Source organism: Panicum virgatum, chromosome 2N (genome assembly GCF_016808335.1).
Source record: "Panicum virgatum strain AP13 chromosome 2N, P.virgatum_v5, whole genome shotgun sequence".
Taxonomy (NCBI): domain Eukaryota; kingdom Viridiplantae; phylum Streptophyta; class Magnoliopsida; order Poales; family Poaceae; genus Panicum; species Panicum virgatum.
In genome coordinates this window covers 16,280,842-16,352,930 of record NC_053146.1, presented here as the reverse complement: position 1 = coordinate 16,352,930, position 72,089 = coordinate 16,280,842, and the positions used below count along the sequence as shown (strand labels likewise).

Below are 72,089 nucleotides of genomic sequence, written 5' to 3'. Positions count from 1 at the left end.
GCCCGCCGGAGCACGGCTCCGCGGCGGAGGGGTCACTGGAGAAGGTGAACTGGGGGCTGCCGGGCTCGTTCTGGGCCGGGGTTTGGCCGGGGATGGAGTGCGCCGCGTGCGTAATGCACCTGGGCTTACGGCGGGGCTCGGGGAGGTTCTGTTGGGGCTCGCCGCGGCGTGGGGCGGCGCTAGCTCGCCGGCGAGCGGGGTTGTACGGGCTGGGGTGCTCTACGGCTACGCTAGCAGGTCCTAAAAGGGGGATGGGGCAGAGGGGGTGCTCACCGAGGGTGCGGGATGGTCGGGGTCCGCGATGTCCCAGGCGGGATCTGTGAACCGTCGCGGGAAGCTCCGCGAGTGCTTGGGCGTCGTGGAGGAGCAGCGGAGTCCCGGGTCCACGGCGGCGTGGCGGGGTGATGTGGCCGCGGCGGCGCAGATCCTCTGCGCTGCGGAGCAACGAGAGGCGGCGGCTAGGGTTCTGGCGTGGTGCTGCGGGGCGTGGAATGGGGAGAGGAGAGTAGTAGGGGCCAAAATATAGGAGGAGTCCGGAGGTTCTCCGCCGGGGATCGCGGCCATCTGTTGCAACGCGGGCGGAAGACGCGGCGGAGGAGGGAGACGAGACTGACCAGGTGGGACCGCGGTGTCAGCGACGGGGCGCGCGTGCGAAGCGGGTGTGCTGACGACGCGCGAGTTGGGCCGCGCTGGTCAGTGGGGGGGAAGGTTGGGCCGCGGAGAAGAGAGGGAGTGGCTGGGCCACGAGAAAGGGAGTGGGCCGCGGATTCAGGTTGGTCGGCCCAAGCGCGGGAAAGGGAGAGGGAGTTGGGTTGGGCCCGGTTGTTGGGTTCTTGGGCCGGGTTAGTGTAGGGTTTGGGTTTAAGGCTCTCTTCTATACTTCTATTTTCTTTCTCAAACCAAACTAGATGAATTCAAATTAAATTTTGAATTCCACAACCTAAAGCACACAAGCAAAAATAAAAACATCCAGCATGAATGCAACATTAAAAGTAGATCTATGATAGATTTTAATTACTTGTGAAACAAAAACTAGATTAAATGCAAGACTAACACAATAAACCTTAGAAAATTAAATAAAGCCAATTAAATTTATTGATAAATGCTGAAATTTAAATTAGGGTGTTACACCGCCAGTCTATCAAGAGACTGGCAGCGAGGACGCGCCAGCGACACCGCATGAGGCGAGGCCCGCACCAGAGCTGTTGGTGGACCCGCCCCTCGTGGGGATGGAGCGAAGGTCGCCCACGCCGGCGGTAGGGCGAGGGTCACCCATACCGGCAGTGGGTGGAGGATCATCTGCGCCCACGGCGGAGCGGGGGTCGCCCCTGCCAGCGACGAGTGAGGGGGTCCCCACGCCCACGATATCGACGGGCGGCGATGGGTCCGCGGCGAGTGCGGGAGCGCCCGTGCAGACGGCCTCGAGGCCTCAGGCTGCTCCGAGGGCGACACCCTCGGATCAGTCGTCGAGGGGCGTTGGTGTACCGCAGGCCCGAAGGAGCGGTACGGGCAAACACAGCATGAGTGCCCAGTCCAGGTGAATGTTTTTGGTTTTGTTTGTTGTGTTCATTTGATCGATCCCCCAATCTTGCTAACCTCGGCTTTCCTTCCCCGATTTCCAGCTCCGGGGCCGTTGCCAAGGACGCCGCCTAGCTCGCGCCGACCAAGGCCATCAAGACCGGGGCGCGAGCCATGCCGCACTCGGTGCCGCAGGCCCCGCCTATAGTGGACATCGTGGCGGAGGCCGCGAAGCTGCGGGAGGCCATGGCTCGCGGGGCCCAAGCAGCCCAACAGGCTCGAGCGCTGGGGAACGGGGGCGACGCCGGCCAAAGCGGAGCTGAGGCAGCCGCTCCGGCTGATGCTGTGGGGGAGGCCGGTCGGAGCGGCGCAGATGACGCTGCCCGGCCGGACGTCGGAGCCGAGGTCGGTCGGAGCGGCGGGGATAGCGCCGCCCGGCCGGTCGCAGAGGAAGGATCTGGTGGGGGTGCGCAGGAGCGCCCCGCCAGCCAGACAGAGGCGGAGACCCTCGTCCCCGGGTCCCTGAGGGCTGGGGTCGAGGGGGTCGCGGAGGAGTCGGCGCAGAGGGTGCCGGTGGTGGAGGAAGCCCACGTCTCCGTGCCCGCAGAGGTCCAAGACGAGGGTGTCGTTGCGGTGATGATGGCGCCGACGTTGACGGCGCAGGCGACAACAGGCGGCGCGATCCAAGTGGTGCAACTGCCGGACAGCAGTGAGGAATATGGGGATTCGAGAGACATCGACCCCGCTGCTGCGGTGAGCGCCGCCGACAAGATCACTGAGTTCACGTCGGCCTCCACGGAGGTGCTCGACGAGGGGACATCCGAGGGGCCCCAGCACGGGGCAATCTTCCAGTCCGTGGTCCCCTCGGAGTTTCTCCGTGATGATCGAGAGGAGGGGGCCATCTGGCAAGCACAGTTTGAGGCAGGTTCTTAGATTCAGAACCACCTCGAACGCGCCCTGGAGCTCCATTGGACGACGGATTACCAGATCAGCTAGGTAAGCAGCTCCTCCCCGAGAATCGTTCATATTCTGGCCCTAATTTTATTTATTTTACCCACGCTTTTCCTCTTGCAGCGGGTGAGGGACATCTCGCGCAAGAAAAGCGCCGAGATGAGCCGGCTGTACTCCCAGGTACGCTGGCTTGGGCAGCACAACGCTAACCTGGTGCTCCGGAGTGTCGACGCCAACACGAAGATGACGGATCTGGAGGCGCGTCGGCAGGCACTGGAGGAGGAGTTGGTGCGGACCGCCGGCGAGCGTGATGTCCAGAGAGCTGCAGCAGAGCAGAAGGCTCAGGAAGCCAAGGCACAAACCGCCGAGCTGCAGTGCACTAGGATGGCGTTCGAGGTGAAGGAAGTTGAACTCCAGCGCAAGGAGGCCGAGCTCCAAGACAAGGAGGTCGAGCTCCAGCACGAGAAGGCAACCGTCGCCACGCTCACCGGGACCCTCGAGGCGAAGGGAAAGGCCCTCGAGGAGAAGGAGGTGGCCCTTCGGAATGCGGAGGCTGCCCTCAAGGAGAAGGAGAACTCCTTGTCTTCCCTCGAGGAGGCCGCCCGAGTCCAGCGGAAAGAGGCGCAGAAGAGCATCGCGGGTGAGTGCTTGAAATTTCGATGTTGTTGAGTTGTAGTTTTTTGTAACTCATCCTCGTTTTTTTTATCAGAGCTGAGGCAGCAAGTGGCAGACGAGACTGCGGCAAAGGAGGCGGTCAACACCGCGCTCATGGCGGCGCAGGCAGAGTACGCTGACTTGGAGCGAACCGCCGTGAGCGTGTGCCAGGAGCTCGAGGGGGAGGGCACTGTCTCTGGTAGCTCGGTGATCAGCCGCCTGCGAGCGCTAGGTTGCCGGATCGCCGAGCATGCCAAGTGCTCCTTCCGTCTCGGTGTCCTGCGGGCCCTCGCTGTAGCCTTGACGCATTATATCATGGATCTCCAGAAGGTGTCGTCGGGGTACGTCGTTCCCAACGACGCCGATGCGGACGCCGCGTCAGCTATCATGGACGACGCCGACGCAGCCGCGGAGGAGTTCGCCACTGCCTTAGCCGAGAAGCTCGAGGCTGACATCCCCCCAATAGCTGAGTTCGATGCTGTCGCAGATCCACCGAGGGGGGATGATAACCTGTAGGAAAACTGGGCTTCGTAGCCCATGTAATAGATTAATATTCATTGTAATCGCACTTTGTAATCGCATCTATGAATATAGAAATTCATTTTCGTTAAATCGATTGTGTGGCCCATCGAGGCCTCGTGCGTTCGAGCCTTCGTTTTCTTTACTCTACTTCCGTGTTCTCGTACGTGACTTAGATAAACTTCTGCGAGGAATTTCGCGTTCATAAGCAACATAGGCGTAGGGTGGTGAGGGGGTGCCATATCCCGGAGGCGTAGGCGGCCCCACGACTCGGCTGGCCCCGTACCGTAGTTGCTTACGCCTCGCGTCCATTTTTTCCAAGTGTACGAGAAGCTTAGAGACGAGACGGAAGTTTTTCCAAAAAACATTGGCGATTTTTGGGGCCGTTCGGGGGTTCCCCCCGTAGTACCCCCGAGGGAGGCTTGGCTTTGCCGAGGGTAAAGCCAAGCGTACCTTAGTGTTCGTGCGCATCCGAGCCCTCGAGGGTCCGGAAGATTCCCAAAAATAAACAAGTAAAGCGTACTTCTTTATTATTTTGGGAAATAAAATGTGAGTACAAGCGATGTACAAATAGCTTAGAACTCTAAGGATAGAAGCGACGTAGCTGCTGTATGTTCCAAGCGTTGGTGAAGACTTCACCGTTTTCTGCAGCTCCTCGCCGATCGCCCGCCGCTTGAGCTCGTCGAAGCGTCGAAGGCGCTGCTTCACCGGTTTGGAGCTGGGTCGGATATCAAGGGAGTGCTCGGCGACCTCCCTCGGTATGCCAGGCATGTCCGAGGGGCTCCACGTGAAGATCTCTGCGTTGGCGTGGAGAAAGTCGACGAGCACCACTTCCTATTTGCTGTCGAGGGTGGCACTGACCTGCAACGCCTTGTCGTCGGAGCGATTCGGGTCGAGGGGCACCCTCTTGATACCCTCGGCGGGTTCGAAGCTTCCCGCGTGTCGGTGCGTGGAGTCCAAGGACTCACCTACTATTTTGTTGAGGGTGGCTGCGAGGGCCTCATCCTCCGCTTGAGCCTCCACGTGCTCAACGCACTCGACATCGCAATCGTAGGCGTGCTCAAACGAAGAGCCGATGGTGATGACACCCTTTGGACCCGGCATTTTCAGCTTGAGGTAGGTGTAGTTGGGGATGGCCATGAACTTGGCGTAGCAGGGATGACCAAGGATGGCATGATAGGATCCCCGAAACCCCACCACCTCAAAGGTGAGCACTTCCTTGCGGAAGTTGGCTACCGTGCCGAAGCAGACTGGCAGATCGATCTGGCCGAGGGGTTGAACTCACTTCCCCGGCGTAATGCCATGGAATGGTGACTTGCTGGGGCGAAGCTTGTTCAATCCAATCCCCATGAGCTCCAAAATGTGGGCGTACATGATGTTGAGGTTGCTGCCTCCGTCCATGAGCACCTTGGAGAAGCGGGTGTTGCCGATGATGGGGTCGACAACAAGCGGGTACCGTCCCGGTGCGGGACGTAGTCGGGGTGGTCCTCGCGGCCAAAAGAAATGGTATCCTTCGACCAATCGAGGTAGGATGGCGTGGCTTTGGTGACGGAGAAGACTTCCCGGCGCTCACGCTTGCGCTGCCGAGAGGTCATGTTCGTCGTTGGTCCTCCAAAGATGAAGAAGGCGTTCTCCACCGGGGGGAACTCGTCATCTCCACCTTTGTCGCCAGCATCCTTCTTCTTGTCCTCGTCGCGATGCGCGATGCGGTTGTAGTACTTCTTGAGCATTTCACACTGCTCAAGGGTGTGGTTGACCGATCCCTTGTGGTAAGGGCACGGTTTCTTCAGCATGTTGTCGAATAGGCCACCTCCACCTCGAGGAGGTCCTCAAGGTCCTTTGCGGTCCGAGGCGGCGGCGAAGGCCTCGTCGGAGTCTTCTGCCTGCCCTGGTCCACACTGAATTGGTGGAGCCTGCTTCTTCCCTTTCCTTCCCCGCTTTTGTTTCTTGGCGGGGGTGTTGTTCTTGGGGTTGCTGCCCTCCGCGGGCGCATCTTCCTTGCGCTTGTTTGGCTTGTCATCAAAAATGGCACCAACCGCCTCCTCGCCGGCGGCGTAGTTGATGGCAGCGTCGAACAACTCGTTGGTGTTTGTGGGACGGCTTCGCGCAAGCTCGTGCACCAGATTCCTACACGTTGTGCCCTCGAGGAAGGCGTTGATGACCTCGACGTGGGTGACGCTGAGGAGCTCGGTGCATTGCTTGGAGAAGCGTCGCACGTAGTCGCGCAGGGACTCATTGGGCTTCTAGCGACACCCTTTGAGGACCCATGAGTTTCCAGGGCGCACGTATGTGCCCTGGAAGTTGCCCACGAAGATCTGGACCAAGTCGTCCCAGTTGTGGATCTGGTCCGCGGGCAAGTGCTCGAGCCACGTTCCTGTGGCGTCAGCAAGATGCAGGAGGAGGTTGCGGATGATAACCGCGTCTTCCGTCGCACCGCCCAGCTAGCACGCTAGGCGGTAGTCGTTGAGTCAGACCGCGGGATCGGTCTCGCCCGAGTACTTGATGAGGGTGGTGGGTTGTCGAAAGCGCGGGGGAAAAGAAGTAGTTCGAATCTCCCGGCTGAACACCCGGGTGCCCGGAGGCTCCGGTGACTCACCCCTGTCGTGCTCGGGGTCGATGCGTCCACCCCGCCGAGGGGTGTACTTCCTGCCATTGATGACGTAGCGGGTGTCGCCGTCGCCGGCGTGCCCTCGTGTGTCGTGGAGCCACTCCCTTGCGGGAGCCTTTCCGATGCGGTCGTGCACCGAGGGTGCCTTCGCATCGTGCGCTACGGCTGCCTTTCCTTTCCCCCCTGGCGGAGTGTGCACCGAAGCCTCGTGGTCCTGGCGTGCAGTCCCACCGGGCTGCTCCGGGGCTTTCGAGCGCATGCGAGACGCAGAGCTCTCTGCCTGCTGCACGGCAGCTTGCTTGATGAGCGCCTGTGCCTCGCGGCGCAGGTTGCGACCCGAAGTCGTCGATGGCTCGGGCATCGCTTGGAGTAGGTAGGCCGCAGCGACGAGTTTCTTGCCGGCTGTTTTCAATTCTGGAGGTTTGTCGACGTTGTCGTCGGCTAGGATCCGCTCCCGGGCAACACGTCCCGTCGCCTGGGAATGTGCACCATGCGCGGTACGCTGCTGTTCGAGTACGGTGCGCAGCTCCTGAGTCTGCCGACGCTGCTCGTCAAGCTTGGCTTGAAGCTCCTTGAGCTGCGCCAGCTGTGCTTGCCGTGCCGCCGAGCTTGACGAAGAAGAAGGGGCCGCAGGCGGCACCACTGGTTAGTTCGCCTGCGCGTCTGCCCCGCCATTCCCGTCATCACCCGGAATGTTGTCATCTTGCCCGTCCGCGAGCTGGACCATAAAGCACTCCCGGGAAGGATTGTAATCCCCCTTGCTGGAGTCTTCGGAGCAGTTGAGGCAGTAAGCCGTCGCCATCTAGAACGAGCAGAAAGTGTCAGGGTCGCGGACCCCGAAGTAGTCCTCGGCCTCCTCGGCCATGAAGTTGTCCATGAAGAAGCTGATGTCATCGGCGATCGAGCTCGCCGTCTCGGGGTAGGAGTCGTTAGGAGATGACGCGATGAGGTTGCGGATCGATAGGAGGTGATGACCCGACAGGTCCTCGTACTCAGGGAAGTTGGTGCTGAACGAAGAAGCGTAGGACGCAGCGTTGCGCATCCCGATGGGGAAGGGCGACGTCGAAGTCGCGCCCCCCCTGGGAGGCACTAGAGCTGCAGTCGATGATGGTGCCGGCGCTGCCGATGCCGAAGCATGTGATGACGAAGCGGTAGCCCCGTCGGTCGCGACGCTGAGCCGTGACATGGCAACCTCAACCCATGTAGGGGAGGTGAGGAGTGCCACCCGGCGCCGCTCTGTGCGCGCTTGTCGCGAATACTGGCCCGAGCACCTGTTGCGCCGGGCTGGTGAAACCGGAATGTCCGGGTTGCGTCTGGGCGAGAGGAGCTCCATGAGGTAACCGTTGCCGGTTGCTCTGAACTCGAGACTCCCGAACCAGATCACGTATCCAGCTGGGAGCGGATCCGAAACGCCCATGGGGTATGGGTTGGATCTGCTCGCCATCCCTGGAGATCAAATGGGAACAAAAGAGAAAATGTCACGCAGCGAGCCCCTACCTGGCACGCCAACTGTCAGTGTCCTGACCCGGGGGTCCGGATCCCAACTAATGAATGCTGCGTGTTTCCTCGTCCCAGATGTTGATGCAAGAGGCAGCACAGTAACACACGGGTTTATCCTGGTTCCGGCCGCGGGGCCGTACGTCCAGCAAGGGGGTGTGCGAGGGCACTGTATTATCTTGCACTGGTGGTGCCTGTAGTAGGGGTTACAGGCATGGCAAGAGAGGGAGGGAAGCTCCCAGGCCTCTGCTAGAGGAGAAGACGATGAGGCGAGTGCCAATATCGAGTGCTGAGCGTTGTGCTCGTGTGAGGATGATCGCGAGGTGGGTGATGATGGCTAACGTCCCGAACCCCCTATAAAGGAAGCCTGTCTCCTGGTTTTATAGTCACAAGGAGGGGCGGTGTACATGTGCAGGGGAACGTGGAAGTCGTCGTTTTCCCCCGAATCGCGGGGGTGCAGTGGTCGAATACTGTAGGAAGTACACTGTGGGGCTTGGCGTCGGGCGTGGTAGACGTCCTGGATATCGTCCTTGGTCTTGCGGAGATCGCACCGGCATCCTGCCAGCCCCAGCAGGTGGCGTGGTCGTCGCGGTGGGGTGTACAGTCCTCCAGATGTGGTGTGGTGGTGCTCCGTGGGCCCTGCAGGTCGGGGTCTTGCACATATTCGTGCTCCAGCAGTAGCAGGGCGCGTGGCGGTCACGGACCCCCTGGACGGAGTGCTGGCGCGTGCACTAAGGAGGTCTGGCAGTCACACGGAGATCTCGGACCCCTCGAGGGGGGAGGTCCGGGCCTCCGGCTGCTAGCGCCGGGCACCTCGCTTCGGGGGGCACGTGGCTACGCCGGACCCCTTCCCAAGCAGGAGGCAGGCCCGGGGCCGTACGTGCGGTGAAGTGGAGTCCGGATAGCCGGAGTTGGCAGAATAGTAACAGGAACAGTGCCGAGTACGTCTCATCCCGCATCGCTGGTCCCACAGTGCTGCCACAGCGTCCGGGATGGCGGAGCAGTGACCGGAGTTGGCGGACGGGACTCCGGTCACAGCCACTGTGGGGAATGGCGGTCTGACGCCGTCCGTCCTGGGCGCTGTGGAGGAGTGGTTGGCACTTAATGCCTCCGTACGACGGGCGGGTGAGCAGCAGGGATGTTTGTCCTCTCCGCTGAGGGATGGCCTCGAGCAAAGCGGAAAGGAGTTGCCTGCTCGAGGGTAGGTTCGCTACCCTCGAGCGAGGCGGAGATGGTTTGCCCGCTCGAGGGTAGATTCGCTACCCTCGAGCGAGACGGAGATGCAGAGCGCAGTCGAGGGTCTCGATGGGAGCCCTCGAACGAGGCGAAAATTGCCCCGCGGGTCCGAGGGGGGATGTGAATGGGCCGCATGCTGGGCTTCTTTGAGTCCTTTCCTTTCTTCCAGATTGGAAGGAGGACGTGGGCCTTCGTGGGCCTAGTCGCCAAACATGTGTTTGCGTTTTTTAGGGTGATCTTAGTACCCCGATTAGGGTGTCCCTAATCGTGGTACCCGTCAGGATTAATGATGAGCATGATTTGGAAGTCGGCTATATTACTTGCACACCATAGAAATTATTCTTTGACGGATCGGCTTGTGATGATGGACAAGAGATTGGTGCCGTTCTAATTACTCCGAATAGTACTATGTTTGAGTTCTCAAATTGATTGGAAAAAGAGCGCATGAATAACCAAGTTGTGTATGAACCACTTCTATTTGGTTTGGAGTTCTTGAAATTAATGGGCGTTAAACATGTGGAAGCTTATGGTGATTCACTTCTAGTGGTGCAGCAAGTAATCAAGGTATGGCAATGCTATAACGGTTCTTTAAATGCATATCTTGATAGATGCCTTGATATTATCTCTTGCTTTGATGAATTTGTGATTCGACATATTCCAAGAGATAGTAATAAGAAGGTAAATGCTCTGGTTCACTAAGCATCTGGCTATGATGTTACTAAATAATATTTTAACATGAGAAAGCCGATGCGAGCAACAGCCGAGTTACTGGTTCTGGACGAACTGGTCAGACCGGATGCCCAGACCGGTCTGACCGCCCAGACCGGTCTGGCCGGTCCAGAGATCGGTCTGCAGTCAGACTGCTGAAAACAGCGAGTCGGCCGCCACTTCCAATTCCAAAGGGAAAGCTGAGGTTGCTGATTGGAGGGTGCCTATTGTGACATATTTAAGGGACCCTGGTCATGGCGCAGAGAGGAATATTCGGCGTTTGACATTTAAATATGTTTTGATCAACGATGAGCTTTATCGTCGAACCGCCGAAGATGTACTTCTCAAGTGCTTAGATTCTGATCAGGCCTGTGTTGCTATGGGGGAAGTTCTTGAAGATATGTGTGGTACACATCAATCGGCTCCTAAAATGAAGTGGTTACTTAGGAGAGCCGGTTTCTATTGGCCAACTATGATGGCGGATTGTTTCAGATATTATAAAGAGTGTGAAGAATGTCAGCGATTTGGTAATGTTTAGTTAGTGCCTGCTGCGTTATTACATCCTATTATCAAGCCATGGCCATTCAGAGGATGGGGGGTTACATTTCATTGGTCAGATTAATCACCCTTCTTCAAAGGGACATCGCTTCGTGTTGGTTGCTACGGATTATTTTACTAAGTGGACCGAAGCGGTTCCTTTGAAGAATATGACGCACCGGGAGGTAATTGAGTTTATTACAAAGCATATTATTCATAGATTCGGTATTCCTCAAACTTTGACAACGGATCAAGGTTCATCTTTTATTTCAAAGGAGGTACGTGATTTTGCCGAATCATACAAGATTAAGATACTCAATTCATCTCCATATTATGCTCAGGCCAATGATCAGGCCGAGTCTAGTAATAAGATCTTGATAAAGCTCATCAAGAAGAAGATAGAAGAGAATCCCAGGAGGTGGCATGAGGTTCTATCTGAGGCATTGTGGGCTCATCGTATATCTAGACATGGTGCTACTAAAGTTACTCCTTTTGAGCTTGTATATGGTCAAGAGACTGTTTTGCCCGTTGAGGTGAATATGGACGCTTATAGATTGGCTAAACAAAATGATTTTTCCGCTGTTGATTATTATGACTTGATGATGGACAATGTTGATGAAGTAAGCGACAAGCGGTTGCAAGCTTTGAAAGAAATTGAGAAGGACAAGCTTCGGGTGGCTAGAGCTTACAACAAGAAGGTAAGAGCAAAATCTTTTCAGGTTGGTGAGCTGGTTTGGAAAACAATATTGCCTCTTGGGACAAAGAGCAATAAGTTCGGCAAGTGGTCGCCGAGTTGGGAGGGACCGTACAAGATCATCAAAGTTATCTTCGGGAATTCTTATGTGGTGGAGACGATGTAAGGAGAGCGTCTTCCAAGTGCTCTTAATGGAAGATACTTGACGAAATACTATCCCAGTGTGTAGCAAGACGCTTGAAGATGAAGACAGCCGGTATAGAGTATCGCCCTTAGCATTTTTTTGCCTTGTATATTATGTGTAAATCTATTTAATTAGGCTAGCTTCTGGTACTTACTTTTTAATTTGCAAAGCTCACTAAAAAGCAGGGGGCATATGTTGGCGGTCAAAATTGGCACTGCCGAAGGCCGACCGGTCAGACCGGTCTGATCAGTCTGATCCTGTGTAATCCGAATCAGGTTAGATCTGAGTCGTAGAGTTCGTTTATAACCCGATTTGGAAGGGGTACGTCCTCCCCGGCTATAAATATAAAGGTCACGGCCGATTAAGGTCCTTCTACCCAATCGAATCAATAAATTTATAATTTTCCTATTTTTCTCCAAACCCTAGCTTTTCCAACCCTCGTGCTGTTGTTTGCTCGTCTCGACGACGTTCAAGGACGTCTTGAGTGGCCTGCCGACCAAAAGACAACTCTAGATCTTCAAGCTCCGACGGGGTCCCTCCCGAGTTTGGGGTTTTAGGCATCACGGCGATTTTCTGTGTCCGACCGGTCTGACCGGTTGGCGCGACCGATCTAATCAGTTGTCAGGGTTCGTCGCTGGTGATCTGATCATTGCGATCCGCGCGTTCTAGCGCTTTGTGTTGATCAGAACTGCATCAACAACAGTACCCTACGGCAATAATAATAGCACAGTGTACGGTCCTGCAGAACATTAAGGCTCCTTGGAAGCGTGTCACTGGCGCGACGCTGTTCCTCGTGACGCATCAATAGTACGCTGCCGCCGGTGGCCCGGCCGGTACGGCCGCGGCCAGGCGTCGTTCGGCCGTTGCATGTGCTTGCCCGGCGGCAATGCCCATCTAGTGTTGATTCCCTGCCCTGTTCTCATCCTTGTTCAGATAGGCGCGGCCGAATAATAACAGTTTCCTAGAGCGTGATTGGTGTATTTTTTTTATAAACTTCATCCGTGGTCCTCAAACCTATCCTGAATTCTTGTCCCGATTGCAAAATACATATAATAGTCACTAAACATATTCCACGTTATTATTCTAGGCCTTGAACTTGTTTCAAGTTCGCATTCGGATCCTGATATTCTCAAAATGTACGCAACGGTTTTTGAATCTGTCCCAACCTCGTATCCCGGTCCTTAATTTGTAAGGCTCTCATTCAGATCCATATACTTATAAAATGCATTAATTATTTATAAATATTTTTTAAAATTGTTTCGAATTTGTTTGGATTTGAAATCAACTTTAGTTCCAAGATAAATAATTTTAACACTCTTTTTAATCTCTAAAATAAAATCGACTATATTAAATATACTAAAGTTAAAATAACTATAAAAGAATCATCAGATATTGTGTCCAAGATTTTTGCCTCAATAATTATTGATCAGTTCTACATGAGATTGGAATTTAATTTGAAATCCTAAATATTTGAAACAATCCAGAATTTTTTTTTCTAAATACATGAATGTGTTTTGCAAGTATATGGACATGTTCGAGAGACTCGAATAAGTTTATGAATCATTGTGCGCATTTTGATAGTATAAGGGTCATGATGAGATCTCATGACAAGTTTGAGGATCGGAATGAGAGCTTAGGACAAGTTTAAGGAGTATTATGTGCATTTTAAGTGTACCGGGATCAGCTTTCTTTTTTTTTGTTTACGAGCTTGGCTCGTTTCTAGTAACCAAGCTCCCAATGACCTGGCCGAGTTCATGCCAAAGAGCTTTGTTTGGATGACACGTCTATATATCCTGATTAGATTAACCAGATTGATCTGATATTTGGTTGCATGGATTGTACCACACGCACGGTATGCACTCACACGCTCCACAGTGTACCACGGGAGCCTAGCCCTGTGGAAACGAACATAAATTTCGTATCCCGAGAGACAGGTTCGAGCGCTTGCACCCGTTAGCCAGGCCCGATAGATAGTCCAAGCATCCAATCAATCAGAGGTTGCATCCACCAAGCCTAGCTGGCCCAGATCCAGGAATCCAACCACCCCCTAGCTATGTGCCATGTCAGCCCACGGGCACACTCGACGGCCTAGGCACAATATGGACACGCTTACCGCATATGGCGAGCATGACCCGACAAGAGGAGGGGGAGGCGGGGAGTAGAGCTCGTGTTCAGATGGAAAGCCGGTGCTCAAGCTGTGAGCACGAGCAACGCCTCCACTCTTCCCTAGATCAAAGGATGTGGTTGTTTGACGATGGGGTCCTAGGGCAGATGGAAGGCAAGCATGAGGTAGGAGGAAGAGGGCGGTGGAGCGCATAGCGGGTGGCCGTGCGCTGACCTTTTGGGGGGGGGGGGGGGGGGGGGGGTCATGGACAAGTTGTGATGGCCGGGCAAGGTCAACTTGAAGAATTAGGATTTAGAGAGTTCAGTTCAAGACTTCATATGTGAATATTTAACCGACTCTTAATCGGACAATCGCTGTGTTCGTTGGGATTGTCAGCCAACCACCCCGCAGTACTGTTCTCTCATACTAAATCAGCACCAGCCACCAGCTACCAGCCAGTCAGCAGTACTGTTATCTCATAACAAATCAGCACTAGCCATCAGCCATAGCCAAGCGAACACAGCGAGTGCCATATGTCGGCACTCACTACTGGAAACTGAAATTTTCCTGAGGGTGAACATACACACAGGGAATTACAAAAAACCGAAGGAAAATGGAAAAATAATTTCCCTATGTGTCCACCAATAGGAAATAACTGTCACGGATAAAACAACAGGGAAATAGCAATTTGCCTGTCGGTTTTTTTTTATCTCTAAGGGTTTTTGGAATTCTCCTGTCGGTGGGCTTCGGTCACGAAAATTTCAAACCACCAGACCTGGTCTTCATTTTCCTGTCGACAAAAATGCACTGTGAAATTCCATGCAACCTAACCTGGACATTCTTTTACTATGAGCCAAGCATGACACAAGCACGAAGCTGATCAAGTTGTACCATGCATGCAAGGGCGTCAATGATACAGAGTAGCAATTCTTATTAAATTTAAAGTAGCAAAAGAATTTTTAATTAATTTAAAGTAGCAAAAAACATTTATATTAAATTGAAAATAGCATTTTGAGAGTTTAGGGACCTGCATGTCACCACGGGACAAGTTTATGGACCTAAAACTGCATTTTAAGAGATTATGGATCTATGTGATACCTTCAAACAAGTTTGGGGATTTGAAAATGCATTTTAGGAGTTTAGAGACCCAGATGACATACCCCAACAAGTTTAAGAATCGCTGGTGTACTTTACTCTATTCGGATTCCGATCTGTTTAGACGTGTTAAGATCTGACTATCCGAGTCTGGTCAGACGCCATATTCGAATCCAAATGCTATATATGATGTCGATATTCATTCATATCTTACCAGACACATTTGACACCCGTACCGATCTTTAACCGAGAAGAAAAATAACTATCTTTATTCATATCTGTAAATATTTGTCAATATCCGATTCATTTATATCTCCACATGCGTGATCCTGGCCGAAATTCCAGGCCATGTACTAGCCCTACGAGCCTGTTCCTTAATTGCGCCAAATCACAAATTCGTGATCGAGCACAGTACGGCCTACAATGGTATAAGAGCACTTCAAGCAATTCCCTGTTCTTCAATCCAACTGCCATATTAGTGTAGTTAATGCAAAAATAATGCTCCTGTAGATCACCTTTAGCTTTTTGTTTTCCCAATAATTATTGAGACAAACCAATAATTCACCTCAACACTCCTCAAATAGAGGGAGAGTTGAAGCTCTCCCAACATGCTAGTTGGATTCGGACATGATTATTAGCAAACTGCAAAAGCAATTTCCCTAATAAACATAAAAGAAATATTAGGACATCTCCATTAAATGGTTATTGTACAGATTTATTGAGGAAGTTAGATATGCTCTAACTGCTTGCAGGTTGCGTACAGGCAGCAATTCCCCGACTTGTGGTCCCGGGGATTCTATTTATCGCCCGAACTGTTGCGACGCAAGCTGTTGTAGAGGTTCGCGTCTGTCATACCTGGGGTCACGGGATACCTGACGTGACGTTGTTCTGTACGAGATATAGGATGGAGCATGTCCGAGATATAGGATGGAGCATGTCCTATACCTATACGTCATGTATACCTACTCGTATAAATTTCTCGGCGATTCCTTACGAATAATCCACTTCCTTAGAGTATTCCTAGATAGGTTTGCTGGTAAACACCGACAACTGACGCCCCTCGTGAAGCAGACCACCAATGATCCCGTGGTAAACTCATGGCAGTAGTCATGGACCGGACGAGTAATTCCAACACGCACACCAATTGATCTGCTTTTCCGGTTTATTAAACTAATCCGCCGAGGCGCCGACCACAACGTGACGCGCGGAGATGGAAGTGGCACCACCGCCCGTAGTACACCAATACCTTGCGTGCAAAGCAGTCAAGGGATTTGTGATCTACTGATCTACTAGGCTACTTACACGCTGCAGCTCTGCACGATAAATTCAGCTTCAACTCGGTACATCTACTATGGTTTCGCTAGCACCCAAGCTTGGGGCTGGCACCGCCAACCACTCGGCGTGACTTTGGCGACGACTCGTCTAGTTTTCATGCTTGGGGGCTAGATGCTACCTCGGTGGCTTGTCTAATTCTTATGCTCGGGGGCTGGACATGACTTCGGTGACTTGTCTAGTTCCCATACTCGGGGGCTGGTCGTGACAACAAACTCGACGTGATTTCGGCGATGAGTCTGGTGCCTACTATGTTTGGGGCTGCGCGCAGGAAACTTCTGGGAAGATACTTATCTAAGTTATTTTTTAGGATGCGTTCCGAAGAAAAAGTCTTTCGAATTTTTTACCAAATCAAGCACAAATCTTAGCATGCCACAATATTTTTGGGTGCGTTTTCCAAATTCTAGGATTTGGGTATAAGCTAGGTTCGGGGACTACTGGGTACGTGCCATTAGGAGTTTATTTTTAAAAAATATTTGAAAGATAATATATGAATTCAAAATTCAAGATGGACCCCCAGCCTGAATTTTTCGATTCAACCTAAGACTCGGAGACTACTCCATATGGAGTGCGACTATCCATCGCACCCCATATAGGAAGTTTATTCTTGAAGATTTTAAGACTACTCAAGCAAGAGCACTATGCACCCTAGGTGCAGCTCATGAAGTACTCAGAAGGCGCGTTCTACATGAAGTTTGGAAACTATTCAATGACGGTTTCACAAGTACTCGAAGACCTGCAACTACTAGGCTACGAATAGCTCGAGGGCTTGTTAGGCCCGGAACCATGGGATACCTGACGTGGTGTAGTCGTGTACGAGATATGGGATGTGGCATGTCCTATACTCATACGTTATGTACCTACTCGTATAAATTCTGTACTAGTTGGTATAGATAGAAACCACCCGACTATTACGAGAGAGAGAGAGAGAGAGAGAGAGAGAGAGACTCTAGAGGCCATGCCGATCTAGAGTTTTATGTAACTCTGTCCCCCATGCTATATAAGGATGGGCAAGGAGTCCTCCAAATCATCTATTCACCACAAGCAATAGAAACCACCAAACTGGACGTAGGGTATTACGCAACTCGCGGCCCGAACCTATCTAAACCCTTGTGTATCTTGCACTAACGTATTCTTGATCTCGGTGATTCCTACGAACAATCTACTACCTTAAAGTATCCATAGGTAGGTTTGCCAGTAAAACACCGACAACGTCGCTATTATGCTTCTTCCCAGCGAGCCGTGATGGTCGAACTTCGGGAGGTTCGGGTTGCGGAGGGCCGATGACTTTAGAAGAGAGAGAGGAGGTGGGAGGAAAGACCGGTGGCAGTGGCGGGTTGCGGGCGGCAGCAGTCACGGCATCGGGGATGCCACCGGCCGGGGGTAGTGGTTTGACATCATGTGCGTTAGGGACCGAACAGGGAGCAGGGGTCGGAGTTGATTAGTGGCGCAGAAACAGAGGCGCCGGAGTTGGGGAGGTGGGGGAAGGTGGGTGAATCATTCTGCAGCAAATCGCATCTGCGATGAATAGAAGCCCGGAGGACTTGTGGCTTATGCTTGGAGTTATGGGTGTTAATTGATGACCATTAGGTGCATCTCCAATCTTTTTTAATTTAAAATTTTATTCTAATTTTTCAAATAGATCTTATTAAAAAGAATAGTACAAAATTTTGAACTAAAAAAAATTGAAGGTACATTAAGGGTCACCAATTAACACTCCTATTTGGAGTGACGGTATTATTGCCGTCTCAATGGCGCTCGGCGTAGCGTCTCCGGTGGTCCGCGCCGGCCACCGGCTAGACATAGCTGGGCACAGGACGCCGGCGGCCGTCAGCAGTCGGCGGAGCAGCGAGCTAGACGTAGACGTCAATAGCCAACAGGTTTACCGCTTCAGCCCAGGTCCTGCGCAGGCTCCAATGACAGATATGATCCACTTTACTCCCATGCAGCCGAAGGAAAAGGAAATTCATGGCCCGGCCGGCAGCTGCATCTCTGCATGCTGCCGCCTGCCCGGCTGCCCAGCACCGTACGCACCTCTGCTGCGAGGCCGGACGATGACCGGCGGTCTGCGTCGCGGTCGGATGTGCCCCACCGGACCGCGACGCTGACCGCCGCAATCAGATGTCGCCGATGCGATCCATGCATGATGAATTGATGATGATCGGACGCCGCCGCGGCCGCGATCGGTGACCGGCCGGTTTCTTGTCTTTAGCACCATTTTTACCCATCTCTAAAATTTCTTTTCGTAGTAATGATAGACTCGCCAGGTAGTCGCTATGGTCCCTGGTCGAGACTACGATAGAGGTCCTGCTCTGCTCTTCCTGGAACTAAGTCAGGTCACAGTAGTGACACATCGCAGAGTCAGCTATTGGTAAGCACCTTACTATCATGACGATGCTTCGGAAGATAAGGTTGCCTCCGCGGGAGTCACCAAAGAAAAAATAAATATAATAATTTTCAAAATGCTATGAATAGCCACCAAAAACTGTCAGTGCTGTGCATTTTGAAGGTTGTTTCTTAAAAAAATGCTACTCTATTATAGCAAAGAATACAATTCTGAGTATGCATCGGAACGATACATAATTAAAATTGCTTTCTTTGTTACGATGGAGGGAGTACACAGTATCCACCTTCTTTCTTTCGTACTGTCATCCTATCTTCATATGTTGATTTTAGGCCAGTTTCAGTGTACTGTTTTATGGCACAATTATCTAGACTGAGAACTAGACAATTGTATCAGATGAGTTTTATGTTGATGAAATTTTCCTCGTATCTTATAAAACTCCGTCCTTCTTTTGTTATCGTGTCAGCGAAATAGTATTTCATACCATATAATGCTTCATAAAACCTTTGTTAAGACTGGACTTACGGAGTGCGTGGTACGACCTGACTGTCATGTCAGTGCAACGTTATGGGGCTTTAATTTCAGATTAGCACCTGCTACCCATGCTGCCTGCAGCCCACATGCACCTCCACTGCACCCCTGCCACCAGCATCTAATGGCGGCCTCGTAGAACGCACCACCTCCGCCGACTGTCCGGCCAGGGTTACTCGATCACGAAATATCTGCCGTTGTTGCCTTCTGTGCTGGAAGTTTTACTTGATTTTTAAAAATTATGAGCACTATTTTTATTTCTAAATAAATTTATTAAAAAACTAAATTCAAATATCTATCTAATCATATTAATTCTGTACCATAAATATTAATATATATATATATTTATGTGTGTGCGCATGCGTGTGTATGTATTTAGTTAAAGGTGTTTTTCGTAATGAAAGCGAAAACTACAGATATTTAGAAAACGGAGGAAGTATGTGACAAGTGTTTATACGAAATTACTTCTTATGTGCAACATGTTACACATAAGTTACGCAAAACTTTTATTCAAAAAAAGTCTAGTATATCTGTATGCCACACCATGTTATAGGAAACACACGGCTAGGAAAAAAGACATTCCATTTTTTTCAGTTCTGCGTTTATCTCTTGAAAAATAATCTGGAAGGTTGGGACGACTTAACCATAGAACAATCTATGACTCTAAGAATGACTATATATATATATATATATATATATATATATGTATATATGTATATATATATATATGGGCTTCAGTATCACGGATAAGTAATGTAGTGTGAGCAGTGGCGGATTCAGAAAAAATATATGGGGGGGCTGAAGTATAAGAGAGTTCATGTTCGTAGTATCCCATATAAAATCAACAATGAAGTTTTACATCACGGGAATAAGCAAATTATGCTATTTACGTACCCAACAAAGTAGATGACATGTGAGGTCTTATAGCGATGCAAATCAATCTTCATGAGAAGTAATCTACACACAATGAAACAATACAACAAATTAGAGACAAACCTAAATTTACTTAAAAGAATTTAAATTATCAAAAAAGAGTAGAATGAAACATGCCACCATATTCTCTTTAGGCACTAACATACGGCGCTCTTTCATGTCTTCGAATCTCTTAATGATTTTTTCATTACTAATGTTTCTAAATAGTTCTTTCTCGGTGTAGCATATCATCAAGTCATTAAGCCATTCATCTCCCATTTTGTTACGCAGATCTGTCTTTATAATAGACATAGCTGAAAAAGATCCACTCAACTGAAGCCGTTGCCACTGGAAGTATCAACGTTAGCTCAATAAGGCGATAAACCAATGGATATGATTTATGCATCCTAATCTTCACCATAATTTCAAAAACTTGTGAAAGCTCCGTACATCCAAGAAATTCTTGATTTCTTCTAGCACGTCCAACAAAACCTCTAAGTTGACTTGGCAATACAGCAATTTCAGCAATGTCAAAATCTTCGGCATAAATTTCAGCAAGTTTCACAAGCTTATCCACATCAAAATTGGAGAAGGAGTTTCTTGGGTTAAGACATGCCATGCCTACTAATAAATCTGAACTCACTTCACCAAACCGATGATTCATCTCTGACATAATGGCATCGATGGCAGCTAGGAAAATCTCAACATGGTAGAAGTGCATGTTTGTTACCTTTTGTCTTCGACGTGTAGATGTCCCTCTAGCATTTATTTCCTTATCTATATCTGGCACTTCAATCTCATTCTTATCACAGAATTGTTTTGTTCTTCTAAATAATGGCTCCTATCCATTTTCTCTCATATCTTGCAAGCTTTCTTTCACACCTATAATCAAATGCATCGCTTCAACAATGTCTTGATCCTTCCGTTGCAAAGCACGTGACAAACTATCTGTGATGCTCAACAATTCTATCATCAAATGCATGATAAATACAAAGTCAAAGCTTTCTTTCACACCTATAATTCATGAAGTCATCACACTTCAGCCTAGCATCCACATGAGCCTTGCAACTACTGTGATTTCTAAAAGTATCCTTAGCTTTCTTCTAATTACATGCTCACACTCATGTACGTGTGATAGGTGCGGGAGTCACGCAATATATATTTGTGTTGAAGTGTGAACTGGTGCTCCGCCCCTCTCTAGCTCGAACAACTAGCAGTTCCACTTGTAGAACTAGACAGTGGCGGTGGCAATATGAATGACTTACTTCACTCGTGGATGTTTGAGGCTGGTGAAACAATCAAAATACCTGTGGTGGTGGGGGAGGGGTGAATTAGGCTCTAACTAAATTTTCTTGTGAAAATTTAAACCTAAACACAAGCCTACTTGCCCCATGTGCATAAACCTTAAAAAGTGTGACTATTCTAGTCGTTCCAAAGTTAACATAGTTCCAAGCCTATACTAGCGTGGCAATTATTCTAGGAATTGAAATTGTGGAAAGAAATAGGGTTAGAACGCCTATTTTTCCTGAGGTATCAAAGAGTCAGCACTCACTCTTCTCTAGTTCTCGTTGGAGCACCCGCGCATGGGTGTCGCTCCCCTTGATCCGCGCAAGGATCAAGTGCTCTCTAGCAGATATCCATTCTCCAACTCCGGATCGGCGGATTCCAAACCAAGCCCAATCTTCTTGGGGTTTCTCACAAGACTTCTTCTTGAGAGCTCGCCAAGAACACCACCACCAATCCGTCTAGGTGATGCCGATCACCAGGAGTAACAACCAAAGAACTTCACTTGACATGTCCAAGACCAAGAGAAAGATTAATGCACACTTGCTACTCTTTAAGAACTAATTATGTGCTTAATCTTCAACTTAGAATTTTGAAAATCACTCTAGTGCTCAACTTGCCCTTGACTACCAATTGTGTGTATAAATGCTACCGAGCGCCAAGAGAACCTCCTTGGAGCTGTAGCAAACATATATATAGAGCAAGTTCAAGGAACTAACATTTGCCCTTATGCTGTTCATGCAGCACTGACCGACTCATTCGGTCATAGTCAGACCAAAAATTTACCGACACATCCGGTCATGGTTTTTATCTCATAACACCGAACCTTCCTGTCAACCCAGAGAGGTATGCAAAAAACCAAGACCGACTAATTCGGTCATCAATTTTTGTCATCGCCGAATTAATCAGTCTGTGCTTCACTTCAATCTAACCAATTGATTCGGTTATATTAGTGATCAAATCTCCACAGACCTGAAGTTGGTGAACTTTCGTGCCTAGATCGAGCCATGTCACAAGAATTTCTCGGCTGTTGGATCGCCCGACAGACGGCTTAGATTAGGCGGGTGGCCGGCAAATTTGCAAACGAAAACCCTCGGATGTTGTAGAAATCACGCCCGCCGTCCCTCCCTCCTCTCAAGCTAGCGATCTTGTAAAAGAGCCCTCAAGTTTTATTGAAATCCAACCCGCCATCTGTCCCTCCTCTTAGGCAATCTTTTAAAATAACCATTAGATTTTTAGCGAAATCCAGTCCACCGCCAGGTAGCCTATTACTAGGGTTACTTATACTTTTTCCACCTATAATTTGAAGACCAAAACGTGTTCGAATCAAAAGTTGTTCTATACAAGAGTTCTTTAGAACTTAAATATCCACAATATTTCTAGAGACCAAAATTTTAAACTCCAAATGCTTTCATACAGGTTACACGAATTATTTATTCTTTCAACCTACAATTCCAAACTAGAACATGTTCAAATCAAAAGATGCCCAATACGAAAGCTCTTCAAAATTTAAAAATATATAGTATTTCTATAGATCAAAATATTACATTCAAGCGTCCCTATACAGATCTAAGATCACATAATAGAAAAAAATTCTGATTACCCTAAAAAACCTAAGAGTTGCACTACCTTGGTTTCTTAATAAAAAAGTACAATCAATTATTATAATTTGTTTGCCTTAGCTACTTCTAAAAATAAATTGTACAACAGTTACCAATACCCACTGAATCAGAAGTAATTACCATCCGCGATATATTCTTCACTGCTCTAAATACCACCTTCTCATTCAACACAACATATTCCCTCTCTACAATTACAATCTAAATTCCATTTACAAAACAATTTACAAAATTCGTAAACCTGCAACTAAGATCTCCACGTCTTATAAAGCTAGCCTTCGCTACATCTTGTACTATCTACAGTTACAAACTAAATTCTAAATACCACCCGCTCATTCAATATAACATATTCCCTCTCTACAGTCACAACATAAATTCCATTTACAATATAATTTACAAACTTCGCAAACCTGCAACTAAGATCTCCACATCTTATAAAGTCTCCAGTACCTCTTGTACTCTCTACAGTTATGAACTAAATTTTATTTACAAAATTCACAAACCCACAACTAAGGTATCCGCATCTCCATCATCGCTCCCTCGATCCACTTAATCCCCATCTCCACATCCATTGTATATCGTGTCCACCTCCAAACATAGCTTACGCTAACACTATCATAGGGCATCCACTGGACCAGCTCAAGCTGGTGCACCAATGGCGCCGCCAGCTGTCAATCTAGTGCCACTTTACGTTAGAGCAATAGACCACCGACTGAATCGGTGGCCCCACTTATCCAAGACCCAATTAGTCATTCAGTTCAAATCAGCTTTTCTATGTTAAGCAAACTCGTCCAATTCAATTTCGTTGAGTTTCTAACTCGTATCTTTGCTTCTCATGGCTCCAAGTGAGCTACCTAGTACTATATTTTCATAAGTGTGCATTGTCACACCTAACTCTAGGCTTATCTAGGTCAAGCTACTACTCCTTGCCCCTCTTTATAGTACGGCCAAAGGAAAAACAAAATCCTAAACTACTCTAAGTGTCTCTTAATGCCAAATGACACTTAGAACTAGCTCATCCTTGATCTTCGCGCATGTCCTTTGAACCAATACAATAAAAACCACAATAATGGAGGCCAAGAATACCATGTAAACCCATCATTGCACTAACTTACACTACTACATAAAGGATTTGTAGGGGCACTCAAAATAGCATTTTTAGGGGGACACCGGGCCCGTTGTTAGTTTTCGTAGCTAAAAATGGTATTTACAGGGGCGGGTAACACGTCCATCTCACCCTGCTAACAGTTTGGGCTAATATGGGTTTATTGGATTGGTTTTCGAAATGAGCTGCATTGGTTTGGTTAGTGATGGGCTGAACTACTTGATAGATTGGTTTGGATTGGGTTGTTGGTTAAAATGGAACGGTTTGGATGGGAGTCCGTTACCATTTTTTGGTTCCAATCCATTGGCCGAAACCATGGACTCACCCGAGAGGTCCAAGCTTCGCCTTTGTCCCTCTGCAGACTGCAGCTCCTCGCCTCTGTTCTGGTCGCCGCCGCTGCCGACCCCGTCGGCCGTCGCCGCCACCGCGCCAGCGACCGTCGACGCCGCCGCGCTCGCCGACCCTGTCGCCTCCGCCGGTGCCCGCCAGGCCACCAAGCCGCCGTCGCCTCCGCCACACTCGTCTACGCACTCTCCCTGTCCGACGCCGCTGCACAGGGCTGTCCACCAGCCTCTTCCACCACAGGGCCGCCCGCCGCGTCGCCTACGAGTCCTTCGATCGCAGCCACGCAGCGCCACCTGACCCACCGTGCCGGCCGCTCCCACCGTCCCAGCCGGGATAGCACTGGCATCGATCGGTGCATTAGCAGCCACGGGCGCCACGGCCAGTGCGGCAGCTGGAGCGCCAGCGGCGGCGGCACCGGCAGCAGCACCAATGTCGTCGTCGTTGTCATCGGAGGTCAGCTAGCTTGTCCCGATTTGCCATTATTTAATTAAACGCTGCGCGCGCGTCGGCGGTCGGCCTCACCGCGACGGCGCCGGACGCGATGAGGAGAGTACAAGGAGGGAAGAGAGGGTGACGGCGATGGCTGGCTTCTTGAACGCCATCAAAACTCTCTCTCTCTCCGCGGTGCCTGCACTGATGGTGCTGTCACTAGCTACTCTCCCTGCTCATTTGTAAATTTTGATGGCTTGATCGTTGAGTGGTTGGTGGCGGCCTGGCGGGGCTCGTGGAATCGCTCACTTGCTCACTAGGATGGTTTAATGGGCTGAATCCATGGATTGTGATTTGGTTTGGCTTGAAATTATACAATGGTTTGGTGTAGTTTGGATTTTCAACATGGAGGGTTGGATAGGATTGGGTGGATTTGATTTGTATTGTGGAAGTGGATTGGTGGGGGTTTAGGTTGGATCCTGGCCCATTAGCAGGGCGACGTCCATCCCTGAAAATCCATTTCTAGGGGAGGGTCATGCCCTCACCTGCCCCTACAAAGGATATAACCCATCCCTAGAAATAGATTTTTATGGACGGGTCATGGGGTCACCCATCCCTACAGATCGAATAAAAAAACAAAAAAATACACCACAGCAGCTGCCGGAGCCGCTGTAAGCCAGTGCGCAGCACTGCCATCACAACACCGCGTGGCCGCGCATGCCGCATCGTGTCATGCACCACTATCGCCACTCCGCTCCGCTCCCATCACAGCTCCACTCCGCTCCCACCGAGACGCGCCGCGTGCCGCACCATTGTCACGGCTCCGAACGGCCATGCCTCCGTCACAGCTCAGCTTTGCTCCTGGCATGGCAGCGGGTCCATGAGGGCCTCCCCGTCGTGCAGGGAGAAAGGACGGCATTGCAGCTCCTCGCCCACGACTGGCCGGCTGCCGTGTCATGCAGGGAGGGAGGATGGCGCCGCACAGGACCTCACCGCCTCGACGCGTGCAGCCGCCTGTCCCGTGCGCTAGCCACCGAGCCATATGCTAGCAACCCTGGCCCTGCTGCCCGCGTCAAACTATAATCTCCTTGTTAGAGAGAGCTGCGGTGTAAGATAGAGAGATGAGATAAGTAAGAGAAATTATAATGGAAGGGAGAAGAGATAAGATGGAAATTTTGCCATGACCACATGTGCCTTGAACTTGGAGATAAATCACTAGCAAACTCTATGCACTGCTGCCCTTCCCCAGCTTCGGTATCCACAACAGCAGGAGCAGTCGCACCTCGGTTCTGTGGAGCTGCACCTCGAGGTCCCCCAAGTGGGCGCTTGCCTCCCGAGTGTAGGATCTAGAACACCAATTAGAGGGGGTTAATAGACAGTTTAAAACTAAAAAATACAAACACTAGAGGAATTTAATTAGTAACACAAGAGAGCTCCTATGTCTAGCAAAATGTATCACTAGTGTATTTAATAATAAATTTAATTGGCTTTATTTTTCTAAGGTTTTATAGGCTTAGCCTTGCATTGGAATTAATTTTCTTTCACAAGTAATTAAAATTTATTTTAGGTTTAACTTGTTTGTGCATTCATGCTGGTGCATAAGTTTTATTTGGTTGAGTGCTTAGGGTTTGAATTCAAATTTCATTTGAATCCAAATTAGTTTGAGTTGGTTTGAAAAAAAAAGAAAAGAGAAAGGAAAGGAAATAGAAAATCCAAACCAACCCAAACCGGCCCAAACCCCAGCGTCGGCCCAACCCGCGCCCCTTTCCCTCCAGCCCAAACTCCACGCCCCAGCCCAGCTCACCCCGCCTCCTCAGCCCAGCGAGCCGCCCGAGGCCCAGCTCGCCAGCGCCCCGTTCATCCTGCGTGCGCACGCCCCCTTTCTCTCTGACGTGCGGGCCCCGCGAGTCAGCCGCTCCATCCGCTCGCCGTGCGCTCGCACCCGTCTCACTGCTCCCCGACCCCACCTGTCATCCCCATCGTCCTCCTCCACCCGAGTTCCCCGGTCGCGCCTCTACTCCGCCTCGCCCGACCCCCGCTGTCCCGTGGACCTCCCCGACCCCCCGTGACCCACCGGTCAGCCTCGCCCGGCCCTCTAGAAGCTTCGCCCAGAGCCCGGGATCACGCCGAGCCGTTCCACTATCCGCTCGTCACGCCCGCAATCCTCGCCGGCCTTCCTTTCAGGACACGCACGCCCAAACCCTAGCCGCCTCCTTTATTTGGCATTGCCGCACCCTTCTGCGCACCCATCTCGCCACGCCATCGCCACCACGGTGTAGTGAAAATGGCCTCTCATGCCATATTTCAATATAATATTTTGGTGATTGATATAGACAACACAACACTTGGACTAATATGATTGTTAAGATGACCATTCTGAGGCTTTTAGGTTCAAGTGATGACAAAGAGAAGATAGGCATAGCTAGGCCCTGAAACCTCTTCGGTCCAAAGGATTCGAAGATTGAAGAGACCATGAAGAAACCAAGTCAAAACAATCAAGACAGAGATATTTTAGTATCACCGGTTGAACCGACGCTAAGAAAATTACATACGTCGGTGCAATGACTTGGAGCACGTCTGGGAGTTTTGGTAACACCGGTTGAACCGACGCCAGGAAAGTTGAATACGTCGGTGCAATGAACTCAGCAGCTGAGGCAAAATCTATACACCGGATGAACCGACGCTAGATATTGGTGAACGTCAGTGCAGTTGTCCAGAGAGTTAGTTTTTCAGCAACTACACTCACCGGTTAAACCGACGCTGCATCGGTTCATTACGTCGGTCGATTGAGGTAGCCGTTGAAGTATAACGGCTAGTTGGAAAATGCACTCACCGGTTAAACCGGTGATGACAAAAACGGGAGCATCGGTTTAACCGGTGATAGCGCTTTTTCTCAGCCTTTTTCCAACGGCTAGTTTGGGGTGTGTGGGCTATATATATGCACTCTCACAAGTGTGCTTAAACCTATATGATGTACAATGAAGCTCTAAGTTGGTTGGAGATGATCTTTGGCTCTTGTATACTTCCTTGGTCACCAGCACAAACAAATGAGCTCCCTTGAGAGAAGTCTTGCTGCGGCAAGCAATCCTTGTGTTCCGTCATGTGACCCTCCGACTTGGTGTGGAGTGGCAACGACACTTTGTGCGGGGGAAGAGGAGACCCCCTCCTTGGTGGAGAAGCTCCGTAGTGGATTTCGGCTGGGTGACCGAGAGAGACAGTGGCATTGCACGAGACTCGGTGTCTTGTGGGCACTTACCTTTGCTTGCCGGCATCGCCTTGGTGGCGTAGTGCAAGACGGTGATCGGAAGAGCCTCGGTGTCCCGTGGACGTAGGCGTTTGTGCCGAACCACGTTACATGACCGTGTCTACTCGGGAGTTTGCATCCCTCTTGCACTTACCTCTTTACTTACCATATTACGTTTTCGCATTTACTTTATCTTGCGTGCCTTTACTTTCCTAGTTAGATTGTTTAGGATTGGCTATAGGTTGCAAGTAATTTTGGGTTAAGTAGAGAGTAGCAAAGATAAACCTTAGTCATAACTAGCATGTATAGGACGTGTTAGGTTTATCTTATGCAAGTAGTTTGAGCTCTAGGTTGAAAAGCGATTAGCGACCCTATTCACCCCTTCCCCCTCTAGGGTCGGACACCCCGGTGATCCTTACACACGGCACCGCAACATCACGCCTACCTTGCTCCGCCGCGCCACAGCTTTCCCAGAGCCGCGCAGCAGCTCCGCCCCATGCCCAAGACCGCCCCCGGGTTTGCTGCCCCGACCTCGGACCGCCATCACAGGTAACACGGCACGCCGTCGGAATTGCTCGCCGCCATGGAACCATGGACCTCTCTGACCCCTTGTGCTTCTCCCCAGCGCCGCCGCAAGTCGAGCCCTACAACCCAGATGCCCGGAGGACCACCGCAGCGCCCCGGTCCACGAGCTCCGCCTCCGCTTCGCCGTCGGTCAACGTCACCGTTGACTCTGCCCGGCCTTCCAGCCCGATCTGCACCCTCGGTGAGCACTAGCATCCCCTCCTGGTCCTTTTGTGCTAGTTAGCATCGCCCGTGGCGCACCCTTTTTGCCCAAACCCCGCGCGCCGGCGACCCAGCGCCGCCGCGCCACGGCGAGCCAACACTACGCCGCACGATCAGCCCCACAAAGCACATTATAGGGCGTGTCGCGTCTTGCGCGTGTGCCCTGACCCTTTTGCACGCTGAACCCAGCACTAGCACGGCCCGAACACCCCACGCCGGCGGGCTCCCAGCACCCAGAGCCGCTGCTGCCGATGCATCCACGCCCCTGAGCCACCTCGAGTCTAGCTGATGCCACGGGTGGATCACGCATGACGCGTAGATCCTCCCTGGCCCAAATCCCGGCCATTTTGACCCCCGGATGGCCAGAAACGGCGAACTCCGGCGACCCCGCTACCGTGCGACGCCGCGCGCCAGTGCATCCGCCGCCGCTCCCACGCCCAACTCTCTCGACCGTCCGATCCAAAGCCGACGTGTGAGATTAGATCGTGCCCCGTTTAGATCTAAGCTGCCAGATCTGGATCCGGTGGCCCAAAATAGAAGATACCGCTTCACTCTGGTCTTTTTGCTAAAGAGTCCCTGGACTTTTCGAGAATCAACCCACAGTCCACGTTAGTTCAAAAGTATTTACAGTTATGCCCTTTTCTTTACGTTTTAGACCCTGAGCTTCTGTAAAATCGTGCCCGCCATCCCTGGATGTGTGGTTTTGTAGCCTAAACCCTAGATCTATAGTTTAATCACATATAGGTCCCTGGTTTATGTTCCTGAGGCCCTGCAACTTTAGTTTTCTTGCAAATAGGTAACTGGAACCTTGTTTTAGCCTTATCTTTGTCGTTTTAAATCTGTTTTAGGTGGTTTTCGCGCTCACGCGATCGTTGTAAAGCGTAGAATAGTTCTAGACCAGTTTTGTTTGCTGTTTTTTTATGTATTGTTGTACTCTTTCTTAGCGTTTGCTTTTGTTTGCATGTATGTGTATGTGCTGGACTTTGTTTTGACGTTGCGATCGTGAGTAGACGTTGAGCAGTCGGAGGAGTACCAGGAGCCACCCTCCACGGGACACTTCGAGCAGTAGGAGCAATTTGAGGAAGGCAAGTATAACATGAACATTCCTATCACCTTTAAATACAATTTCATATTGCATTTTAATACTGTATGCCTATAAGGACTTTCCTAGCCACTTTATATCCTTTATATATATCCCTTGGGTTGCATTTTGGTTAGTTGTGCTAGGTGCCGCGCTATAACACACTTGGTCCTTTTTAATTAATTTATTAATGGTCTTATGCAACTTAATTCTGAGCGTTACCCTCTGTGCTCTGTACTTGAGTGGTTTACGTCTCCTTAAAACATGTTTTTCTAGAAACTTGGTTTAGGGGGCTCGCACTGTGTTTTGTGCTAGCTACTCTCCATAAAGACCGTACGTCATTAGAGCGACAACCTGGGACAACCACGCAACCACAAGACTGGAATGGGACGGTCTTGGCTTACTAATTAGGTCTTTTTGGTTTAAAGTAAATTACCTGCGGGGCAAGGGTGGTAAGCTTCTATGGCCCTCGTACTGAGTGGCCTCGTCTGTGCTTTGTGTCTTAACGCCCACTAGACCTGCTCCATAATCGCCGATCCAACCCTCGCGGTTACTCCTTACCAACGAGATTCTTTGTAACGGCCTCGTAGTGAGTTTGCTAGTCATCTCACCAACGGAAGTGTGATGAACAACTAGTGTAGCTCACGACTTGTGGATAAAGATGTGCAAACTCTGCAGAGTGTAAAACTGGTATACTAGCCGTGCTCACGGTTATGAGCGGCCCAGAACCTCCTTTTGATTAATGGGGTTACCTTCCTTTGATTAGGGGAGTTCCCTGGGTGGTTTGGTTTGGTTTGGTTCTCAGTAGTTCATAATTAATTTTGATTAATTTCTATGTAATTGGGTTTATGGTAATTCATCCACTTGTAGTAATTAGCTTTAATAAAATTTTGCCAAGATTAAAAGCTAATGCAGTTGAGTCAGCCAACCTTAGAGCCTCATAGTTTATGTTATACTTGTTGAGTACAAGTTGTGTACTCAATCTTGCCTCCTCTACTCTTTTCCTCTTATTCGTTTTGGGGATACCCTACTGCTGCTCAGTTCCCAGCGACGTGGAGGAGTTCACCCGGAGCTACCAAGAGTACGAGGACTTCTAGGCGTTCGTCTCCCAGTCGACGTCCCTGTGGCGCCCAGCTTCCGAGAGTTCCGTACCTGTTTTACACTTCCGCATACTTTTATCAGACATTTTGTCAGTTATGTAATAAATAACATTCGCACTCGCTTTATTATATCTTTTATGTGATATGTGCTGTTATATACTATTCATTCTATTGTATATACGTGTAACTTGATCCTGGCACGTATATGATTGCTCGGTTTACGTCCTTTTGTAAACCGGGTGTTACATAACCACTCCGGCGAGGTGAGCACAAGGCCAATTTCGGGGCACCTCCACAATCTTCTTGAAGGGCTCCATGAAATCACCTTTTCCAAGCCATCTAAGGAGTGGCAACTCCTAGAGTAATAAGTCGATGAAGCTTGCCTGAATATTCCCTATTGCCACACAGCTCAAACACTTGATGCAATGCACTAGGAAGCTCTCACACTAACAAAATGCACCCTCTAAGCAAAGAGTGAGAGAGAGAGAGGAGGAGACCAGCTCAAATGTGTCAAGGAAGATTTCAAAGTGGCCAAGAGAGACCTCCCACGGCCGTGCAAGTGAGATATACATATATAGTCCCCCTCTCCAAATGTAGCCGTTACACTCAAAACCCGTTGAAACAGAGCTTTCGCGAACTGTCTGCCTCATAAAGACCGGACCATCTGCCATTCAAAAACCAGTGAGTCAGAGTGTAATCATTACATGTCAGAGATGACCGTTACAGCCCTAGCGGACCGTACACAGTTCATTTTCCCTGAGCACCATAGACAAAAACATCTCTTGACAAAAACTTCATGTGACCGGCGGACTGTCCGCACACTAGGGGTGGACTGTGTGCCGTTCAGACTTTCAGCGCACACAGAGCCAACATTAGTTCTGTCTAATTTCAAAGTTAGTGGGGCGGATCGTCCGCCCAATAGGGCCGGACCATCCGCCCAACAAGTTTTGCAACCACCAGAGACACAAGTGTCTCTGACTAGATTTACCAAGGAGGGGCGACCTCCGCCCACTGGGATCGGATTGTCCGCTCCTCGCAGTCAGCTCACAAATCAAAGCTTGTCTTTGCCATATTTCAAACGTTGTTAGTCCTTATGCATGCAATGTAATTGTTTGAGCAAAATGGCACTAAAGAACAGTCAAGCAAATGCACAACACTCCTTTTGATAGTTCGGCTATCTATCCTATTAATCCGGTCAATTTTCAACCACTAAGCACCTTTTGACCGGTGAAAATAGAAATGCCCTATTGTATACCTTTGCCTTGAGCTCATGCCTTGAACTTCATCTCAACAACACTTTGCGGCATCAATAAATCCTCATTTATCCATGGACCAACCTATACTCATTTTCTTCTCAAGAAATTTGTTAGTCCATAAATGTTGTCATTAATTACCAAAACACGAATTAAGGATCTAGATGCTTTCACCAAGCCGTGGCTTGCGCCATGGGGGCTGGCTAGGGCCGCGCCCACCTCGATAGCGCTAGGCCGGCCATGGCCGCGACCACCCCGGTGCCCTTGCCATGCCAGGCCCTGGAAAGAGATGAGCGAGAAAGTGAGACCATGAGATAGAGGATAAGGTGAAGAGGAAAGGATGTGCGGCTCGAAGGAGATAAGATGGAGAGCGTGAGGGAGAACTCCCCTGCGAATTGATGACGTGGATGCGAGTTTTAGATGTGGATCGATGACATGGACCACAGGCAGACCATACGTCATACACGGACTGACAGTCCACCATTCAATGGCGAATGGTTCACCTTAGTGACCGGACGGTTTGCTAAGAATTCTTAAAAAATTGTTTAATTCATTAAAAATAGCAAAATATTTCAAAAAAATGTGAAATTTTCACCAACAACTTGTTGCGACCTGTATAATTTAGAAAAAAAAATACTAATATCTAATTTGAGTGTCTATATTAGTTCAAGGTGGGGAAACCACAATGAATAGCTTCCACACTAATCTTATACAAGTTAAGGATAATTTAATGTTTTCATCATTTAATTATTAGATACAATGAAATACATTTTTCATATTTTTTCCTAGTTTTTAGGTCAGAATAGTCTTACTGTACAATACATTTTTTCAAGATTGTTTGCAATTTATTTTGAATTAAATGATTTTTCAGAATAAATTGGAAAAATTTTTGTAGGGGCAGGTGGGGCTTCACCCGCCCCTAAAAATAGATTTGTAGGGGCGGTTGAGGCATCCACCCGCCCCTAATAAATAATTTTTCAATTTATTCTATAAAATCATTTAATTCGATAAAAATAGCAAAACACTTCAAAAAAATGTAAAGTTTTTGCCATAAGCCTATTATGACATTTAGAATTTAACAAAAATATCAAAACTATATTTCAGGGTATATAATAGTTAAGAGTGTGAAACCATAATATATGACTCACTCACTCTACTTTCTTATTCAACTCAAGACTTACTTTGTGGTTTCCATACTAATCACTATGTACATTGAAATATACTTTTAATTCTATAGATTACAAGAGGCTTATGGTACAAATTTCAATTTTTTTTATGTGTTTTGCTTTTTTTGAATTAACAAATTCTGAAATAAATTTGAAAATTATTTGTAGGGGAGGATGAGAGGTTGACCCGCCCCAAAAATGGTATTTTTAGGGGCGAGCCACCCCTCACCTACCCCTACAAATGATTTTCAATATTATTCTAAAAATTTACTTAATTCAAAAAATAGCACCACGGATAGTCCGACTGTAGCTGGCGAACGGTCCGCGGGTTCGGACGTCCGAACTTTATTGCCTTCTACACTGTAAAGACGTTCAGACGTCCGAACCTTTTGCAGTGAGGTTCGTATGTCCGAACCAGCAGACGTCCGAACCTTTTGCTGGGGTGACCCGCCCCTAAAACTGTATTTTTAGAGGCGGGTCTCTTGCTACAGTAATTCTGCTCCATTTGTACGTAGCAATGGGTCAATTTTGGTCTGTCTCTAAAAAAATTAGGGATGTTGCTACAATTCGTTTTTTTAGTATTGTTAAGGTTGCCTGCAAAACATACATTAGTCACAATGATTATATAGTTATTAATCGCCAAAATCAAATTAGAGGCCTAGATGCTCCTTCAGCTGAAACAATTATTCCTTAATCTAGAAAAAACCAGCCACACTACTCGGTTGGTGCTAATTAAGAATTAATAGTGAAGACCGTACCACTTGTCTGCTCCAGATTTGAGAACCATGCGGGTTGATGGCCATGGATATATCACTCCCGTTTGCGTAGTACGACCCGATTCCAGTTCTAGTTATGATTCCAATTGCTTGTTAGCTGCTTGCATCTGCAATGCAACGCAAGATTGGGAAAAATCTCGGCACTTGTGAGGGGGGAGGCAGCAGTGTCCTGATTCCTGAAGGTCCTGTGCAGGACAGACATTAAACCACGACGCAAATGCTGGGCCCCCACCCGTCAATTACCGCAGCTTACCCCACCTCTACCTAACCAGAGGACACAGCCAATTCATTTCCAGCTAGACACAATTCCTCGATCGATCTCTATATAAACAGGGAAAACTCTTGTGGAGAATGTCACAGCCAAACGCAGCACAGAACCCCACGAACTAGCTGTCTATAGCTTGCACTGGGAGTTGAATAGGAGGTAGAGAGAGATGAGGGTGGCGGTGGTGGGCGGCGGCTTGAGCGGCCTGGCGGCGGCGCACGAGCTGGCCAGCAGCGGCGGCGCGCGCGTGACCGTGTACGAGAAGGAGGGCCACCTCGGCGGCCGTGGCAACAAGGCCGTGGCCGTCGACGACGGAGCCGGCGGCCGTGTCCTCGTCGACCTTGGCTGCATGGCCTTCAACACGGTGCGAGCATGCATACGTTACGCGCTACTATACCGTGACATTTTGGAAAAATGCAAACATTTTCTTACCTTTTTACATCGCTGTAAAGCCTTTATTTGCGCACCGAAATAAGTGGTTATGCAAGTTGTAGTATCAGCCTATAGAAACTAGAAAAAAAAGATCCGAAACAGACTAATCATGACGAGGTGATTAATCTCTGTAAAGCAGCACTTTTTTGTTTTGGCAACAAATGGATACTGCCATGCATAGTGCTGCCGAACTGAAGAGAGTAACTCAGAAGATCAGTGTTAGCAGTCCATCGTTTTGAACTGTTCGCGAGATGGACCGGATACACCAAAAATTATAGGGTCAACTTCGCAAAGTACGGGTTTTATTTAACGGCCATACGGGAAACCTTAGTGTGGACCTAGTGGAAAATACGCATACGGCGTACTTTATTTGAAAAGAATGATGTATTCATGTGTATAGTTTTGTATACCTTGCTACTCATCTTCTGCTAGCTTTCTTCAACAGAAGAGTTAATGATTATTGCAGATGACATGCCCAAACATGATGAAATGGTTTGAAGGGCTGGGGGTGGAGGTGGAGCCATCGGACATGTCATTCTCAGCAAGCATGCGGTTGGGCAAAGGTGTAGGCTTCGAGTGGGGCAGCCGCAATGGTGTATCTGGTGTTCTGGCCCAGAAGAGCAACCTGCTTAGCCCCAGATTCTGGCTAGTAATCCGTGAGATATTTAAGTTCAAGAGCCACGCTCTCAAGTGAGCTAGCAGCCAACAATGCTTCTTCAGTTTCATCTTTTACTTTTTGAAGATAACACTCTCAACAACGCTGAATTGTGTCACGTATATGGTTGCTGAGTGATTGATTGCTTCGCTCCCTCCTTTTGATCTGAAGGTACCTGGAGGACCATGGAAGAAACCCTGACCGCAACGAGACTTTGGGGCAGTTCATTCAGTCACACAGATATTCTCAGCTCTTCCAGGATGCTTACCTTGTATGCAACTAACTGACTTGCATATATACTCCTCTACAGCTGCTTATTATCTGTTTAATTTTAACAGTGTGGCAAAATTACACTATATAACTGCTGCAGATTCCAATGTGTGCATGCATCTGGTCCTGCCCGCCAGATGGAGTATTGGGCTTCCCAGCTCTCCTTGTGCTCTCTTTTTTCCGCGACAATCATCTTCTCGAGGTGCCTACGTATATACATAGATACATCTACTTCATATGTTTATTTCTTTCTTCTCCTTTAACTTCTTAATGCTCATCGTGAATCAGAAAAGCTCTTATTATGACTACTATCATGGTGCTAATTCATTGAATGGAATTGTGCATGCAATCAGTTGTTTGGTCGCCCGCAGTGGCTCACGGTCAAGAGTGGCTCGGGGTCCTACGTGAACAAGGTACTGTAACTTCTCTTCGTAAAAAGTAGGAATAAGGAGGGTGTATGTTGCACATGACCCTTTGTGTATGAGCAGGTCAGGGAAGAATTGGAGAGCATGGGCTGTCAAGTAAAAACTGGCTGTGAAGTCAAATCTGTTTCAAGGTTCAACGAAGGTATATATATATCCGCCGTTCTTCTGTATCCAAGTAGATGTTTTGGGCGCTTCGTGAAAAATAGATGCATGGGTGCGATCGGCACGAGTTATGGAATGCAAATTGTTTTTTCTTTGCTAACATCTATACAAGATCCACATATAGAAATGAATAATCTTACAAAGATAATATCCTACATTTTTTTAGATAATGGAAAAAGTTACGGCTTGAAACACCGGTTCTCTAGAGAGAGAGAGGCATCCGTCCGCAATTATTAAGACTCATAGTTTAAACCATACTGTATTTAAAATTAAAGATGAATTACACAAAATGAAGGGTCATATCCATATGGGACCCGAAGAAACTGCCAAGCTGAAGACTCTAAGGTGGCATGCTTCGACTAGAGGCACTAATAAAGCTGAAGATGATATCCTATGTAACATGACAGAACCTATAAATGGATGTGGGGCACTAAAAAATGGACGAGTACATATGGTGGCATCAAAATGCATACCCATAGGGGCATGACCCAAGAAGCACACTGTTGTTCTGTACGGAGTACCTGCACTACCAGAAACTTCGATTTTGCCGTGTGCACCATAGTTTGCCGTGTGCAAATTCACAGGCACACGTCAAACATGATTTTTGCCGAGTGTGCTCAAGAAAGCACACGGCAAAGTCATGGTTTGCCGTGTGCTTTTTTGTGATACACGGCAAATTCATGGTTTGCCTGGCACACGGCAAAGCAATAAAAAAATTTTTGTCTTCTCACTTTGAAACTTTTTCTACTCTTCACATACAACATGTGGCACTCCATGTTAAAATTTGATATATTTTTGTATTTATTTGTTATATTTAACTAATTAATTGCATTTCAAGTAATTTTTGAATCAAGTCAAATTTGAGCCGCAAGTGATTCAAATAATAGAATAAAATGAGTGAAAAATGATACTCATGTTATTTAACCTAGTTTGAGGCCTTACCCATTAAATGAAAATAAATTTTGAACATCTTGTGCAGGAAACACGACCATGAACGTGTGTCCGAATGATTTTAAAATTCTAAAAAAAGCAAATAAAGTCTAAAAATTATGAGATTTGGCAATATCTCATGATATCATGTGTGGAGGCTATGGTAAAAATTTGAGTGAATTTCAAAATTTTATCATGTACGATGCTTACAAATGGAAATATCTGCGAAGAAGAATAAGAGAGTTGAGAAGGATGCAGTAAGGTTTGGAGTGAAAGTTACGATCGAATTTGGATTTGACTTCAAAAATTTTTCTATTACCAATATACAATTTAGATTACATCACGTAAAATTTTGGTTATTTTTCGAAGCCGTTTAATAATTTTATTTTATTTTTTGCAATTAAATAATTAATTTGAATTTGAGCTTGAAACACATTAGATTATATATTTTTTCTCATAGAATCATCAAATACGAATTGTTGAGTCACTTTGGCAAGGTAAAAATTGTGACAAAGTTATGCAAACATAAAATATTAGAACAAATTGAATGGTACAAAAATTGAAGTTAAAATAAAGTGTTTCGAATGCTTTGCCGTGTGCCAGATCAAGGACACACGGCAAAGCAAGTGTTTGCCGTGTGCCAGATCAAGGCACACGGCAAACAACCAAATTTTGCCGTGTGCCCTAGCACACGGCAAAGTTAAATTTAAATTTCGTAAATGACTTCAGATAGAAAAACTACCAAAATAAAAGTTATAGATCTCGAAAAATTATGAAACTTTGTAGTTGACAATTTTTTAATTTGAATTCGTTTAGAGTCTCAAACAAACAATATACTCTCGGTTAGTATAATATGTGGGGAAAAATGGAGTATAGACACAAGTGACTGTGTGGTGTAGTGGTAGAGAAGGTTACACGTGAGGGAGAGGTCGTGAGTTTGAATCTTGCCGGCTACGTGGTGTGCGAAAAATGTTACAACTTGCAATTTAGATGGAACCGGTGTGTGGCTGGCCGGTGGGGTCCTCCCCGAATTAAATCTTTTTTGTTTTCTATTTTTAAAATCGGTTTTCTGAAAACTTCTTTGCCGAGTGCTTTTTATCACACGGCAAAAGACCTCTTTACCGACGCCTGTTTGCCGTGTGCAACACACGTGTGCAAAAAGGCCTTTACGGCGTGTTTTTGGCACACGGCAAACAGCCGGCCTCCCGTAGGGCTGGGACTGGTCCAAATATTCGCAAAATCTCCCGTCGTTCGTTTTTACTCTGTACGAGCACATGGTAGCCTGAAGGCAAGAACAGCACCCACTGGCACATTAAAGACGGCCGTGGAACTGCAGCTTCACGTAATATAGTATCCAATTGATATGCTTCCCGTAACACTGAATTTGCTATTGACACACTATTTCAGAACTATTAGGGATGTGTGTTGATTTTTAATGTTGCTTCCATCAAAGATCAGTGCATTTACATACATGATCGAGCTTTGCAATTTTGTTCTGGTTATTGCACGTATTATCGAACTAGACGTGAAAGCACTTGACCGAAGCAGAAGGTCCAAGAGTTTGTTGGTCCAGACCTCAAAGGTGCCCATCGGGAAAATGGAATCTTGCAGCAGATGGGATCCAAGGCAGTTACTGGTCCAAGGAAGCTCTGAACGATTATGTCAGTGTTAATAAGGGTGGGAGGCAGTTACAGTTTGCCGATAACGACCCAATTAGAGCCACATATAGTGAATAGCATGTACTTGGGTTCAGGAAGAAATGTTTTTGAATTGCCCACTACTACAGTTATGACTTTCTATTGTAAATTACCCTAGTTATTCACTCATGAGAAAATGTTACGCTGTTGGAAACAGGTTACAGAATTTTAGACGTTGACGGTTCAGAAGAGATGTACGACAAGATCATATTTTGTCTTCACGCTCCTGATGCTCTAAAAGTACTAGGAGCTGAAGCAACAAAAGATGAACTGAGGATTCTTGGAGCTTTCAAGTATATCAACAGGTAACGATGCCATCTTATTTGTTATTCTATAATGATTAGATGTGATACAACATTTTCCCATCTCTTGTATTTTCCTTTTCTGCAGTGACGTGTACTTCCACTGTGATGAAAGTTTGATGCCACATAATCCCTACGCTTGGAGCTCCAGGAACTTTCTGGGGACAACAAGCAGTGACGTCTGCGTAACCTACTGGCTAAATATACTTCAGGTGACTAAGCAACCTAGAAACTTCATGAAGTAACATTACTTTTTGACATTTTTCATGTGCATGGATGATCAATGAATATATTTGTCATCTTTCACACCACATGGAAGGATGACGAGTAACAGTGGAACCTTCTTTCTTCTTTTATATTTGCTAGGACATTGAATCTTCGAGGCCATTTCTTGTGACATTTAACCCTCCTCGTATTCCCAATCATGTATTGCTCAAATGGCATACAAGCCACCCAATTCCGTCCATGGCTGCTGCAAAGGCTACCCATGAGCTCAATAACATACAAGGAAAGAGAGGAATATGGTTCTGTGGACCATATGAAGGTTTCAATTGTTTCACTGCTACCTGCCGTTAACTAATTTCAATATAATTTAAGTCTAAAATGTCCCTTTTTCATGAATGACAGGCTACAGATTCCATGAGGACAGTGTGAAGGTATTTACTGCACGCCAGCTATTTTTTTGGTCTTTTATGGCTTACAGTACTTCTACATACTAAGTAGTATGTAGTATAGATAAAATCTAACCCTTCATTAGTAAGGGTATTTTGTAATCATTTTTCAGTTATAAATGAAAAAGAATTAGAAAGATAGTCCAAATAAAATGCATCCTAGTGTTACCAATATTTTTCCATTGTACCCATATATAGTACCTATATTACTCACGTATACAGTATACTATATAACTTTTCAGTAGGGTACAATTAATCGGAACCATCGGATGTTTTTAAATCATTCCTTTTCGAACACTACTATAGAAAGACCTCCCTTTTTAAGTTCAATATCACAAAGGCACCAGCTGTTATTCAAATAAATATTTATGGAAGTGCAATCTGTTTTTGGTGATTTAATTCAGGCTGGGAAAGTAGCAGCTTCAGAATTGCTTCAAAAGAAATGTGACCTTTTGGTTAACCCAAAGCCAATGGTTCCATCATGGACTGAGGCCGGTGCACGTCTTCTGGTAGCAAGAAATTTTAAACGGTACATGACCATCGGTAACGTGAGGTGAGGTTTGTACGAATTGGTACACTACACAATCTTTGATAATGATCCTCACTTTATTAGTTTGTATACAGCATACTGGAACAAGGAGGCACTACGTTTAGTTTTGGTAGAGCATGTGAAAGATGCCCTGTAAAATCTGTGATACTAGTACATGACCCGCAATTCTATTGGAAGGTTCCCTTCTCTCTTCTTCTATCTCATCTGAAGATCTTTTATCCCTCTTTTAAAATTACAATATTCTACTTCATCACATCTCATGCGAGACATATCTCGTTGTGCCTTGACTTTTCATTAGGTTGCAACAGAATTAGACCTTGGATTGGCATATTCCTACATCAATGGCTATATCTCATTTGTTGATAACAGAGAAGGCCTTGTGAATCTTATAATGGTAAGACTATGTTCTGGTCAATTGGTTTGTACATATTTATAAATACAACGAAGTTAAGCACGTTCTAGATAATTCTGCCCATACAATTCATGCAATTCATGTTTTCAATCTTTTGTAATATGTTCATATGCATATTCTCAAAAAATGACCTGAATCAAGTCTGAAATCTCATGTTAACATTAATGGTAGGAGTACATTATACAGATTGTTCTGTTATATCAGCCCGCAAAGCTACTATTCTTTTATTTTCTGACTAAATCTATGAGCCATATTGGTATACAGATTAATTTGGCTAATAGAGCTGAACACAAAAGGTTGAGCAGCAGTGCCAGCAAAAGGTACCTTAATTCTAAATTACCATCTGAATTGTTTCATCAGAATAAAGGATTGTACATATATGAATGTGCTATTGTTAAACTCGTTCAAATGTGCCTTGCTGTAGGAAGGGCTGGTGGGCACCCTTTCTTGGAATCACTGGAGTTGCATTTACAAAATACATTTTGCGTCATGCCTTAAGGAACAACTCTGTATCAAAAGCCGCTAAAAATATCTCGAAGCACTATGATCTGGTCAGTGTACCTTTTTTATAATATTAATATCACTGAGTGTTCGAGTTTTTTCTATAACTATTTTAATTACATAACTCAGAAAATCAATGTCATATGTGCTTCTAATTTGTTCCTTCCATCCATATGCTACAAATCATTTGTTCCCATAGTCTAAAAAAACTGACAAAGCATTAACAGATTTTTTGCAATATGAAATATTTGTGTGCAGAGTAATGATTTCTTTGCTCTTTATCTGGATCCATCAATGACTTACTCCTCTGCTATCTTCAAGGTTTGCCAATATTGTGATTGGTTCTCTAGCTAGTAAATTATGTTACTTTTTTCTTGAACAAGTAAATTATGTAGTGTAGTGCTGTGAATAATAATATATTCTGGAGATGGCTTATGGATATTGGTTATAATGGTAGGCGGAGGACGAGAGCTTAGAGGCAGCCCAGCTACGTAAACTTGACAGTCTTATTAATAAGGTAAAAAGATCAATATGCATGGTGCTTTGCTTGAACTCTTCCATCATAAATTTCTCCTAGTCGTGTTACTTACTTACCTTATCAACATTACCCATTGATGTCTTGATGTTGCAATGAATCCATTTAACTGAAGGCTAAGGTGGAGCCGGAGCATCATGTTCTTGATATTGGTAGTGGTTGGGGCACTTTAGCAATACGGTTGGTGAAGAAAACTGGTTGCAAGTACACGGGAATCACGTTGTCTGAGGAGCAACTAAAATGCTCCAAGAGAAAGGTTAAAGAAGCAGGATTAGAGGTCAGTGATGTACCTTTCTAGTTAGTATTATTATGTCAGAAACTTTAACTTATATCGACATGGGGAAAAACCAAGATCACAAATTGATCCACTGTATATGTAGGACCGCATAACTTTCCTCCTTTGTGATTACCGTCGAATACCAACTTCCCATAAGTTTGACAGGATTATAAGCTGGTGAGTATAGTACTGCTGACAGATTAAAGGAGTGATTAGGAAAATAATAGGCTAGCTGTTGATCTGATGAATATGTTTTATTACTTGTTGCTCATTTAGTGAGATGATTGAACACGTCGGGCATGAGTACATGGATGAGTTTTTCGGCTGCTGTGAGTACCATTTGGCAGACCAAGGCCTATTTGTCCTCCAGGTGCACAACCACCAACATATATTAATATTATACCCATCGATTACATGATTGCTGAGTAACAAACAAGTCATCAGCTAACTAATTTTCATTTCAAAACAAATTCATATGCACAGTTCATCGCGATACCTGAGGAATTGTATGACAGAATGAGGTTGCGGCCCGAGTTTTTGAAGGAATATATCTTCCCAGGTGGCTGCCTACCTTCCCTAAACAGGGTTGTGTCTGCCATGACTAATTCATCAAGGCTCTGGTACGTACTCAACTGCACTTCCTAGCAATTTTTTAACTAAGACCTCAATGATTTATTAGTTCTTTCTTGAGCACAACTGTGCAGCGTACAACACCTTGAGCAACTTGGGGACCATTACTACCCGACTCTGATGCACTGGAGGGACAATTTTGTGGCCAACAGAAAGTAAATACAAGCCCTCAATATCTAGCAAATTAAGCTATGCATTATTTAAATTACTTAATTAGTAGTACACTGTAGTTTTATTCTCTTGCAGATATGTTTTATCCGTAGTACGACTCAATTAGTAGTGTCCTCTTTCTAATCTTTTGCAGAAAAGTTTCTGCCCTGGGATTCGATGAAAAATTCATCCGTACTTGGGAGTACTATTTTTCATATTGTGCGGCTTTGTTCAAATCGCGCACAATTTTGGACTACCAGGTATGCACATACTATCGCCACTATATATAATCAACAATACTAACCTTCAGTTATGTTCTAACTGTTGGTCGACTGTTTTATGTGTGCCCCATGCAGATGGTGTTTTCTCGGCCCGGCAACGCCAAGTTGCCAAGCTATCTGACCATTGAGTAAATGGAAGACCTTGTGCTTATGTATCCCGATATGTGTTGGATTGGTCTTTTTGTTTATGTATCCCGAAATGTTTTATGGAAGACCTTGTGAGTTATTGTCAGTCATGTATGTGTGTGGAGAAGACCGAGCAGGTCAGTAATAGGTGCATGTGTGAGTTAGTTTGAATAAAGAAGACATGATCTGCATGTTAGTGATTGCACGCAGGAAGTCCATCCAGGTGTGCACTTTGGCTTGGAGCTGTGGCCAAGTGAAGCGTGGTGTGAAGAGTGGTTATTTAAGTATTGTAATCAGCTTGCTTAAGTGTGTTGAAGAGAGGCACTGGTGTGCATTGCCACAAACAAGTATGCAAGAATAATGAACGCACTTTAAACAGAGCTCATCCCTTTTTCTCTCTAAACAACAAGCAATCAGATCAACTAATTAGCAAAATAAATTGCATTGTCTAAGAAAAAGATCTTTCTCAGACAGCTGTACCTTTTGGTCTTCTACCACCAGTGCACTTAGATTAGCAATGGTGTGCTTGGTGTCATATGGAACTGTGGTATCCCCCAATGCTGACATCCTTCAACCAAACAGTCATGAATGAAATCATCTTGCCCTTCATACCTTACTACAGTTTACACAGCAATAGCAATTAGAAATCAGAGCAAAGCACCTTGAGGATATTCTATAGTGTACCCGAGTTACTAGTATCAATTACAAAGACTCACAGAGCTAAGAATTTTATCCTGATATTTTGACTGTTGTAGTAGTTAGTTACAACATACTCCCTCCGTCCCATGAAGTGTGCAATTCTAGTTTTTCAGACAGATTAGTGGTGGCGTGAAAAGACTCTGGTACCCTCATTTATTTGCCACATGCGGATAGTTTTTTGCATGCAAATAAAATCTGAGCGTTTAATTAGGCAGTAGTTGAGATCCAACCTCTAGAATTGCAGCCCTTATGGGATTTTTTCCAAACACAGAGTTGCACTTTTCATAGGACGGAGGGAGTATACACCTACAATGGATGAAAGTTTTGGGTGCTGAAAATCAACGACTCTGCACCAAAGAGACACTACTATAGAAATCATTTTCACCGCTGAACCTATACCCCACTGCGCCAAAGGTGGGCGGTGAAAAATGAGGTGTCGCACCAATTGAGGCCCTATGGCTCGGCTCGATCAAGGCCTTGTTTAGTTGCGTAAAGATTTGGGTGTAAAACACTGTATCACTTTCGTTTTTATTTGATAATTATTGTCCCGTCATGGGTTAACTAGGCTCAAAAGATTCATCTCGCAAATTACAATCTAACTGTGTAATTAGTTATTTTATTTAGCTACATTTAATACTTCATGCATGCGTTGAAACATTCGATGTGATGGGGAATCTTGTAAAGTTTTGGAATTTTGAAGGGAACTAAACAGGGCAACTGGGCTTCCAAACAGTCGTGGCCACCCCTCACCCGCTCCGCCTTCCCCAACTTCCCAAGCTCCAATCCGACAAACACTGCCATCTCAGGGCCCGTGCCGGCTTCACGCGCAGGGGAGGAAGACTGGCCAGCCTGCCGCCATGCCGAGCTCCCCCAACGTCTTCTTCGCCTCCTCGGCCTCACCAGCTTCCTCGCCGCAGCCCTCACCCTCTCCGCCTCGCCATCCGCCGCATGCCGCCGCTGCCCACACTCCTCCCGCCCGCTCTCAGTCTTCATCATGTGGGACCGCCGCCCCGAGATGTCTCCGCTACGGGCTCCCCAGAGCTCTAGTCCCACCTCGCCACTGGATCGCACGGTCGTCACAAGGGCATGGCCTTTGTCAAGATCTTCACCGGGTTCAACTCCATCGGGCACCGCCGTGCGCTGAGGTGGACGTGGCTCCCTGCGGATCGCCAGGGCCTACTTTGGTTAGTCGCTGGTATCACGGCTTGCTAGTTCATTTTCGCTTATGCTGATTGGGGCCTAGCTATTAGGAGCTTGAACTGTTGATATCGTTGTTTACTGGTACTCTGCTGCTATTAAGCCAATCTCAATAGGAGTGTCATATATGAGTGTCATAAGTATTAAATTTGTTGACATGGCAAAGTTATTATGAAGAGAGAGGAGAGGAAGTATCATGGGATGTGAGAGGAGTGTCATCACCATGATACTCCTCCAACTCGGTTAACTAGTTTACAGTCTTGGTAACTGTGCGATAACACTCCCCAATGAGGCTGACCTTAGTAATGTGGCAGGATTTGTTGCAAACTTGTATTAATTGCTTATAAGAATTGATTTGGTAGTTTCCGTTTAGTAAATGGGATCCATTTATTCATTTGCCTGCCACCAGGTGAGTGACAATATCCCAATATCTCCTTTGAATGACTGCCTCCTTCCTTTTGAAATGTTGATGCTTGCACCAGTTATTTCTCTTTGTGCAGATAGACTTTCCTTGCCTCTAGCTAAACAGCGGTCACGTACACAAACATATATTGGATGCATGAAGAAGGGGCCAGTTTTCACTGATCCTAAGTTGAAATTGTTAGTTTCATTATTAAATGTTATGATGAGCTCCTCTTTTCAGAGTGTTTTTTTAAACTAAATTGATCCCCCTACTTGAGAAAAAAGAAATGCCTAGAGTATCATGCTAACTATGTGTAAAGTAGCCATCAACTGATGATTAATCTGAACTTCCATAGTTGCATTCTTTGATCAAAACTTTTAATTTCATTCATTATGTTTTTGGATATTTAATCTTTCAGCTTGAAGTTAAATGTTTTTCTCCGTTACTAACTATTGTGATGCCTGACTCAAACCAGCCAGGAGCTCTTTTACTTGTCTGGGAGCTGTAGTCGATTGATTGTATAGTTTTGTTAATTAGGAAAGAATATTTCGGCTATGGAGTTAGTTAGTTAATTAGGAATGCTTGGTTAAATTAGAAAAGCAGAGCCCTAGGGGTGTTAAGTGTCCTAATTAAACTAGGAGGGGTTGGTGTGCTTACAAATCCTTAATAGTTTGGTTGTGCCTGTGCTCGTAAGTGATAACTTATATACCTGAGGAATAATAAGACAATAACTAATTATGCTGGTTGGTTCTCTTCTTTTGAGAGATGCAGGGTATGGGCCCCAATCCTTCTTACTCGGATCTGAATACTCCCTTCATGCATACGAGCAAATTTATGCTTTTGTCAGCTGACGTGGTTGGCGCCTAGTTTGGTTGCCTTGAGAAACAACAGGTCAGTTGCAGTTCAACAGGTGAGTTGCTGTACTAGTAGTGAATCAGACAGCTTATTGACCGAAGATCATTGCACTTCAACATGAGTTTCCTGGTTTTTTTTTTTGAGCAAAAACCATGGGGCAAGAGCCCCCCGGCAACATTAATTAAAAAAGAGTTTTAGAGAACTTACATAAATGGCTTAACTAGAGGTTAGCCAAAAGAGAGGAGGAGAAAAGGAGAAAAGAAAACCAGTGCTGGTGATTACAAAGCATCAAGCCATGAGCTTATGGAATCATGAAGAGAAGTCTTAATCCTACATAGATGACCACGTACTTCCCTCTTGAAATCAATCTTCCAGGTAGACAGATTTGGAGCCTTCCCTCTTGAAAATGAGGGCGTTTCTTTCCTTCCAGATACACCATGCACCTATCATGACCACTTCCATGAAGAAAGGAAATGGGAAAGCTTGCTTAACAGTAGAAAGCTTTTCAAAGATGTTTCCTGCATCGTTCCAGATAATACCCAAGACAAACCATCTGCAGTTTGAGGAAGAGCAGGAAAAGAACAAGTGCTCAATGGTTTCCTCAGCGCCATCCTGACAAAGAGCACAATTATAGCCTTCCTCCAGATATTTGCGTCTTCTCCTTAACATGTTTCGGGTGTTTAGCCTGTCATTCAACACCAGCCAAGCAAAAAAATTAATTTTCGAAATACATTTGGATTTCCAGATCCAGATGACTGCTGGATGGGGAGCCACATTAGCAAAATGATGTTGGTAGTATTTGCTAGAAGAAAATCTCTGGTTTCCCCAAATGAAAGTCCACTCATCTTTAGTTCCATCCTGAACCTGTTGTAGCTGTTCCAGATCATGCTGAAGCTCTAAGAAATCGTTGTGTGCCTACCTGGTCATGGGAATATTGAAACCTTCTAGTTGATCCTCCAAAGTTCTGAATTTCCAGTAGGAAATAATTGGAGATTTGGCAAACTGAAACAGATTTGGAAAGGAGTTGGAGTAAATACTTTCATTTTTTTTTCTCGAATACACAGGAGAACTGCGCATCATTGTATTAAAAGGAGAAGAGTAAATACTTTCATCAACTAAATCTTCCCAGAAACCTATCGTGTCACCATTCTTAGGGGTACAGAAGGCAATGCCCCTATACTTTACATGAAGCCTTAAGATATCCTTCCACCAGAAGGAGCCTTTTTGTCTTGCAAGATGAGGGACAACCTCCCTGTAATATCTTTGCCAGATAAGTTTGACCCATTGCACGTTCTCTTTTTTGTAAAATTTGTCTAATTGCTTGATCAATAGGGCCTCATTTTGAAGGCTGAGGTTGATGAATCCAAGTCCTCCCTTGCCTTTTGGTCTTTGAACTAAATTCCTAGCCGCCAGATTATAACCATTCTTCCTGAAATCACTTCCTCTCCACAGGCAGTTTTTCCTATGCTTATCAATAATTTCTATTACAGCAGCAGGAATTTTGAGAGAGCACATGTAGTAAGTTGGGAGGGAAGATAGAACTGAATTTACCAGTTGCAAATGTCCAGCATAGGAGAGAAATTGTGAGCTAGCTGAGAGCCTTCTTTCTATTCTGCAGATAAGTGGAGCATAATCCTTGACTTGGGGCTTAGTAAGCCCCATTGGCAAGCCAAGATAAGTGAAGGGAAATGTGCCAATTAAACATCCAAAAGCACTTGCAAGTTGAGCAGTCTTCTCTTGACTCTTGTTAATGGGTAGGAGGCAAGATTTATGGTAGTTCACAACTAACCCAGTTGAGATAGCAATTCTATGAAGGATTTCTTTTAGATGCAGCAATTGAGTGTCACAGCCTTGCATGACTAATATGGTGTCATCTGCATATTGAATTATTGGGAAAGGGTCTTCTGCACTCTGAGGGAATGGAGGTACTAAATGTCCTTGTGCATACTCATCATTAATCACACACTGGAGTAAGTCTGCAGCAATAGCAAAGAGAAGGGGTGATAGAGGGTTGCCTTGCCTGACCCCTCTTTTGCACTTAAATTCCTTTCCTGCCACAACATTAAGAAGGATAGATGTAGTTGCTGTGGAGAGAATATCTTTTATCCAGCAAATCCACTTTGAGCTAAATCCTTTAGCTTGAAGGATTTTAATGATGGCCGAATGCTCCACAAGGTCAAAGGCCTTTTCAAAATCTAACTTGAGGATGATGATTTCCTTCCTTGACTGATGACATTGTTGCAAATATTCAAAAGCCCATCCAAGACAATCTTGGATACTTTTGACTTTTCCCTTTGATAAAACCATACTGGTTGGAATGAACAACATTGTTGATGTCCCTCTGTAATCTATTAGTAAGAAGCTTGGCTATAATTTTGAGGGGAGTATTCAAGAGTGAGATGGGCCTGAAATCATTCACAGTTTCTGGGTTGTCTTTCTTTGGGACAAGCGTGATATAAGAGGAATTGATACTTTTGAGGTCTGTAGAATGACTGTGAAAGTCATGACAGAGCTTGTAAATGTCCTCTCTGATGATATGCCAAGTTTTCCGGTAGAACAGACTATTAAAGCCATCTGGGCTAGGAGCTTTATCCCTTGGAAGGTCTAGTATTAACGCATCAATTTCCTCTTTACTAAAAGGTAGACAAAGATTATCTAAGGTACTACAGGGCTGCATGAGAGTCTGGAGATCAAACTGCATGGAAGTTTCAATGGAGATGCCTAGCCTTCTCTTGAATTCCTGATAAAAAAGGCCACTCTTTTCACCATGATCCGAAACCAATCTGCCAGTACTGTATGATATTTGGCTGATGACATTCCTCCTGTATCTCTCAGTAGCCATTGCATGAAAGAATTTGGTATTTTCATCCCCAAATTGGACCAGCCTTTGTGTAAATCTTTGTCTCCAGTAAATGTTTTGCATTCTCAGCAGATTTTGAATATGCAATTTGTGAATGCTCCTAAAGTCTGCCTCCTGCTGGAATAAATCTCTGTGTTCTTCTAACTTATCAAAAAAGGCTAAAGTAGCATTACAGTTTGCAATAAGAGCAGACAAATTGGACAGACCTTTAGCCCAATGCTTTAAAATTCTTCTGAGCAATTTTAGTTTATCACTAACAACATGAGCACTATTGACCTTCCTGGAAGGGATGGACCAGGCATTTGAAATTTGACTAAAGCAACAGTCATGATTAAACCAGTAATTTTCAAACCTAAAAATATTGGCCTTAGGAATTCTGGTACCAATTTGGATTTTGCAAGGGATGTGATCAGAAGTGGTTCTGGCCAAAGGCAGGACTAAGGTTTTATTGTTGGCCACGGAGTGAACATATAGACAACCAATAAGCTATACCTATATACTAGATAAACAAACACATTGATGATGCAAGGGAACAAGTTCTATGTCCTAAATTCAACCTAACACACCTCTCTTATAACCACCAGGGTGACAAGCAATTCGTGACTAGCTCACCCTAAGAATGATTAGGAAAGCTCGACGCAAAGTGAAAGTGAAGAATAACTAAAATGTGACACCAAGAGGAAGCAACAAAGAAACAAACAACTCGAGCAAAAGCTACCACCAAATTAAAGCTTCACTTAACCAAGCACGCAATGATTTAGCAATGATTTGCAAAGCTCGAAACAAGCAGAAGCAAAGCTTAACAAAAAAAAGCTGACCAAAAGTCTCACTAAAAGAGACTAGAGCTAATTAAGTGTGCACGAACAAAGCTATAACAGTAAATAACACTTAACAAAGCATGCGAAGATTTGTTGTAATTAGAAAGATCAAGTACTAATTAATTCGCACTAACAAAGCATGCAAGAACTAACAAAGATTAGTGTTGACACCGTTTTTTGACACGTGTCAAGGAAGGTGATTTCGGTGAAAGAAAGGTGGCCGATTCAAAATAAACCAAAAGATGCACAGAGTTGGAATCGGCCGATGGGAATCCGTCCGATGGACCAGGAGAATATTCTGCGAAGATGTTGATTAGTCCGCTCTGGTACTCGGCCGATGGAGGGTTGCCGGTGAAGTCAAGGAAGGAGAAGAGGATCCGGACTCTATGAAAATCTTGATGATTCGGCTGTAATATTTTAAATAATTTATCTTTTAGATAGTCTTTTCTTTAGGGTCAAGTAATGTTTGCCGTAATCGGCTAGGACTTGATAGTGTTAGGCTATATATATCAGTTGTAAGGGACTGAAAAAACTTGATACACACCCAATACAACAAACTTTACAATTCCTTTGTATTTTTTCGACGACTTCGTCTTTTCTCTTCTTTTTTCGACGAGTTCTTTCAAGTTGATCAAGGACGTCTCACATTCGAGCGACTTGATTTGCTGGTAAGTTTTTGTTTTACAGAGTATATTTGAGCTTTAGCTACCGGGCGCATCGCTGTGGCTTCGTTCAAATCTATTCAAAATTTATCGAGTTTATCTAGGCTTTGACTTCCGGGCGTATCGCTGTCGTCTCGTCTAGATTTATTCACCAATTATCGATATCGGCTAGATTTGTAGGGTTTTCTATACTTTTTGGCCATTATCACATCTAAAAACATACTGGATCGGCTTTCGGTTTTAGGTTTTGGAGTAACACTTTTGTTATCTCAAGAGTCGGTTTAGATCTGTTTTTAGCTTCACATCATCTGAGTTACACATTCGTAGCTTAGATCTTGTCATACATACACGATCGGCTGTTCAAAGCCGGTTTTGTCGTTTAGTGTATCGGCTGATCCTGCCGATATGCTCATTCACCACACGCTTGCATTTAATACCTTTTTTGTCGTCTATAGTATCGGCAAAGCTTGCCGATACGCCCATCTGAGAGATATTCGGAATCCCAGCCGATACGCTCTCGAATTTGACTTTGTTTTCTCCCTTATCAATTTCAGGTCAAATTGACTGGCACGCTTGGTTCACTTTCCGTGCTTGGCGAACACTTGCCCTCGGATTTCAGTGTGTTGATTTTTGCGTCAACACATCTTTTGGCACGCCCAGTGGGACACGAAAAGCTTCAACATGGTGGAACTCACAGATAAATCTGCAGTTAGTGAAGAAAACTAGATTCCTGTTCCTGAAGACAAGCTCAAAGAAGAACAAAAGAAGGAATATGAAGAGCTGGTGGAGAGATTCAAGCGTGATTGTCTCAAATCGTACAGCGTCAACAGATCTTGTGAGGTGAATAAGAAGTTTAATCTTCCATCTTTCCAGCCATTGACAGAGGCTCAACGTGAAAGTAAGATGATAGACGCAGTTGGTCAAGCTGTGGCACAAGCCTTCATCAAGAGTGCAACAGTCATAGGGCAACACGGTGCACAATGCAGTGGTCAAGACTTTTGCTGAAGGCACGTTACCAGGGTGCATGGGTCCTTGCTATATACAACCAGATCAGATGCAATATACTCCTTTGGAGGTGTCTATGGCAGCAGCCCTGTCGGCTCAAAATAGCCAAGCAGGAACAAGCAACAGTCAAACTCCACCCCAGATGACTACTGCAGCATTGGCGGGTATGGCAGATCCTATCTACTCAACCACGCCGCCGATTGCTATAACTGTGCTAGGTGGATCTGCGTCTGTATTTCCTAAAGGATGGGATCCTGCTACTGGGTATGGTATGCATCCGGATTTCTTTTCTACGCCACCCAAGATGCAGTTTAATGCGTCGGCTTCTAAGCCGATAGCCTCTCAGCCTGATCCATCGGCCGTTCAGCCGATGGGTGCACAGCAGGATGCATTGGCAACACAACTGAATGCACAAGGCGCATGGAGTCCACAAAAGATGGCACAAGCTAATGCATCGGCGCCACCCCCGATGACCCCACAGTAGTGTCTTGCTATCCTGCTCCAACCCCAGTCTCCTTCAAAAGTGTTATTGTCGCAATCTCCGCATCAGAAGGGAATCAACTGGGTATTCCACAATCAAGCAACTGGACAGATACGGTATGTCAATGTGCCGTACATGGATATTAGTGGTCAACAATCGGCTAACCCATCAGCTACACAGCCGACGATGACTCAGCAGACACCTAATCGGATAGCTAAGCAAGCCCAACAGATGCAATCGGCTGGACAGCCGATGAGTCATGTAGCTCAGCAACTTGCGATGATGACCAATGCAGTGAACACGGTTTCCCCTCAACAAATGCCAATAGTTGAGCCGCAAGTTGATTGGAGCACAAAGATAGCTGAAGTGATGAGAGAGCAGTTTGGTTTGAGGACAAAACAACAATCTGCTATGTACAAGACTCCCTATCCTCTGGCTTACGATCAGATTCCTCTCCCACACAAGTACAAGATGCCTAACTTCACGAAGTTCTCAGAGCAGGGAGAAGTTTCTACGATGGAACATGTTAATAGGTTCCTTCTACAATTGGGAGAAGCAGGCAACCAGGATGCACTCAGAGTCTGTTTGTTCTCCTTGTCTTTGTCTGGATCGGCCTTTGCTTGGTTCACCACTTTGCCAGCAAACTCCATATTATATTGGGCCGATCTATAGAGACAATTTCATCACCTCTTCTTCTCTGGGATTACTGAGTTAAAGTTGACCGATTTGACCGGCTTGAGACAAAGAAACGATGAATCGGTTACAGCTTTTATCCAAAGGTTCAGAGATGTCAAGAATCGATGTTACAGTTTGGTTCTGTCCGATCAGCAGTTGGCAGATGCAGCATTTACTGGGCTCTTGCCGCACATTAAAGATAAATATGCATCGCAGGAGTTTGAAAGCATTAGCCAGATCGCGAGTCGAATGACAGGAGAGACTCGATCCTACGAGTCCAAGAAGCCTTTTCAGAAGAAGATCAACTATGTAGAATATTCTGCTAATGATGAGTCCGGTGACGTGTCCGTTTGGAAAGAAAGAGCCTGAGTCGTATGGGTTTGACATCACCAAAACCGACAAGATCTTTGACTTGTTATTGTCGGAAGGATTGATCAAGTTGAAGCCATATCACAAGATTTCATTGGAGGACGAGCTCAAAAATATAAAGTACTGCAAGTGGCAAAACGCCACATCGCATGATACAAATGGGTGCAAGGTCTTCCGACAGCAGATTCAGATGGCTTGCGAACAAGGGAGATTGAAATTTGAGGCTCCCAAGAAGATGATGAAGATCGACGGACATCCTTTCGCCACAAACATGGTTGATGTGGCCAGAGATGAAGGCTCTCCTCAAGTCAAGATTCTGACGTCATCATCGGCCAAGAAATCTGGAGCTGTTGATCCTAAAGCGCAGATAGTGGCCAATGATGTCAAAGGAAAGGGTCCGATGAAGGATGCTGAACGTTCATCGACACCACGTAGACGTGTAACGTCTCAAATGTTGTTGAACAAGTTTCAGCGTGATCGTGAAAGGCGGCAACGTAGAGAAGAAGATGAGCGACGCGAGCAAGATCATTGGAGGTGTCCTTTCTTTGTCTACTACTGGGAAGAAGGATTGACATTGCCATCGGCATATGATTGTCCCGAATGCAATGGTCAAGGCAGCATATCATATGAAAGATCGCGTCATGAGCCCTATTGGTGTGAGCGCACTCCTGTGCATGATCGGCTAGGAAAAAGAATATCGGTGCATGATCGACTGGGGGGGCAGGACAATGCTACGTGATCCTGCTGGGAGAAGAGTGTCTGTACACGATCGGCTAGAACAGGTGGCCGATGATAGAGTACAAGATGATCAGCTGATGCAGACAGATCCAGAATGTGAGCCTGATCGCACGGATCAATCTCAATGGTGCCCAGGAGGTTTGACCAGGTCTTAGAAGCGACATGTTCAGAGGTTACGCCAGCTGGAGATCATTGAGGAACAACAAGAACAGAGTCTGCGCAAGAAAGGGATCAGGTCACAAGTTTGGCGTGCTCAGCCCAGGGCCGATGGTGATCAAGATTCTGGATTATCGGCTGCACCAATTAATATGGTTTTCATAATGCCGGAAGAGTTTATGGCCCAAGATGATGAAGATCATGAACCAGAATTAGAGGAAGCCATGGCACAATTAAATTTGGAACCATTGCCAGCAACATTTGAGAAGCCAGAAGATGATAAGAGGCAGCATCTTAAGGCACTATTTCTAAATGGATTCGTTGATGGCAAGCCTGTTACAAAGATGTTGGGTGATGGAGGTGCAGCCGTGAATATAATGCCCTATGTTATGCTACGCAAGCTTGGGAAGAATCAAGATGATCTGACGAAAACTGATATGATGCTTAAGGATTTCGAAGGAATCGTATCTTCTGCTTTGGGGACATTATGCGTCGAACTCACAGTTGGCAGTAAGACCCTTCCCACTACTTTCTTCGTTATTAATGGCAAAGGTTCATACAGTTTACTGTTGGGTCGGGATTGGATACATGCCAATTGTTGCATTCCATCTACTATGCATCAATGTTTGATTCAGTGGGTTGATGATACTGTTGAAATAGTATCGGCCGATTCGTCATTCAGTGTGGCATCGGCTGAAGCCCATATAGTGAGTTATGATTGGATGAATTGTCTTTCTGGTCAAACTTGGGAGAATAATTTCTTTCGGATGTCTGATTATGAAGTTACATCGGTGAAATCAGGAGATTCTTCGGATGAGTCTTGATCAAAGGGGGGTATGGCCGATTGTAGTATCGGCCGGATTTTGTAAGTTATAGCCAATACTAGGAAGTATTGCCTTTAGTGCAAAAAATATGTGAAAGCCGATTCGCAAGTTGGATGCATCGGTTGTAATATGGCCGACACGATATGAGTCGCCCTTAGAGCAATAAATCACAAAGACAGAATTTCTGGAAATGGATCATGTGTTTGCAATTCCTGGAGATTACAATACATGGAGTGCCTTTAAAGTAATCCTAGAGCTTCTCGTATTACTTTTATCGCACGCAGGCGAATTTAATCAATGTTTGCGATCACTTGATTATTATCCGCCGATGAGTTAGAAATCGGCTGCAGACTCTTATGGAGTTGATATGCTTGACGAGCGTATTTCTGCTTGTCTTCATGGAGTTTGGTGATGGCCGGTGGAATCTGAGAAAGATCGTGATTTGCGATATCTATTGCTTGGTTTACCCGATTAAGTTCTTGCAGAAGACGATCACGTTCAACTTCCAATTTAGCTTTGTTCCTCAAGATGCTAGCCTGGGTGTCATTCAAGGACTTGATTTCACCAACGGCCGATTCTGCTAAAGCTTTGAAGTTGTCCCTCTGTTTGATAATTTCTTCCTGCCGATGACGATCGGCGAGTTGTTTCTGAGCCTTGTTGAATTGTGCGCGGTGGCTCTCGATGAAGGCTGCAGGAGTTAGTGCATCTTCGATTACTTCTGGGAGTTTACCCTCCAGTTCTTCCAAGATGGCGTGGATCGGTTGTGCATTCTTGATCAGTTGCGATATCTTGATTTAGGAATTGGAGGGATTCTTGGAGTTTGGCCTTGATTTCATCCGACAATACAACTGGATTGGCCGATGTTACTTCTTCTCCTTCTTCTTGGGGAGTGGCTCCAATTTGAAAAAAAACAGACTATTGTCTTGAGATTCTTGTGCCTGACAGGGAGATGTGATTAGGATAGCCAATGAAGGCAAAGGGATGATGGGATCGTCCAATAGAAAGAATAGTTGTTTACCTGCTTCAGGCGTATTTCTTCTAGATTAGAGCCAGCAGGAACGAGGGGTTGCGATGAAGAGCTCGGGATTGCAGTGTTTGGCTGGCCAAGTAATTCAGATAGTGCATGGTCGGCAAGCTGAAGGATGATTGTCTGAAATATACAGAATATGTTCATGAGCAAGTTTTGAAATCGTACCTGTATCAATGGAGAGTCTGCCCTGAATTTCCTGGGAGTTGGAGGCGAGTGTTGTATCTGATGAAACCGAAAGGAAATAATACCAGATTCAGAATCATGAAAAGATTTAGATACTTGCTGAGAAAGTAGAATAATACCTGAACATTCGATGATGTCTGAGGAGAGTCTTCTTCTCCTCCAGATTGGTGTTCAGGGACATCTTAATTATAAAGCAAGGATGTGATCAGCATTCAGATAAAGTGAAGACATGGGGTTCAGGCTTTTACCTTCTGAAGAAGAGGAGGGAAGGTCGATCGGAGTGTCTATTTGGAGTGCTGCTGCTGCTGAAGATTGGCTTGGAGATTTCTTTTTCTTACGAGTTGTCACCTTGGTATAAGATACCTTATGTTTTCTCCCAGTGGCCACATCTGTCAGAGTTGGAGCACCATAGCCAATATTTGGTTTATCGGCTGGCAGGGCGTAGTTGATCGGCTGCCCATTCCTACTGATTGTTGGAGGATTCCGATCATCATCCTGCAAAGAGTAGAAGTTAAAGGCTGCAAGTAAGAGGTGCTGAAAGACATTGTGGGGGTTAATTTTGCTTGTACCTCATGCTCGCCTGATTGATAATTGTTGTCTAGAGCGATGCAGTATAAGTTTGCCGATTTACAGAAAATATGCTCTTGCCATTCAGACCACAATTGGATGAAAGGGGTGGTGGCAAAAGGTGCAATGTGCCAATCAGCTAGAAGTATCATGTTCACATCAGGCTCCAAATCTTTCAGCCGACTATAAGAGAGAGCGCTATTGAGAGCTTCTCTGAATTGGATTTTGCCGATAAAGATAAAAGAGGGTGGCACTTGGCCAAATCCCAATTGTCTGGTTTCCACTGATGGGTTATAGAATTCATAACTGTGGATATCTTTACCAGTTGTGAAATTAACTAGCAGTACCCTTGGGGAGATTATTTCCTATGGGACCTAAGCAGATCATGCTAGATTGATTTTCTAGCGGAATAATCATGTTACCCCTCAAATTCTGAAAATGAAGGCGGAAATGAGGGACACGACTGAAGGGATCGGAAGGGGGTGAAAAACAAATGCTACAGATGAAGAAGGGAGGCATACCTCTGGAATCTAGAAGATGGATGCCATTGCTGGAGGGGATGGTCTTTGGACTTGAATCTTCGAAACCCTAGAGAGCTGCAATGGCGGCGGCGGAACAGATGTGTTCTCGAGCAAGAGAGAAGGTGGAGGTGTTACAGGGAATGTGCCAGCGGAGAGGAAGATAAAGATATTTATAACTCGTGCCCAAAGGTAGAATGGGAATTTGATACTCTATTTGTTTGGAAAACGGAGATTCGTTTAAACGTTGGCAATCATGACTGGAGTTAATTTCAGAGCAAAACAAATTACTCCGAAACTGGGGGGCATGTGTTGACACCATTTTTTGACACGCGTCAAGGAAGGTGATTTCGGTGAAAGAAAGGTGGCCGATTCAAAATAAACCAAAAGATGCACAGAGTTGGAATCGGCCGATGGGAGTCTGTCCGATGGTCCAGGAGAATATTTTGCGAAGATGTTGATTAGTCCGCTCTGGTACTCGGCCGATGGAGGGTTGCCGATGAAGTCAAGGAAGGAGAAGAGGATCCGGACTCTACAAAAATCTTGATGATTCGGTTGTAATATTTTAAATAGTTTATCTTTTAGATAGTCTTTTCTTTAGGGTCGAGTAATGTTTGCCGTAATCGGTTAGGACTTGATAGCGCTAGGCTATATATATCAGTTTTATTTTTGCGTCAACAATTAGCAAGAATAAAAACTAATGAACTATAGCTAAAGCATGCAAGAATTTACAAGAAACATTTGTATTAAAAGCTTAAGCAAGAGAGTAACAATTAATAGTACGTGCAAAGATGAATTACAAACCGTGCGCTGTAGGCTTGCTCGTCTCATATGGGCTAGTTGTGCCGTCTCAGGTGTGGTTTTTTAATTTTTATATTTTTTTTCATTTTTTACAAAAATACATTTTCGATTTGGAAATTTATAGGAATATACCCCGGCCGCCCCACTACCGGGCGGCCGGGACCTGGCCGCCCGGCAGGGGGGCGGCAGGGGCATTTCTGAAAAAAATTTCGAGGAGAAAATTGCGCGCAGGTCCCTGGGGGCCGGTCGCCCGGCACAGGCCGCCCAGCAGCGGGGCGGCCGGCCCTGTCCGCCCGGCTGCGGGGCGACCGGCCGTAATTTTTGCAATTTTGCCCTTTTTTTGAAAGAATTTCACATATATGCTTTTTTGTAACTTTTTGTAGAAATAGACCCTAGGGGTCGGCGCCGTAATATGTGGCGCCGAGATAACACGTCTTGGCGCCACAGATCACGGCGCCGAGGTGCCACGCACGCATAAGCAATCTAGTGAATCTTCGAACTTGCCTTTAATATTTTCGGACCTTTTCAGGAGACTAGAATACTGTGAACCACACATCAAATATAACGGTAAGAATTAAGAACTAAAAACTGCATTACACAATGTAAACCATAGGAATTACATCATAATACAACGTTAATGAAACACACATCGGACATGCAGTGGCATGGCCGAACCCGTTGCAACTACGGTAAACAGATTCTGAACTAAGCTAACATGCCTTAGGTAATTTAAAAAAACACAACAAACACAACGATGCAGCATGTCACTAGCACTAGGTAGTCCTAGTAGCCGTACCCTCATGTAGCAAACTGCGTTGAGCCTTCTCCGCAGTATCCACCCATTGCAGGTGGTGCAGGCGGTGGTGCCGGAGGGGCCGGGCCCCTTCTTCTTGTGACAAGGGCAGTTGCAGTAAGGAATAGTGCATGGTTCATTCTGTGAAGCGGCAGCATTGCTGGTATCATCATCTTCGTCGTCTTTGTTACCCTCGCTCACTTCCTCGTAATGGTTCACCTTGCATTCCAGATCAAAGATCTTTATCTGGAGGTACACGATGAACTCCTGAACTGAATCAATTGGTGCAGGATCGATCCACCTGGTAAAACCACAGTTTCTGGAGCATCTGAAGACTACAAAATAAATTTCATGTAAGGTGTCTCAATGAAGATAAAGAAATAAAACAACCGAGTATTACCCATGCGTGTGGGCATTTGAAGAAACGCCGACCGCCATCCATCCCGTCGGTGCACATCTGCACTAAGCAGTCCTCACCATGTCTGCATTTTGGCCACGGTTCTCTATGGTTATCGTATTGTCGAAGAGGAGTTTCATTGGTAAATTCACTCTTGTGCTGTGGCGGAAACTCAAACACTGGTTCCGGAAAGGAATCAGGTCCAAAAGGCCCCTCCCATATTATGGGTTCTCCCTTTCTTCCCCCTTTTCCTTTCCCAAAACCGTAGTAATTCTTCCCACTAGACGCACCTCCAGACATTGGGTATACAATGAGCTTTGGTGTTTGAGTGCTGCTGGGAGTTCACAAACTTCGGAGTATTTATAGGCGCACAAAGATCTGATACCCGGAGTGTGGAGTGTAAATGCACCTGAAAAGCCTACATGACAACACAGTGAAGAGGCTAGCTGACCGAACACTAAAAAGGCTAGATTCAATTATTGAACTGACTACTCGATGCATCTCTGTGCATGTAGAGCATCTAAGTGCATGCAGACTCACAGCACTACATCGCTGCCGCTCGGTCGATCATGCCTAGATGCCGCCTTCCCCACTACACACCACAGACCTTCGCTGTAGAATGATAGTTCTGTCGTCCTCGCCAGAGAGACTGCTTTGAAGGTGAGCTGGTGTGGTTGCCGTGTTGTCACATCTTTTTGAAATGGTGAAAGGGCACTGCTATTGGGCTGTCGTCTTTTGTCACATTTGTCTGGGCAAACAATGCGACATATGGGAAACCCGTGATTGCCGTGCTGAGCAGTGGCAACCTGTGATCTCGTACTCGCAGCTAGATACACTATGGTCCCTATTTTGAGCTATACGAGCGTATCACGAAATTTACGCTGTATGCGGTAGTCGTCATCATCGTCGGCGGGATCTCGGCCGCTAACTCCTCCCGCACCTAACTTGTCCTTAATTAAATCACGGAAAAAATTCGCAAGAACTTCCCTTATTTCACGAGAATTATGGAACCCACAAATATAACAAGTTCACATCAATAATATCTATAGAAACAAATGACAAGTAAACTACCACAATCATAAACAACCATAATCCGAACAGTCGAAACAGTCCATAATAACAATAGAGAAACAAGTGCCAACAGCTAACCACCCCTACCATTCCGACCTTTCTTATGTTGTGCGTGTACGTGATTTGTAGGGTAGCTATGACTCTCCGGTGGCCTCACGTCTCTGGCAGGACGGCGTAACAAAGCCACAGGTGTATGCAAGCTGGGATCTTCGTCCTGGGCAGGCGTAGCAAACAACCGTGTAAAGTCGTCGAAGGAGGCCGCGTCGTTGTCTTCAGACCACCCTACAGATCACAAAAAAAGGTTTTAAGCAACATTCAATAGGTGAATGCAATTCCGTACAAATTATACTACGTACCCTGTGTTCCAGGTGGTGGTGGTGGTGGATAGGAAGAAGATTCTTCATATCCTCCTGGTGGCGGCATAGGGTGATACGAAGACGGCCCCACTCCGGTGAACTGTTGTGATCCTGAGTATAAATAATAACGTATGAGAATTCGACCATAAAACATAAGCAAATAAAATTATGCACCACATATTTACCTAAAGTCCCTCCAGCTGGTGGCATAGAGGTAAACTGGGTTCCTTGAAATGGAGCCCCTTGCGAGGCACCTGGCCCTCCATAGGGCTGAGAACCGGGGTACTCGTACCCTGTGTGGAGTTGTATTTAAATACTACATATAAATATACGGATCGGTAAATATCACACCATACCTTCGTACTGTCGGTGGTATAAGGGAGGCTGCTGTCATGCGGGACCATAAGGAACCAACATCGATGCTTGCGACGATCCGTAGGAATCCTCGTACTCCGTCCGCGTACCAAAGGCCTGAAGGATGCCTCGGGCTCTATCACGTTGAGTGGTCCAGGCCTCGAGTTGTGCCGGCATGCTCATAGTAGATCCGCCATGAATCCTCATTACATTTAGTGAGCAATCTAATTCAAGCAACCTACAGGCCTCGAACTGCAACCAAAAAAACTTAGTATACAAATCTTAAAAGATCGAAAATGCCGTCAACATTTACTCACATCCCCAGCTAATGCCTCATCCCTGTGTCTTGCATAGCGATCCTGCGAAGTTGCAACATGCGGCTGTGGATGCATGTCAACATACGTCAAACGGCAACGAGTCTTCGGTTCGTACTAGGTCAGGTACGCCCGAAACGAAGGCTCAGTGTGTGGACCGGTATCCTCAGCCAACTGCTCGCCTGCATCATCCCACGCAGCCACCCATGGTTGTAATCTAGTGACCCACATTGTCGAGAAAGGATGTCCAGCCCTTGATAAATTGCACGTTAAATAGAAATTAGTTTCACGTTATTAGTACATGGGGACTTATACATTTTTGTGACCTATGATCGTGGCGCGGAACACGATCCAACGCTGAAGACACAGGAAAAGACTGGCGTCGACCGAACTGCCTCATGACTCTATCCGAGCAGTAGGCCTCAACTGCAACGTCGTACACCAAAGCTGCAGTAGTCATCCATAGGCCCTGGTCCTGTGTGCACACCGAAGATATCCCAAGCGGTGCACGTGCGGCTATAGCCGAAGGACTGTATGGCTCCCACACAATGTCTTCTGGGGTCAATCGATCAAATTCGGCAACAAACTCAGGATAAGACCGCCGGGTCTATACATGTGCCCATGTTTTCTGCAAAAATAAAAATTATGTGTCCATAAGAAAGGTATTGAGGGAACAATGTATGACCATAGTATGCAAAGAATATAAATTTTTATCGGGTCCATATCTGTCGAAAGTACCAGAGAGTCCCCACGGTGGGTCTGTCGTCCTTCGTGTCACCGTACATATCCGGCTTGTACGGTGACTGGTCAATCATGGGACGACCGATAGCAATCCTCTCGTAAGACTAAAGCTGTAGCAGAATTGGGCACGCCGTTAGGACAACATTCCTATCATTCTGCCGTGATGCCTTGCAGAGTCCACGATATGTGCATGCAAGAACCGCTGAACCCCAACTATATAAGGGTATGACATCCTCATCTGCATCGGCGATCTCCTGTGCGTAGGGCAGAAGCACCCTATCCACACAGTGGCCATGTGAGTTGTTTTACATGATGTACCTAAACAACCACAGCAGGTATGCCTCGAGTAATCTAGTCACGCTGTACTCATCAGCATCGGCTGCCAATAGATCCGGCTGCAATGAAGTACGAACATTGAGAATAAGAAACACATGAGGTATTTCAAAGCCATAAAATACATCAACACATCGTTTTGTACGAAATTGTACCTGAAACTGTAGGAGCCATGACTTGGAAGGGCCTTTCGACTGTGGGTGCTCATTGAAATCTTCAGGATCAATCGTGGTGGCAACACCTGCAAAACGTTCCTCAAGATCCTCCAGCCACGTAGAAGGTACCACGCGGGGCCCGACAGCGTCTCCGGTGGTAGGAAGACCAAGCAGCATAGCAACGTCCTGCAGGGTTGGTGCCATCTCCCCACAAGGGAGGTGGAACGTGTGTGTCTCAGGTCTCCATCTGTCAACGAGAGCTAAAGTAGAGACCTGTCTAGCTTCACCAAAGCACTCTCAGCAAGACGAGCCACAGTGAGAAGATCTGCCTCGCTCAGCCTACATCATACAGTGCACAAATGTTAATACATTATATAACGAAATGTATAACGGATAAAAATAGAAAATAGACGACATATCACCTGGGCACCCATCGTGGGTCTACAGGAACCAACTCTGCAGGTGGACGTGGACGCAGCACGTTTAGTTCTTGGTGCTGAACCTTCGCAAGGAAGGACCGGTGACCCGAGTCTATTGTTGGGTCCAGCAACGCAGGAGTAACCCCGGCCATACCTACCACGTAAGATCAAAACAATACAATACAATCGCACACATCTAAATATTTCTAATAGTTCCTTATATTTCCTAAATAATTTCTAAGATTTTCTAATGATTTATAATAATTTCTAATATTTTCTAACATTTTATAAATTTTCTAATATTATCTTGCGATTTTTAAGATTAATTAATTAGATTGCTAATATACTATATCAACACTAATCACTATAAATAACTACACCTAAATGCACCACTAATCAGTCATAATAATAATTAAACTGATTGCTAATCTACTGTTTCAACAAAATAGTTTCTATAATTTTCTAACATTTTCTATAACTTTCTAACATTCTCTACAATTTTCTAACATTTTCTATAATTTTCTAAAATTTTCTAATATTATATTGCAATTTTTTTATTTTCTAATACTTCTCTAACAATTTTCTAGTATTTTCTAATACTAAATCTAACACTAAATGTACTATATCAACGCTAATCACTATAAGTAACTGCACCTAAATGTACCACTAATCACTACTAACAATAATTGAACTGATTGCTAATCTACTGTTTCAAAAAAATAATTACAACATAATCTATTTATAAAATATAGAAAATTTTAGTTACCTATAGTCGCCGGCTTGAAAATTCGGCAGGGCTTGGCCGCTTGGCCTCTCCCTCACCCCTCCTCTCCCTCCCTCCCTCTCTTTTCTTTTTTTCTGGATTTTTAGTGAAGCAAATGAAGGGGTGAGGGGCAGCCAACACCTTATATAGGGTTGGGGGGGGCGGTCACTCCGCAGGCGGGCAGTCAGGGCCCGCCGCTCCACTGTTGGGCGGCCTGGAGGGCTGGCCGCCCCGCTGCCGGGCGGCCGGTCCTCCAGGGACATCAGTGCAATTTTTTGTCGATTTTTTTTGCAGATAAGCCCCTACCGCCCGGCTGCCCGGCGGCCAGGTCCCGGCCGCCCGGCAGTGGGGCGGCGGGGGTATATTCATGTAAATTTCGAACACAAAAATATATTTTTTAAAAAACAAAAATAAAAAAAATAAAAAAATAAAAAAATCGCGCCTCAGGTCGTGTGTACCAACTGTAGAGCCCCTGGTGGCCTCGAGGCGCCAGCTCCAGGTCGAGCAGCATACCCAGCCTTGGGCCGAGGCCGCGGGTGTGCGTGCGCTGCCGGCCGGCCTGCCTGCCTACGCAGGCCTGCTGGTGGCCACGTGCACTGGTGCGATTTTTTTATTTTAATATTTTTTATTTTTGTTTTTTACAAAAATATATTTTCGTTTTCGAAATTAACAGAAATATATCTCGGCCGACTGGTCGCCTCGCTGCGGGGCGGCAGAGGCTTTTCTGTAAAAAAATTTGCAGAGAATTTGCGCTAAGGTCCCTGGAAGACCGGTCGCCCGGCAGCGGGGCGGCCGGACCCCTGGTCTTAGGCCTCTGCTTTTTATGCCATGTATGTTTTGATCTTCATTTTCTTTTTCCATTGATTGGTTCACATGAGATGATGTACTTGTGGATCCTTCACCGAAATGACTTGCCTTCTGTTGAATCTGAATTAGCATTGCAAGAGGCCACCCACGGTCAAGAGCTGATTGCATGTAAGTCCGCCATTCTTCGCTGTTTGTTATAAGCATCAACTCCTAGAAATCCTCTTCAGTTGCCCAATTCGTCGCAGTCTGAACGGTATCTCTTTAAACCATTTGCGTATGGAACCAAAACTCCTCTCTAAGGGTTTATCTATTCCGCACTCTCTGCGTTCAAAAGCTGATAGATCTACTCCATACGCATCATGAGAAATATAATAGTCACCATAATGAACTTGAAAACGAAGCTTGCTCGACATATCTGGCCACACAATAATACTATTCATTAAACTGATTGCTAATCTACTGTGTCAGCAAAAATAATTACAACATAAACTGTTTGTAAAGTGTAGAAGAATTTTGATTACCTGCAGTCGCCGGTTTGAAAATCCGGCAGGGCTTCACCTCTCTCCCTCCCTTCCTCTCTTTTCTTTTTTCTGGAATTTTAGTGATGCAAATGAGGGGGGGGCAGCCAACCCTTAAATAGTGGGGGGGAAGCCGGCCGCCCCGCTGTCGGGCGGCCTGGGCCGGCTGCTCCGCTGCCGGGCGACCGGTCCTCCAGAGGCCTCAGCGTAAATTCTTTATAAATTTTTTTGCAGAAAAGCCCCTGCCGCCCCACAGCGGGGCGACCAGGTCCCGGCCGCCCGGCAGCGGGGCGGCCCGGGTATATTTCTGTAAATTTCGAAAACGAAAATATATTTTTATAAAAAACAAAAATGAAAAATAAAAAAATAAAAAAATCGCTGCACTGGCTGGGGCTTCTGTGCTAGCCTCCATGCGCCGCCGCTGCCCTCACCTTGCGAGCCTGCCACGCGCGCCGGGGCAGCGCATCGCGCCGGCAAAAAAATTCTGAACCATCGCCTCAAGGATCCGGCCTCCTATCTTGAGCAGTTTTTTACTTATTGGCACAATAGCTATTATTTGATGCGGTCCATTTAGATTCCATATCTCCTTTTTAATGTTATTTTTTTTTTCTTCCAACCACACATTTCTTCGTTCCATTCACGCACAAAACTATTTGATTAGCCATCTGCATGCACATGCATGCAATGGAGGCATCTTTTTTTTTCTTTTTTTGTTTGTTTTTATTTGGTTTTTCTTTTGTACTAATTTTATTCCTGTCATTTTTTATTATTTATTTGCAATAGTCCAGTAGATATTTTTTAATTTATTTGTTCGCAACTCTAAATTATTTGTTCGCTTTAATACCTTTAAATTATTTCATGATGTTGATTTATTTATTCGTGATATTTATGTTTTATTATTTATCCTATACATATAAAAGTTCATGATGTGTAATATTTTTGTTCGTTGCATATTATTATTTCTTCGTTATATTTAACTTTTTTGTTCGTAGAAAATAATTATTGTTCGTGTTCTTAAAATATTTGTTCTCAGCAGCTGAAATTAATTATTTAGTATTATAAAAATATTTTTAAAAATACTGTGCTAAAATAGGCAAGTGGATTTTATTTTGAATATCTTATCATAAAAAAAATATAATAGTACAATCTAAATTTAATTTGGATGCTTAATTTTATAGTTATAACATTTTTAGTTTCAGAATTTGCATGCAGTGGATGATGTCAACACTTTCGTCTCATCTGGTTGTTTTTTTTAATAAAAGGCAGGAGCACTGCCACATCATATAAGAAGAAGCATTCGTACAAAACACGCCGAAGCGAACACCACCACAACACAAACAACACACGCAAACAACGCACACAATAAAACACTACACCATCACAACCTAGTGCTTGGCGTCGTCGTCGCCAACGTAGTGCCACGCCAATTGCTGCGGCCCACTGTAGGCCTGAGCGGCAACTCGAACTCCTCCACCATGGGACTATCACGCCCAAGCCGCACACACACGACCGTCGATCCCCCTGCTCCAGTGATGCTTCAGCAGAACACTCCCGTCGCATCTATCCACTCTACGTGGGGCCTCGCCTCACCTACCGCCTCACACTCCTCCACTAAGGACTCAGATATCTGATACCGCTCTGAAAGCAACAACCTCCACCCAGCTGTCACCGGGATCACCACTACATCGTGTGCGCCAGCTCAAGACCTCCAGCACCCATGGGTCCTCTGCACCTCCCTGGCAGCACGGACCATGCGCCCCTCTTCTGCCGTTGCACGCGGGCAACACCACCAACCAACCACCACCACAGCCTAGCCAAGGCGGGACTCCAGATGCAACGCCTCCAACGAGGGCACGACCCCAATGGCGCCGCCGTCGCATGTCCATAGATGGACAGGGTTTTCACACTAAAGAGCCTCGTACCATAGGAACACGGTGCCTCCCAATGGTGCCCCCAGCAGGGAGAACGACACCACAATGGCGCCGCCACCATCGCCACCGACAAAAATGTCAATGAAAGCTTTCGCCCAACTCAGCACCCTGCCTACCGCACGATCTTGGCCAAGCCCGTAGCCCGCTCCAACTCGCATCTGCAACGCCTCCACCGGAAGAAGCCCAGTACAGCCCGCAAAACCACCACGGCGCCACCAGCAAACACCAAACAACCCCCAGCCCCACCACCAAAGCGGCGTCGGACCAGCATCGCCGTCAAGGAGAAGGAGAGCACCAGCCACCACCCTACAACCTCTGTCACCCGAGCGCAGAGACGCCCCCGGCCCCACCATCTCCAGGCTGCATGGCCTAGAGCAAGTGGAGCAGGCGGCACCCAGCCGCAGCCGCCACCACCGCGACAGCCTCAGTCGCCCCAAGCGCCAACACCAGCTGCCACCAAGCCGCCGCCGCCGCCGCCAAACAACGCCGGCCGCTGGAGCCGTCCGAGCCTGCCGCCGCCACCGCCGCCAGATATCAGCACTGGCTGCCACCCCCCCACACACGCCCGCGTGCCCCCCATCGCACCACCAACAGATCCAGCCGCGGCGATGCCTGATCTGGTGGCCCCAGCCCCCGCCGCCACGAGAAGGGTCGCCAGCGACGAGGGAGCTCCGACGGGGTAGAACAGCCGCGCCCTTCCCGAACCACCGGATGAGAAGGGGAAGAGCCCCGCCGCCGCCTTCACCGCGAGCCATGCGAGCCACCGGCGGCCTGCTAGGGCGGCGGCGAGGCAGGAGGAAACATCGACGGGGGCGGCGGCGGCTAGGGTTTGGGGACGCTCGGTCGCCCGCGCGGGGGATGACGCGAGCGGAGCGGCTCGACTTGCAGAGATGGTTTTTGCTGAATGTATGTGAGACTCTATAATGGGTCATGCATGCATGCATCTGGTACCACCCGTAACACAAAGCGATAATGGGTCAGCCTAAGGCTCTGTTTGGGACAGCGTTTGCGACGCATTTCAGCAAAAAAACAGAAAAATCCCGCCAAACGGTTTGCGTCCAATGTGCGTTCGACGGCCGCACTCAACGCGATAAGCGAGCAAATGAACGGGAAGCGGGGAAAACATGAGAAACGGGGATCAAGCCGCATTCCGCGTTTACGCAATGGGCTTCCGCTGGCCACGGTCCCAAACAGGGCCTAAAATAAACTCCGGCTCAAAATAAACTACTACAATGATGCCCTTCAGATGTGTCAGGCATGGCATAGCCATTCAGTTCGTCAGAGCTCATTCAGAAAGGTGTAGAGGGAAGACGACATCAATCGTAACACTTCATCGACTTACTCCTGTTCGTCCGATCGGCATCTAACGGTCACCGACGACATCTGACGGGCTACGGCGCTTTATTCCGTCTGATTGCTTTATGCAGTTTTGCTTTCTTCAATTGTCAGTACTTTTGCACTGTAATAAGGGTTAAATCTAGTTTAATTAAGCGCTAATGTAATGACCACCATCTGTTAAAGGGTGGAGAAGACGTGTTGCTGGGTATCGTTGGAAGAAGAACTCGTTCTAGGCTAGGGTTAAGCTGTAGTCGTTGTCTCACTGTCGGCTAGAAGATTCAGACATCTCCCTTGTATCGGTTCTGAATTCTTCCTGTTGCAGTTGATCCTTGCCTGATTTTGCTTGTTGTTCTTTTGAATTTCCATCGATCTATCATAGTTAGCTGTCTAGGTTAGTTCATTCCTCACAATTGGTAATCAGAGCAGGCTATCCTTGGCCAATTCCGTTTGTTCCAGAGCCATAGTTCCAGATCAAGACCGATTGGTGTGGTGGAATTCGTGGTTTCGACTCACTCGTGTAAAATCCCACCCATCCCACCCTGATCTGCGAACACCATCCACCTTTCCCTTCAATTATCGGGATATTCGGCTGAGGCGAGGGTTGTAGGACGATTGTTCCTGCATAAAATTCCGGGAGCCAATACGCTGTGTCAGACCGAGGAGGCGTTGGCAGCGGGTTACTCTGTGGAGAGGGTTTTGAGGCGAGTCCTCATGTAAAATTCCGTATCCACTTCTGTAACTCAGGCGGCGGTAGACAATTCTTACGGATCTTCAAGGGGAGAGCTTGCCTCGAACCATATCTGTGAGAGGGAGGCAATGACTACACCAAAGGATGGTGATCTAGAAGAGTATGCCACTGCGGTGGAAGTGAATGGGATTCGTCGTACTCTGGACTCCTTCATGAAGACTCAGGAGCAACGCAATACATCTATGGAGCAGACGTTGGACAAGATAGTAGGTAAACTTGACAAGCTTTTCTACACAGATACTCCTCCAGAGGTTGAGGACAAAAGTTCCACTGTTAAGAGTAAACCAGCTGTTCACACCAACAGATCTCTGCATTTTGGTCCACCATAGCACCCAAACTACACTCATTTTTATACTCCTCCTCATTTGACTAGAGCCCAGTATATCCATGCTAGTGATCAGGGTATGTCTAACACAACACCGGAGATGTTTCCAGTTGATTATGATCTTCATGATTGTCCCTGGACAGAATTGGAGTTACAAGCATTTTATGAGCTAGCCAATAGAGATATACCTCCTCTGCATACTCATACTGCTCCTTTACCACAAAAGCAACAACATCACTTGCTGACTAACCAAGACACACAACTCCATACTGTTCCAGCACCACATCTCAACCCTGTTCATCAGCATTTCCACTCCCAAATGCAGTTTAAGCATAAGGTTGTAGTAAAGGGACCTAAATTGGCATTCCCAGAATTTGAGGGCACTGACCCTGACGGCTGGATCAGAAAAGCTGAGAAGTTTTTTGAATTAGTGGTTGTTCCTTCTGAAGATAAGGTCAAAATTGCAGTCATGTATTGGAAAGGCAAGGCTGATTATTGGTGGAGAGGTACTGGATGTACCCCTGTTGCACTGCCATGGCATCATTTCTGCAGAATGTTGGAGGATAGATTCTTGGAAATCGACTCAGTCGTCACGGCGTTCGGGCCCTGAGGCCCTGGCTGGGTCACGGAGACACGCTGGGTCGTAGGTGGTGCCCAGCCCCCAAGCAGGGTTGCTGGCGGAGTCACGGAGACACGCCGAGTCGTCACGGCGTCCAGGCCCTGAGGCCCTGGCTGGGTCACGGAGACACGCCGGGTCGTAGGTGGCGCCCAGCCCCCGAGCAGGGTTGCTGGCGGAGTCACGGAGACGCGCTGAGTCGTCACGGCGTCCGAGCCCTGAGGCCCTGGCTGGGTCACGGAGACACATCGGGTCATAGGTGGCGCCCAGCCCCCAAGCAGGGTTGCTGGCGGAGTCATGGAGACGCGCCGAGCCATCATGACGTCTGGACACTGAGGCCCTGGCTGGGTCACGGAGACACGCCGGGTCGTAGATGGCGCCCAGCCCCCGAGCAGGGTTGCTGGCGGAGTCACGGAGACGCACCGAGTCATCACGGCGTCCGGGCCCTAAGGCCCTGGCTGGGTCACGGAGACACGCCGGTGTGACACCCTAGGTGTCTGCACAGTAGAACTGCATTTATTCTATGCATCATGTGCTTAAATTGCTTCAACAAGGGTCTTATTTTAAAAATATAAGATTAATTGTGTAAATTTGATTTGATGCAAGGTCCTTCCTATAATTTAATTTGAATAAGATGGGTGAATGTTGCTTTTGTGGAGGGTTTCTTTGTAAAATTCAGTGTAATCATTACATGGCAGGAAATTTTACGTTTTAGTCTAAAATTAAGGTGAATTCGTTTTGGAAAAGACGAAAGTCCATTAAATTCAAAATCCTTTCTAGGTTTTCAAAATAACTTTTCAACCTTTGGTCAAATCAATTTTTGCACAACATCAAAGTTGTAGATCTTGAAAAGTTGAACAACTTTCATGTTGGGCACTTTTTCATTTGAGCCCTAATTTAGGAGTTATTTTTGTTTTATAGTAGGACCCCTAAACTTTCATGTTGGGCACTTTTTCATCAAGTACGACCGCCGCTCAGGAAGGCCGGGAGGCCACCTCCTGCTACCCTACCGCCACACGTGGCACCCCCGCAATCCCCTGGCCCCACTTCAACCCGCCCTGGAGCCCTCCTTCCCTCGCCACGCTATCCCGGTCGTCTGTGCGGCCGCCACATCGCTGCCGCCGTGGCGAGCTCGGGGAAGAGCCCCGGCTCCCTTGTTCCCTCACCAGTTCCCTGCCCCGAACCTCCAGAACGCCACCACCGCCCGCCCGAACGGCGGCGAGCTTGAGCTCACCGTCACCCCGCTCCTCCACGACCACTCCGCCCGTGCAGACCCCATCCCTAGCTCCACCTCGCTCTCGTGCAGCTCCCTGGCCACTCCTCTCCCACCCCCGACCGCGGACCAACCTCACCGCCGGCGACCTACGCCGAACCGCCGCCATCCACACCGGCGACCACCTTCCCGACCACCCCGGCTTCAATCTCGGGCACCAAAAGGTGCACGTCGACGTCCTCTAGCTATTCCCCTACATAACCCCCACCTCCGCTGACCATCCTCATCGGGATTAGCCGCGCCGTGTCTCCCCTGCTCCAGCCAGGGACCTCCATTGAAAAGAAAAGAAAGTTCCAGGGGCTAGATCAAAAAATGTACATGAACAATAGCATTCAAACCAGTGAACTTCAAAAATGCCTAAAAATTCGAGAAAAATCAGAAAAATATAAATCAAAATATTTTGGAATCCTTGTGACAAGATCTACAAGTTTGTTCACATACCCCTGGACAAATTCTAGACATTTTATTCTCTAGGATAAATGGAAGAATAAATGGAGAGAAATTGTTCTAAGAGTTGTACTAAGTAACTTCATGTGATTTTTGGCTAGAATGTGTCTTGCAGTGTTACTAGTACATGATAAAAATTTGAACACTTTTTGACATCATTAACTAGGTCAAAGTTTCAAGATTCCTAGATCTATTAGTTTTGCTAATGTATTTATGCTGGTAGAAATATTCAAGTTCTGTGTTTGAAACTTTTTCCATGCATGCACATCACTAAAACCTTACTATTGCGAAAGTTCGGGAAATTTTAGATATATTTAAATATATCTTTGATTTAATGTTTGTTAAGTAGGCTTTAAATATAATAAATAGTTTCCTTGCTTAGCAAAATCTGAGAATATTTGTGGAACTCTATTTTGGTCATATGTTCATGTCTATAAAATTTAGAATCCAGAAAGATTATACAACTTTCTGTACTAATTAGTTTTACCATATGAAGTTTAATTTTATCAAAATTATTATTTCTATTTTGTGCCTAGATAAATTCTGAAAAATTTACAGTAGCTGTGTCAGCTCTATATCGATACCTGTTAAATTTGTAGCCTCTGATTTGCTCTAGTTTAGTCTGTTGAATTTAGTCTTGTTGTAGGTGCTGTCTGAGTAAATGTT

General features: G+C 46.4%; 1 protein-coding gene and 3 long non-coding RNA genes across 4 annotated transcripts; 2 read left to right on the top strand and 2 right to left on the bottom strand.

Moving 5' to 3' along the window:
* Positions 1-24,758: 24,758 nt before the first annotated feature.
* LOC120658744 lies at positions 24,759-32,045 on the bottom strand. The gene is made up of 2 exons (XR_005668827.1): positions 31,673-32,045; positions 24,759-25,552 (listed from the first exon to the last, which is right to left on the bottom strand). It is a non-coding gene; the product is annotated as an uncharacterized LOC120658744 (long non-coding RNA).
* A 1,916-nt stretch (positions 32,046-33,961) lies between these two features.
* LOC120659874 lies at positions 33,962-43,268 on the top strand. The gene is made up of 24 exons (XM_039938138.1): positions 33,962-34,241; positions 34,776-34,999; positions 35,136-35,235; positions 35,335-35,436; positions 35,588-35,647; positions 35,723-35,801; positions 38,606-38,753; positions 38,839-38,962; positions 39,117-39,294; positions 39,378-39,406; positions 39,826-39,974; positions 40,046-40,148; positions 40,270-40,365; positions 40,648-40,703; positions 40,808-40,934; positions 41,143-41,205; positions 41,342-41,401; positions 41,535-41,696; positions 41,800-41,873; positions 41,973-42,066; positions 42,180-42,316; positions 42,401-42,481; positions 42,631-42,736; positions 42,833-43,268. The coding sequence occupies exons 1-24, from the start codon at positions 34,047-34,049 to the stop codon at positions 42,887-42,889; spliced, it is 2,604 nt and encodes an 867-aa protein (XP_039794072.1). The 5' UTR covers positions 33,962-34,046; the 3' UTR covers positions 42,890-43,268.
* Positions 43,269-44,302: 1,034 nt separating this feature from the next.
* Positions 44,303-57,828, top strand: LOC120659872. The gene is made up of 3 exons (XR_005669238.1): positions 44,303-44,766; positions 45,954-49,911; positions 57,268-57,828. It is a non-coding gene; the product is annotated as an uncharacterized LOC120659872 (long non-coding RNA).
* Positions 57,829-60,352: 2,524 nt separating this feature from the next.
* On the bottom strand, positions 60,353-60,727 carry LOC120659873. Its single transcript, XR_005669240.1, has 3 exons — positions 60,698-60,727; positions 60,527-60,634; positions 60,353-60,452 (listed from the first exon to the last, which is right to left on the bottom strand). It is a non-coding gene; the product is annotated as an uncharacterized LOC120659873 (long non-coding RNA).
* Between the last annotated feature and the right edge of the window lie 11,362 nt (positions 60,728-72,089).

Excerpts from the sequence above, each read along its gene's own strand:
- LOC120659874 (XM_039938138.1), top strand. The coding sequence starts at position 34,047 with ATGAGGGTGGCGGTGGTGGGCGGCGGCTTGAGCGGCCTGGCGGCGGCG. Across the intron at positions 35,648-35,722 it reads CGGGGTCCTACGTGAACAAG|GTCAGGGAAGAATTGGAGAG; the intron begins GTACTGTAACTT and ends GTGTATGAGCAG. Across the intron at positions 40,149-40,269 it reads ACCCGCAATTCTATTGGAAG|GTTGCAACAGAATTAGACCT; the intron begins GTTCCCTTCTCT and ends ACTTTTCATTAG.